Here is a 60,948-nt window from a genome sequence, read left to right on the forward strand (position 1 = left end):
AGGCCGGGCCGAGTGGCATCCTCCAGCCCTGGCGTGTGTGCGGATGACAAAGGTGGCCCGGAGGCCACCAGGACAGGTTCCCAGCTGCTGAGGGCCAGCTCTGGGGCTCAGAGGTGGGTCTAGTGCCAACGGGAGAAAGCCGCCCAGCGGCGTCTCCCTTCCTCAGCCCCTCACACGCACCCCAGGCTCCCTGCCCCCCGCCCAGCCCCCTCTCCATGGAACTTTAGAAAAGGCTTAGGGTTGTTTGTGTAAGTTTTAAACAGGATGCTTCCTGTTCATCCAGTTTTAAGGCTCCAGGGAAACCAGTGAGGCTCCATCCCATTATGTTCTCCACCCAGCGCTTATCCCAGGACCCAAGGCCTCCCCCACCCCCACCCCCAAGGCCTGGCCTGAATTGCGGACAAGGAGCTAAGTATTAGCTTGTAGGAAATTTGAATCATTATTGAGTCAGCTCTGTACCAGAGCTTTACCCATTTGCAAACACGGTTCTGGGGTCGGTCCAAGGTGGCCACCCTGAGAGGATGCCCAGCCCCTTTGCTCCTTGTCATTCATCCCATTCGCTGTACCCTAGGAAGACAGAAGAAGCTGGAATATACCTTGATAGAACCTTCCTGGCCTCAGCTGAAATCCAACTGACCAGGCCCAAGCCCATAGGCCAGGCCAATTCCTACAATGCCAGGGGCCCGGTTTGCAAACATTTCTGCCCTCTTCCTCCTGTCTCAGACCATAATGGCTCTGTTATTCCCAGTGGCCCTGGCTGGGTGACCCTGGAGCCTGGATCCTGACCCTGACAAGATTTCAGCTCTCCCGGATCTGGGGAGAATTTGCTGTGAAATTTTCTTCCCAGCTCTGTCCCCAGCCTCTTTCTCAGACATAGACAAAAGCAAGCTGCCTCTTCTCCAGAAAAGAAGATGGTAGGCAGAGGCCAGGGAGTGAGGGATGGATCTTTGTCACGTGTTCATTCTGTACTTCCTGACAGCTTACTCGACAGCGAGGTGATGGGGCATAATCCGAGATGAGGGGGGCCCGGGCACAGGCCCAAGGAGCTGGAACCTTGGAGACAGAGGAGAGAGATGGACTGAATGCCTCCAGCAGGGGTCACTTGCTTGGTCCCCTGAGCCAGAGGAGCTCAGAAGAGGGAGACTGCGAACCTCGGGGGGAGGGGGGAGCCTTCCTGCACAACCATCCTGTTGCTTCTCTATTGGGCACTTTGGTACCCCCAGCAGGGGTCCCCTGTAGCCCTACATTTGATATCTGTCAAACATTCTCAGTTCAACTAAGCCACACAATGGAGTCTCCCCAAGGGGCCCCAGGAAAGGCGCCTTTGGAACAACAAACACTCCAGCGACCTTGGAACTTGTCCCTCGCCCGCATCGTGCACTCCTGATCTTCAGCGCAGAGTACGTGGTCCCCAGAGCAGAGGGCACTGGGCCAGGAGACTCCTCCCTGGCACTTGCTATTGGGATTCCAATAGTCGGCTGCTGCCTCAGCCGATTCTAGCACTCCCTCCATCCCCGACCCCAACCCTTCTATTTAGCCCTTGTGTCATGTTTGTGTCCATGTCTGTCTGCGTCAGGAGACCAGGGCGTCATCCATTGGCCTCCATGTTCTTCCCGCCCTCCCCGCCAAACTGGTCCATATACCAGGTCGTCCATGAAGCCTGCTAAAGCAACAGGAAAGTTTGGAGACATGTCTACTAGACTCTGCTGGTCACCCCTCTCTCGGAGGCAGATACTACAGTCAGGTGCACTCAAAGTCCCTGGGCTTTGGGGTAGGGGATCCCCCGCATCCAGGAGAGTCCCACAGCTAGGAGCAATGAGCGGATGTTGCCTTGGTGGGGGGAGCACAGCTCCTCTGTCTTCTGCAGCCAAAGGGCTCCACCCAGAGGAGGAGGTGAGGATCCCTGTTTCTGCAGACCTTTCTCCACCCGGGCAGCGTCCTCCAGCCCTGGCGTGTGTGCTGTCCTGAGGAAACTCAGAAACCCCCAGCGCCTCTCCTGAACAGCTCTGAAGAATTACCTCCTTTCCCGAAATAGCCAGTGCCCAGCCCTTGCCTCTAGCCCCAGGAGTGCGTCCTGTCTGCAAATGAGAGGAAAAGTGGGGCAGCTCAGAATTCCGCCTCCCACCTAGGGGAGCTTTCAGAACCCAATGAGGCCATCTGGGAATGGGCTCAAGCTACGCAAAAGTACAAGTCTCGGCTTAACCCCAAGGGGGTTTTTGGTTGTTATCTGCAGGGCAAGAGGCACCATAAGAAAATTCTCCCCTCCTGTTTTCACTTCCTCTTCTCTCTCTTTACCCTGGGAAGGGGAAAATCCTACAAAGATTTGCAGGTGACGTGTAAAAAATACCAAAACAAAATTCTAGTTGCATTTTAACAGTATCTTTTGGTGGCAGCCACGTGACTGGGTTCTGACGTTCCAAATTCAAAGCCTGAAAGAATCATGAGATCAGAACAAATGTGTGGGTGGTGAGACCCCCCTGGCCCGACATACTAACACCATATTGCCCTGTCAAAGCCCTTCCAGCCTGGACCTGGATAACTGTTACCAGTTATCTGTTACCAGATAACTGTTACCATCTTCAGGCAGTCCCGTGGAAGGCATTGTCTCTGTGTTATGCTAGAGTCCATGGGCGCTATGACCTGCTGGTCCCCAGTGGGGGCCAGGTGGTATTTCAACAACGCAGAGAACCCAGGAATGGCCAGTCCTCCCCAGCCTGCTCCACCAAGGAACAGGTGCTTCGGGCCAAGGAACAGAAGCTAAATGGGAGTCACCATCCCCTAGCCACCAGTGACATCAGCCCCAGTAAAGTCACAAAGCTCTGAGAACTGTTCTTACATTTGCTGGGATCAACAGCACCCCTATCTGTGCTGTACATTTACTATGGTTCTGGGCCCTGTGGTGAACAAAGACAGGAAGAACCATGAAGGACTAGCCAGAGGGAAGGTTATGTTCAGTGTGTTCTGTAGTGAAGTGCAGAGTGATGGGGTGTGGCTGGTAGGTGGCTCCAGTTTGCCTTTGTGGGACTGTAGGCTTTGACACGAGCTGCCCCACTGCTCCCCTGAGCCCCACCCCAGCCGGGTGAATGTCCCCGGAAAGTTGTGGTCTCAACCTGTGTCACCATGGTAACCTCAGAGCCCGGCTCACGTTGGGTAGGATATTACACAAGAGAGGTTGGGGAAATATTCCTTGAATGAATGAATGAATGAATGCCAACTGTTATCGGGCTAGCATATGGCCAGACTTTAGGACAGGCACCCTGCCTCACACCGCTTTTGTTCCCATACGGCTTCACGGTGAAGCAGCCCCTTCATTGGAAGGACTCCCTCATTCAACACTTCAGAAGCGCTCACTGAATAAATATTTACTGAGATCCTACGATGCCCCAGACTTGGTCCTTGGTGCTGGGGGATTCATCAATGAGCAAAACACAAGAACTTCTGCTTGCCTCAGGAGTTTATTTTCAGTAGGGAATGAGACAAACTGTTTTCCGGGGGAACCTGGGTGGCTCAGTCGGTTAAGCACCCGACTCGATTTCAGCTTAGGTTGTGATCTCAGGGTGGTGATATTGATCCCTGCGTCAGGCTCTGCACTCAGTGGGGATCCGGCTTGAGATTCTCTGTCCCTCTCCCTCTGCCCGCCCATGTGCATGCCTTCTCTCTCTCTCTTTCTCTTTCTCTCTCTCCCTCTCTCTCTCTCAAATAAAAAGCTAAATCCCAAAAAACCTCTGTCTTCCGTGTCACATACACACTCATCATTTCCCTTCATGCCTTCTCCTGGCTCATCCGAGGCCTTGGGCTTTAGCCCTTCAAGGTAGTAGTGATGCCTGCATCCTTGTAGGAGAATCTGCATTCTTCAGACTGGAGAACAGTCTGGTGACTCTGGAAGGGCGACGACAAGAGTAACACAGTGCCATGTCAGTCCTCCAGGACAGAGGCAAGGGAGGCGACACCTTTGCTTCCTGGACCTCAACTCTCGGTCTGCCTCCACAGTGTCTTCTGCCTTAGGGTAAAACTGGCCCTCCTATTTTAATTAAAGTGAATTAAATAGAACCAGCTATTATAATCGAGTGACGCAGAGCTGTCCCGATGGCCGCCCTCGCCCTGGGCGCCTTGCCGGTATTGGGCCATTGGCACGCATCATCTTCCCAGCTTTGCTCCCCAGGCTGCCTGGCTTCTGGCAGGGGGTCTGTGAGCCCTTGCACATGTTATCTTGCCGGCATTTGGAGAGGGGTGGCCAGACCCCCACAGGACCGCTGGGATGTGGGTGCTGTTCTTCAGCAGCATTTCCCACTTTCCTGGGTGGCACGACTGTTTCACCAGGCACTGGAGGGGGTGCTCCAAGACACCCCAAAATTCACTTGCACAGAATGAGGGGGCATCGTTCGTTTTAGAGATCTGGCCTGTGTGGTTTTCCTGCAGATCTAGGCACACAGAGCAGTCTCAAAAAAAAAAAAAAAAAAAAAAAACCATTCATTTTGGGGGGAAAAAAAAGGATGCAAAATGAAGAAGAACTATTTAAAGTAATCACGTGGTGAAGTTGCTGCAAAGTGGTAAATCCTTTTTTTATAGCAAGTCATCTTAATTGGGTTCTCGTGATGTGGATTTGTTAAAGGTTTGAAGTGAACTGCATCCTTCCGGAGTCCCTTTTCCTATGTGCTCCCTGAAGCCCAGGGGCAAATAGCACCTAAGAAGGCCATCATTTACACAACCCGTATCATACTCACAGCCTCCAGAGAGGCGTAAACCTAATCCCCTCACCTAAGGAAAGTCAGAATTTCCACCATTAAAGGGAATCCAAAGGACATGTCCCAAACAAAAACAATTTCTGCTCCCCAGTTCACAGTTAGCAAGTCAATCCTCTTCATTCTTTTCCCATTTCTGCTAGTAAAACTGACTGAGCCCAGCAGGCCTGCTTTTTCCTTCTAATGCCAACTGATGGGATTTCCTTCTAATGCCCTCAAAATGCAAGCCGTCACCATGAACCTAAGCTCTCAAGAAAGAACTGCCAAAGATGGTCTCTCCCTCCGCAGCTGAGGAAGGAGAGAAGCATCCCCACCAGAAAACCAGTTCAAGGAATCAGATCTGATAAGGGGGTAGGATGAAGGTTTCTTCAAGAATATAAATCCTGTTCTCCAGGGCAGTGTGTGGACACCCGTGAATATCCATCGCTGTTCTTGGCTGGACTTGGTTAGACTAAATCTGTCCCTGCAAGCATTCACTCCACAAAATGGTCTGGTAAGGGGTTGCCTGGGTGGCTCTGTTGATTAAGCATCTAACTCTTGGTTTCAGGTCAGGTCACCATCTCGTGGGTGGTGGGCTCCAGTGTCGTGCGCGGTGGAGACTCCTGAAGGCTTTTCTCTGCCCCTCCCCACATGCATGCGCACACACGCTCTCTCTTTCTAAAAGAAATAAATAAATCTTTGTTTTCTTTTTAAATAGGGTCTGGTAAGATTCTTAAGGCTATAGATGTGGTTGCCATGTTCTGTAAAAGACAAATCAAAACAAAAAACAAACCCAAAGACACCTATAATTCTGACCCATTTCTCCATTAAGAATGGGCTGTTATCTAGAAACTGACACCTCTGTATTTTGACGCTATTCTGTGGGTTTCTCTATCAAATCACATACAAAGCTGTTCCCATTTCCTCTTCTCCCGCTTGCATGACAAAACAAATGAAACCTAAGACTCTGTGGGCTTTATAACCTAATTTGAAAGGCTAAGTTACTGAAATTAACGAGGGTAAGCATTTTCTATTAAATGGCCCTTTGGGTTGTTCAACACCCACCATGGACGGGCCATCCTGGAGATATGCTCCCTGCCTCCTCTCTCCCCAGGAAGCCCTCCTAGCCCAATCTGAACTTCCCTTTAGGATTCTTCCCTTTAGGATTCTTCAGTCTTCTTTATGGTTAAGTCTCAGTCACTTTGCTTTGTGTTACCAGAGTTCTTACCAGGGATGAACTGTTAGGAGACAAAGAGGGGAAAGAGGGGTGGGAAAAACAATTGTCACCAATCACAAAAAGTCTGCCCATTAAAAAAAAAAAAAAAAAAGCAACATCTCAATTAAAACTAGCAAGTGTTTTAAGTTCCATCTCACCCCGTAGAGTCAAATATTGAATTTCAGTTGCCCTGTGGGGTGTCACTGAGATCCCAATTAGTCAGACATAAATGTACAGCTGGCTCGGTTCTCGGGACCCGTTAGGACTTCTCAGAAGAAATGGCACTGTCACATCCACAGTCTAGCCCTAAAAAAAAAAAATTACACATACATGTGAGTGTAATCTACCTAATTCTGGGAACTCTACTGGCTGATTGCTGAAGTGTAACCAACACTGTGTTCGTGAAGCTTGTATCATTCCTTCCCAAAGATGATCTTCTCTACCCCAGTCTTGGCTAATCAAAATCCCACCACCCATTGACTGAATACAGCGAATCCGTCCTTAGAATGAACCCATATGCAGCTATTTATTTTTTTTCAAGATTTTATTTATTTGACACAGAGAGGGAGAGAAGGAGAGAGCACAAGCAGGGGAAGCAGCAGAGGGAGAGGGAAAAGCAGGCTCCTCGCTGAGCAGGGAGCCTGACTCAGGGCTCCATCCCAGGACCCCAGGATCGTGACCTGAGCCAAAGGCAGATGCTTAACCGACTGAGCCACCCAGGCGCCGCCATACACAGTCATTGAAAATGATGTTGTGGAAGGAGAGTTAGTTACAAGGAGGAAAGTTCACAATGTGTTTGTCAAGTGAAAATAGTGGCATAAAACATCAGGTGCCATATATGCATTTTGAAAGCTACATTCTTTCCTTTTTGAAAAAAGATTGGACAGATATGGTCATCCTTAGTGGTTTATTTCCTTCCCGGACTTCTCAACGCTTCACAACATTTTACTTCTGTAACTGAACAAATATAAGGAGAAAATATCCTACTCGTTAGAGGCTGATGTTTCCCCTGCCCCCAAATTAATATGGGTTAAGTCCCAAACCGTAGTACCTCAGAATGTATTTGGGGACAGGACCTTTACAGAGGTTAGATAGGGTCGCATGGGTCACGCAGGCCCAAATCCAAAGATATGACTGGCATCCTGACACCATGAGACAGTCAGAACACGGGCAACACAGACAGAGGGACGACCGTGTGAGGACACTGGGAGAAGGCAGCCATCTGCGAGCCAAAGAGGGAGGTCAAGGAGGCAACCAACGCTACCAACACCTTGGTCTCAGACTTCCAGACTTCAGCTCTTTGAGAAAACAAATTGTGTTGTGTTATGTTGTGTTGTGTTGTGTTGTGTTGTGTTGTGTCATGTCGTGTTGTGAACCACCTGGTCTGTGGTGGTGCGTAATGGCAGCCCAAGCAACCTAACACAGGACCCGTCTCTCAGAGACCTGCTCAAAGGCCTGCCCTGCTGTGAATTCTCCTCTCACTCCCAAACTTGCCCTCCTTCCGTCATCGTCCTCCTGGTGCCTCCACTTTCCTGTCATCCGGCCTCACACAGAATAAGTCTGGTTCACACCTCTCCCCTGCTGGGTTGGAAGCTCCTGAGGGCGAGGCCCAGGCCTCACTCCCCTCCTTGCCCAGCACTGGAGAACCCGCTCTGATGGCCTGGAGGGAAGCACCACTTCCCGAGGACACCAGCAGGGGTCAGACAGCCCAGAGGCTCCTGGGGTGGCGGTGGTGCGGTGTGCCTGTTTGTGTCTGTGTGGCCGCGTGTGTCTGCGCTGGGGGAGGGTGTGGCCGTTCCACAAGGGCGCCGCTCCGTCCCAGCTGTGTAATCTCACTGGCAGTCACACTTCACACCCAAACCTAAAAGGTTCGCAGAGCATTTTCACATGTATCCTCTGGGTTCGTTGTCATGGCGATCCCCTAAGATTGCGTATTATTTCCTTCGGTTCTCAGGTGAGGTAACCATCCTCCAAGAGGTGGGGAAACAAAATATTCTGTTGTGAAAACTTACAACAATAATTGCCAGAATGTCTTGAGTGCCTGGCAACGCACCAAACACTCTGCAGGGCTGGTCCCAACAGATCCTTGAGACGAGCCTATAAGAGAGGGGTTATGACTCGACCTACTTTACGGATAAGGAAACTGAGGCTCAGAGGAGTTGCTGAGATCACACAGCTAGAAAATGCTGGAGGTGGGGCTTAAACATGGGGTTCGTATCCATCGCCCACTCTTGCAACCCACATGCCACGGTGCCCCCTTCCACACATAAATGAGTAGAGAGAGAGAGTGCTGAATGAGGGGAACAGATAGAAATTGTTCAAATATCAGAGATTGCATACGTCGGGAAAGTCTTCTTGAAAATGCTGAGATCTGAGCCAAGCCTTTTGGACATAGTTGAGTGGAGAGGATGGGGAAGAACCAGGTGGCCTCACGTAATGCTGTTTACGACCAAGAGTTTCACAAGTCAGCTTGAATCACTGGATTCAAACCCCCGCCTCCATCCCTCTCGGGCCCCTGGTCTGTACCATCCCCTGGGCTGGAAGGCGCAGGGGAGAGGAGAATGGAGACGAGCTCGCTCCCTTGGTGAAGGCAGACTGTGCCTAACAAGAGGAACCCAAGAGGACAAGCATCAACTCCAATGGCTTGTTTTTTTGTGGGTTTTTTTGCTTGTTTGTTTGTTTCCTTTCGAATACCTGGTTTATTTCTGACACAGGTGACTCTCAGGATGGTGGCACTGCCATGAATTTTCTGTTGAGATTTTAGCCAAATTCCAGCCCGTCTTGTGGCCTCAGCTTCTGCACCTGGAAACGAAGTCACTGACTGTGTGTTACAAAATGACTTCCGTACGCGGACAGCCATCATTTACATGCAATTTCCATTCTTTGTCTCTTTCTGTCTCTCTCTCTCTCTCTTTTTTTTTTTTCTTTTGTTAGAAATGTACATCTCCTGTTAAGGAGAGAGATCAAAACAAAGAAACAGGTTTAAACATCAGGAGCACATAGATAAAAGTCATGGAGCCGATGGATACTCCGGGAGAGATGTTTGCTAAATGAAAGATTAATTAGTCCACTCTCCCGGACCCATCTCACGGTTCCACACAATCAAAAGCTCTCACCCCGGCAATTAAAATTAAGAAAAGCAGCTATTTATGGAAGGAGGGGATAGAAATAGTACCAATCACTGGTGTTCATTTCCCTGGACCAGCTGTTGCGTTCGGAGGAGGTGGTGTAAGTGCATTAATCTCCCAGGCCCCCGGGAAAGGCAGAGGAAGAGAGCTGGGTCTGTGGCAATCATGGGACCCCAAGAGTAGCCCCCATCTGAATCCAGAGGTCTTGTTTGAGGGCCTCTCCTAACTTGTGCCCTTCTTACTGAACCCACTCCCACCAGAATAGGACCTCAGCCGTGGCAGCATACTTCTCACTGGCTTATTCCTTTTAAGACTCAAGACACAAGACAGAGTCTTAAGGAGTCAGCTCGAGAATATTTTCTTACACCAATTGAAGAAATGGGAACATTTCCCTGGCTGGGACCCAAATGACCAATGCAGTCACTTTAGATTCTAAAGCACATTAAGCCCCTGGAATAGGTGTAGGTAAGGCATATATTTGATTTCTTTCTTCCTGCCTGCCTTCCTTCCTTCATAATGGGAGAGAAACTATCTGCAGAGGAAAATTCTTCCATGTGGACTGAACCCTCTACATTTTTCATCCCAGCTTCCAAGGTTAGATACTCCAAACCAGATCTTGAGAATAAGATGACCCTCCTTCTTGGAAGATAAAGAAGAGAGGGGTCCCTCATTCCTCTACAGTCCTGGGGCTGCCTAGGTCATGCCAGCCAGGTCTCTCCTGATCTCTCTCAATGTTAGCATTCTACAACGTACCCAGCTTATCGAGAGGCTGGGGCTCTGTAAGGAAACCTCACCTTCCTGAGCTGCTGCAGAACCAAACAGATGTGGTGAAAGAGACAGATTTCCCGGTACCGGTGCCCACAGGGTTCCGGGGACCTTGCAAGCTCAGTCTGTGCTGATTCTCCTGCCAACCAGGACAAGCTATCAGTGCTGCCAGTCATTAGAAGCATGAAGAAAAGGTGCCCTATTCCCCTTCATTCACTCATCTGACAAACATGTGTCTGTCAGCCCAGCACCATATTCTGTACCAGGGATACAAAAATGAAAAGGCAAAGTCCTTGCCTCCAGGATCTCAAGATCTAGGAAGGGAATGAGAACATCTTCATTCTTTCTTTCTTACCCCCTTACTCCCATTCCAAACCCACATCCCTGATATAAGGAAGTAAGACAAGCTGGGTTGAGTCAAGTTGGAAAACTATTGGGTTAGAGTGTTGACTACCATTTTGGCTAAGAACCCAGTAGAATCTGAGATGTTTAGAGTTTGTAGCAATCTTGGTGGCCTCAGACGAGCTTCTGTGTGGCACTATTTGGGAGATGAGGTAGACAAGCCTAGACAAGGCTAGACAAGCCTACAAAAGGAAGACAAAACAGTCTCAAAGCTGGACACACCGCCTGTTCCCCTGGGGAAAAGAAAATGATACAAGTAGAAAAAGATGCAGGCAGCAGAGACTTTCGCAAAGACAGGCAGCCAAGTGGAGAAGAGTGTGAATCCACAAGCCAAACTCCATGTGAGAGCCCTGAGGTCTGGCCTCAGCAGCTGGGGGTGGAAAGCTGTTACCCCTTCCCTTTTTCTGGTTGGTGAGTGGAGAGGTTGCTTGACGAGACTAAACTCAGGCAAACCTCATCCCACCTTTCTCCTGGCCAACAACTTGGTGTCAAGAGGCTGGGTCTGGTTGGATCTGGTCAGGTCTGGCCAGGTCTGGTCAGGTCTGATCAGGTCTGGTTGAGTCTGGCTGGGTCTGGTAGATCTAGTCAGGTCTGGCCAGGTCTGGTCAAGTCTGGTTGAGTCTGGCTGGGTCTGGTGGATCTGGTCAGGTCTGGTCAGGTCTGGTTGAGTCTGGTTGGGTCTGGTGGATCTGGTCAGGTCTGACCAGATCTGGTCAGGTCTGGTCAGGTCTGGCCAGATCTGGTCAGGCCTGCTTGGGTCTATTGGAGTCTGGTTGGGTCTAGTTGGATCTGGTTGGGTCTGGTTGGGTCTGGCCAGGCATATAGCTCAGATACTACCCTGCCCTACATGGACTAGTAGTCAACACAGATACCTGAGTTCAAGTCCCAGACTGCTCCTTGCTTGGAAAAGTCGGATTCTCTTTTAGCTGCGGCTTCCTCATGTGTAAACAGGGGCATCATCAGTACTTATCATGAAGTTGTTGTGAGTCATAAATGAGACCACTTGTATAAAGCACTTGAACAGTGCCCAGCAGAAGTGCGGGCACAACACCTGTTATTATCAGCTGCGTGGAAGCTTTCCACCCGTCCCCCCAGTAAAATAGTCCCAGCCCCACCTGGAACTCACATCAAAGTCTGGCTTTATCTTTCATTTTCTGCCCTTGAAGGGAAATTTGACTCAAATCTGTCAGAATTCAAATGACAAGTGAGAATTTAAGTGATTCTTGTAAGGAGGGAAAAGAAAGAACTTAGAAGCGACGGTGTCTATTGGTGGAAATACGCTACCCATGCCAGCTCCAAAAATAAAACCCAGACTGAGTTGCAGCTAGTCAGAGAGAAGTGGACATTAAAGATAGACTTGCTACTACTCCAAGTGTGGCCCATGGGCATCCCTTGTGAGCTTGTTAGAAATGCAGACTCTCATACCGTATGCCAGGCCTATAGAATTAGGATCTGAATTTTAACCAGATGGCTCCTACACTCTCCTCTACATTCTCCTGTGCTATACTTGAGATGTGCTGAATAGACCAGTGGTTCTCAACCTTGGCTACACGCTGGAATCCTCCAAGGAGCTCTAGAAATTCCTGAGGGCAGGCTATATGCCAGAACAGAATCTCATTTCTTTTTTAAAAGATTTTACTTATTTATTCAAGAGAGAGAGAGAGTGTGTGAGAAGGGAGAGGTCAGAAGGAGAAGCAGACTCCCCGCCGAGTAGGGAACCCAGCACAGGACTCGATCCTGGGACTCCAGGATCATGACCCGAGCCAAAGGCAGTTGCTTAACCAAGTGAGCCACCCAGGCAGCCCAGAACCTCATTTCTTCTTATAGCTCATCAGGGTATTCCAATATGCAGCCCAGCTTGAGAACCACTGGTCTATGCCAACACTACAATTTATAGGTCAATGAACTAAGGTCCAAGAGGTAAACTGACCCACCCGAGGTCACACAGGAAGTGAGTGACATTGCCTGGAACTGAAACCCAAGTTCTCCGACTCCAAGGCTCTCTTCACTAGATACTTCAGGAAATGGGGCGGGGAGGGGAGCACCAACTAAGGTTTCCGTTTCTGGCTTGACATCTCTGTGTTTAGCACCTCGGGTCCCGAAGGAGGGCTTCCTAGACATGGGTGGCCTTTGGCCCTGAATTCCATGATGAACTATGTCCATACAGGCCTCTCCCTCTCAGGCAGTAGGTCCGTAGAGCCCAGGGCCAGGTGAGATTCTGCTTCCTAACAGGTGGCCAGTCTCTGGGCTAAAACACTCTTCCCCAGCCAGCCTGGCCTTGCCATTCCCACACGCCCCTGTCTTCCCAGAGCCTCAAACACTCAGGGACTGTCCCACTTCCAAGGTCGCAAGATTCTCAGAACTTAGGTAGAGTTTCTGAGCCCCCACAGCCTTAGCTCCCGGCCTCTCGCAGAACCACGGGGACAGGCCCATTCTCAAGTCAGCAACCGCGACAGTCTCGAAACCATCAGGCGACAGGCTCCCCTGTGACTTGTTTTTGCTTTTTTGGCAGGGTTTTTTGGGGGGGGCGTGTGTCTCTCAAACCTCTGATTGTCTCTGCTTTCTGACTTTTTCTGATGTGTTTTTGAAGTGGCTTTTTGTTATTCTGCCTCGGCTCACTCACCTTTCTCAGCAGCCGTGGAAAACACAGCCCTGTTCTACTCTCCGCTGAGCACTTGGATTCCAGGTAAACAGCTTGGCTGCTGGCCTGACCAGGCTGAACAGATCAGAAGGGCCTGGGCCTGTCGAGCCCTTGAAAATAAACATGTGGCATAAAAATTTCCAGTGCTCGAGGTGGAGGATGGGGTAGACACAAGAAAGCAGAAGGAACTTTCTAGGCACACGATGATTGATGGCCCAGGCAGATCTGTTCTGCAACTGTGGAGCAGGCAAGAATAGGAATCTTCTCCAATGAGCATCAGGTCTTTCTAGAAGGAGGCCCTTCTGGTCTCCTGTCCTGAAAATTAAGGGGTAGCCCTCCAGCCACACTGTCCAGTACGGTAGCCACTAACCACATGTGGCTACTGAGCACTTAAAATGTAGTGTAACTCAGGCACTAATTTTTAACTTTTATTTAGTTTTACTTAATTTTAATTAAATGTAAATAGCTACAAATGGGTAGTGGCGACTGGGTTGAACTGTGCAACTCAGCCGCCGTGGTTGTCAGAGTTGGCTGCGCGTGAAAATCACCTGGGCAGAGGTAACACGCTCTGGTACCCGGATCCACCCGGTGGAGATTCTGATTTGTTGGCATGGGGTGTGGACCGAGCTGGAGAGTTTTGAAGGCTCCCCGGGTACCTCGAACATGCAACCAAGTCTGCTAACCTCTGGGCCCAGAGAACTTCCAACAGTGCTTCCAATTTACATTTTGATTTCATTTCTGGGGTTTTCAGAATTTGAGGACCAAGGAGTTTATTTGGAGGATCAACTCAAGACACATGAAGGTGTTTTGCTGAAGGTAATCCACATTCATTGTAGGAAACGAAGGAAATTCAGAGAAGCAAAAAGAAGATAATTAAAATCCCCTAAAGTCCCGCCACCCCCAAAAAGGGCTAAGACGGTTGGATGTAAACGCTCCCAGACACTTTCCCATGGACCAATCCTTATGTTTTCTTCAAAACTGGGACCATACCATGCTTCCCATTTTGTGATGCGTTTTTGTCACTTTGCTTGCTTGATTGATACACACACGTGTACCATCGGTCGCCGTGGCTACATAGTATTCTCTCATAGGTATAAACCACAATTATTTATCCAAATCCATATTAGCACTGGTCTCATTTTCGCTATTGCTTAAAAAAATCACTAGGAACTTAAACAATATCTTTATGAAAAGGCCTTCACGACCCCCTTAGGAAGATGGTGGGTGGGGGGGGCGGGGAGGGAAGGGAAGAGAAAATAGAAGAAAATTTTATGGTCAAAAGGCATATACATTTAAAGTAATTCAAATCACTGTCCAGAAAAATCAAACCTGTTTACATTCCTACCAAGAGAGCATGAGAGTCCTTATTTTTATGTGCATGCTGGCATTGGGGATTGAGTTTTCAAATTTAACCAAGTTTTTAAAAAATTAAAAACCACCGACAGGCAACTCACAGTGAAGTCCAGCATTCCTTTGGGGAGGACCGTGTGCCAGGCAGCGCCTAAGATATTGGTCATCGGGATGAATGCAACACATTCCTGCCCTCCAAGCACTCAGGGTGGGGAGGAGTTCAAGGGGTTGGCTTTCAGTGGAGGACAAACAACAAGCGTGCTAAATAGAAGTACCAGAGTTACACTGCGGAGCAGGGAAGAACAGATCCTAGTTCTTCATGGGGATGCTGGGAAATCTGGCATGGCGGGGGGGCGGCATTTGAGCTGGCTCCAGAGGATGAATTTTTTTTAAAAATGTTTTATTTATTTACTTGAAAGAAATCACAAGTAGGCAGAGAGGTAAGCAGAGAAAGAGGGAGAAGCAGGCTCCCCGCTGAGCAGAGAGCCTGATGAGGGGCTCAGTCCTAGCACCCTGGGATCATGACCTGAGCCGAAGGCAGAGGCTTAACCCACTGAGCCACCCAGGCGCCCCTGGAAGGATGAATATTGACACCAGCAAGAGGAGGGAGGTGGTGATATTTGGCAAACACTGATAGGTGCTGGAGGCTCAGGAACTAGAGAGGCGTCACTTCCACCCTTCGGTGGCTCTTACAACCCCTACAATCAGGAAACTCCCCCTTGGATCTATCCCATTGCCTCTTATGGTCACTTAAAATCCCTCCCCTCCAGTTAATTGCAGTGGGAACAGGAGATAGCCTGGTTGTCCACTGTCACCTTCAGAGAGTTCTAGATCAATGCAGTATCAGGCATGATATGGTGTATATTTATTTGGGTTACTCCTTTAAAAAAAACAACATTGGCATCGAATGTCATTATGTCCATTTTTTTAAAAGAGCTGCAGAAGTCAAGGTCATAGGTCAGAAGTCTCGGTGACCCGGATACCCCAGGTCTCAGGTCCTGAGCCATTCTCGGATGGTCAGTGCCAGGCCTGTATAAAGAAGGAGGCAGCCAGCACAAACCCTGGCCCTTCCTCCCAGGACCATGGGGCAATCCACTTCATCTCTCCAAGCCTATAAAACATGGATTATTGAAAAGAGTGAACATTAGATCTGAGGAGTGGGAAAGCATTTTGTTAAAAATAACAATAAGATGAAGAACCGGTGATTCTTGGCCATATGTGCGCCATAGTCAAGTAAGCTGGCCTCTCATTTTCTCTTTTCATGAGTCTCTGTGATCTTACAAGCACACACTTCTTTTTAAAAGATTGATTGATTGATTGATTGATTGATTGATTGATATGTGTGCATGGGCAGGGAGAGGGGAGGAGGGAGAGGGATAGAGAGAAGCAGATCCCCTCTCCCTGCTGAGTGTGGAGCCCAATGCCAGGCTTGATCTCATCACCCTGAGATCGTGGCCCGAGCCCAAACCCTAAGAGTCAGAACACTCAACCGAATGAGCCCCCTAGGTACCCCTACACCCGCCCACTTTAAGTTTCAGACATACTGGCATTTCAGGAATAAGGCAGGTCCCCCAAAAACAGTCTTTCTTCAGAAGCTCACTGAAAAAGGAATTAGGAAACTTGCTCAATCGTGACCTGAAGCCAGAGATATGAAGGGCATGATAGCCGCAGGACCTTTGAGTGTGAGATCCCCTTTTCCACTCCTTGACCTACACGTTCCCCCTTTCCCCGATTCTGTCCTATAACGTCAGACACAGAAATTTCCCACCTGCCTCGCCTTCACCTCCCCCTTCTTTGTATAGCCCTGTGACACATGTCCCTGGAGAGTCCCACATATCATCACAGAACAAAAACAAAAACAACACGAAAAAATACCAACTCTGTGCCCATACCACCCCCATCCCTCCACTATGAGTTGCCCACAGGATGAGAGTTCTTTAACTTGAGTTTCAAATACTAGAAATAAAATGGCTTTTTTTTTTCACTTCTGCTATTTACACAGAAGTGCTTGTCAGAGACCTCAAGACTAAACCCACCATAATTCAAGGTTATTTTTAGATTTCTCAGCTGTAGAGACCTACAGAATGCCAAAAGGGGCTCAGTGATTCAGCCAACAAGAGGAAGGAGAGAGGAGACGGAGCGCTGTAGAGAACCTGCTCTGGGCACCGTGACTCCCTGGCTCTGCTTCAGGTCATCCTCCAGAGACTCAGGGGAAACTCTGTGAGCGATCAGACCTTCACAGGTGCTGAAACTGAGGTTCTAGGTAGTCACAGAATCAAACAATCAGGGGCGCCTGGGTGGCTCAGTGGGTTAAAGCCTCTGCCTTCAGCTCAGGTCATGATCCCAGGGTCCTGGGATCGAGCCCCTCGTCGGGCTCTCTGCTCCTCAGAGAGCCTGGTTCCTCCCTCTCTCTGCCTGCCTCTCTGCCTACTTGTGATCTCTGTCTGTCAAATACATAAATAAAGTCTTAAAAAAAAAAAAAAAAGAATCAAACCATCAGCTCATTGGGGGGCCTGGATTTGAAATCCAGAACGACTCAAAGCCAAAAGTTTTGTGCAGAACCCTCCCCACCTCCCTTTCTTTCCCTGGCTCCACAGCCTGAATGTTCGCACTCTCCTCGCCCTAGGGTAGGGTCAACCCAGAGAAGGTTCTGGAAACATAAGGGGTCCCCCCTCTACCCTCCCACTGGTGAGGGTAGTCGGGCCATGGTCAGATTCAAGCACATGGTTAATGTCTAAAAATGTTTGCACATTCTCTTCCTCTCTCACCTCCCCGGGAGAGGGGTACAGGGCTACCATCAGGGAGCCTGGACTGCAGGAAGCTTTGGTAACTATCTCTGAGGAATCTCAACACATTCATTTAGGCCTGTCTTAAACACATGCAGGGCCCGGGCAAGCATACCCATTAACAGAGGACTACATACAACATGCCCAGATATTTATGCTATAAATCAAGCTAAAAACTGTTAAATAAAATAGATTCTATCCTATTTTGAGAATCTATGTCTTCATAACGAAAAGTATATTTTATAGTGACCTAAAAGGCCATGTTCAAATTTAGAATCCCTGGGCTCCATGGAGAGCTTCCTTCCAGCCCCCAGCCCAGGCCTGCGGTTCGCTCCCTTCCTCTTCTGCCTGCACATCTAAGCTACGTCTACACCACCACCCTTACACAATGCCAGCCTTTGGCCGCCTCTTAAACCCAGGGTTTTCTGGATCCTGTGACCTGGAACATGATGCAGAAGTGGGGACTCAGACGCACCATGTGTCCACCGTTCGCCTGCCAAAGAGTGCAGTCAGAAGGTCAGACACGGGCCTCCCTCCACCCAGATCTGTGGGAAGCTGTGAGTTTGTTCAAGGTGTTGTTTGCCTGTCAAACTAAGCAGGCATTCGTGCAGTGAGCTAGAACCACAAGAGTTAACCTCATCCATTGTCTTGCATTAAACCCTAAACCTGACATTTGAAAGGAGATGATACTTTGGACCATTTCAGTCTTTTTGCGGTAAACTTTGTCTCTCTACCCCTGGGCCGGGAGCCGAGGAGGGGGAGACTCAGCCTTCCTATGTTGATATTTACACATAAAATCTCTTCAGCTCTATTTTTTGTTCTTTGCTTAAAAGGTCTTTGCTTCAAAAACTACAGGGGGCGATGAGACAGTTGTATACTCTATCTTGCTTGCGGTAGTGGTTGCACAACTGTCTGCATTTATAAAAACCCTTAGACGTGTACACTAAACGAGGTGAACTTTTAACATACGTAACTTATACCCCCAAAATTATGTAATAAAATTCTTCCTTAAAACCACATTTTAAGGAAGGAGCAGGATTTGAAAGCGCAAATTTGTTTGGGCATCTAAAATAACTTCCTTTTCTGTGACATTTAGGGGTGAGTCAGTATAGTGAACATCTGTCTTATTTGTAGATGCCTATCATCTTATGAATGGCCTTTCTGGAGGAAATTCCCTTACAATCCTGCCTCCCTGAGAAATCAAGAACTCCAACTCCCAAGCTCCCTTGAGGCTAGGACGAGAGCACGTGACCGACCCTCCACCAATCAGAAACGCCCGTGAAGCCGGGCTTCGGAAAGGACACCCCCAGTCTGTAAGGGGATTCCTCTTCTGCTGGTTTGTTGGCTTCAAAGGCGTTCGAATTCGGGGCTTTCGGTGGTTATGAATTTGGGTTCCTGGTTACGAGCTAGTGTTGCTTAGGGGAAAGAGGATGGATGGGGGAGTTCCATTCCTTGCTCTCTGCTACTGGCTGTCAGTCCCCTTGGGGAAAGTCCTTAACTTCTCCGAGTTTCTCTTTCCTCATCTGTAGAATGGGCATCAGAGTACTTATCTCACAGGATTCTTGGGAGGTTAAATGCGGTGACGCTGGGTCTGGCATGTAGAAGAGTCTGAGTATCATCAGCTCCCTTCCTTCCTCAAACAGTTGATAAGATCCTTAAAATTGCTGACCTGCCTTATTTATCAGTCTGGAAGAGTTCCCAGAGTGGGGACCCCATGAGTTTCATTCAGAAGCCAAAGCTGACACTAACCGTTGGGGGGGGGCGGGTGGCCATGCAGTTAGGTGGAGATAGGCCCATTACGCTTCCCTCCTCTGCCCATCTCCTTCCTAGCTGTACCGGAGAGTGGTCACTATTTCATGAGCTATAGGCGAATCCTATAGCTTCGGTTTGATTTCCACTGGTCTGAGCACAGAGAATATGCCAGGTGCTGGGTTAAGCATCTAAGAAATAAACAAGGTGCCACTGAGTTGTAACCTGACAGAGAGAGAAAAATGCATACGTGCCTAGAATAAATATTAGACTGAGAGGTGTTAACACAGGAGTGCGAAGAGCATGCTGTGGGAGTCAGGTATGAATGGTGTGCTCTGGGCTGGCGGCATCAGAAATTCTGCAGGAACTGAGGGCTACTGGAGCTGGTTCTTGAATGATGAGCTGGAGTCTAACAGGAGAAAGAGCCTTCTCTCCTGGGGAGAAGAGCATGTAGAAGAGTCCAGAAGAATGAATGTGTACCGTGCTTTAGGGGAACCCAAAGTTGGCCCAGAATGGCTGGGTACAGGTGGGAGTCAGAGACTGAAGCTGGAGGTGGTGAATGAGCCTTGTTGAGAAGGGCTTTGCATGCCGTGGCGAGGGTACAAGAAGAGGAGGGAGGAGATGGTCTCCTTAAACAACTGTGTGGATGGTTTCAAGACTTCTCCTGTGGGGGCACCTGGGTGGCTCAGTGGGTTAAGCCGCTGCCTTCAGCTCAGGTCATGATCTCAGGGTCCTGGGATAGAATCCCGCATCGGGCTCTCCACTTGGCAGGGAGCTTGCTTCCCTCTCTCTCTCTCTCTGCCTGCCTCTCTGCCTACTTGTGATCTTTCTCTGTCAAATAAATAAAATCTTTTTTTTTTAAGATTTTATTTATCAGAGAGGGGGGGGGGAGAGAGCGAGCACAGGCAGACAGAATGGCAGGCAGAGGCAGAAGGAGAAGCAGGCTCCCGGCAGAGCAAGGAGCCCGATGTGGGACTCGATCCCAGGACGCTGGGATCATGACCTGAGCCGAAGGCAGCCACCCAACCAACTGAGCCACCCAGGCATCCCAAATAAAATCTTTAAAATATATATATTTAAAAAAAAAAAAAAAAGACTTCTCCTGTGTTTTCTTGCTGACCAAAGCTCTACTAGGATTTCCTACATGTTCATAAACTAAGCTTCTCTGAACTTCACCACTCTGGATATGATCAACGGAATCCCCCAATTGTGAGACTAGAGAGGACATCCAAGATTATCTGGTTCAGTCCCCAGAGGAGGAAACAAGAGAGGGCCTCGTGGAAACCTGGCTGGCCAAGCACAGACTGGAATCCCATACTCTTCCATCACAACAGATGATCTTGAGCTAAACAAGCATATAGACACTGGGCTTTCTAATGACAAAATGTACAAACTCTAGGTGCTCAGCCAGCAGCCCCCAAGTGGGAGATCATGGGCAGCCTCTTGGAACACACCACAGAGCCTGGGCTGCCGAGTGGCTCTTGGCCACGGGCCTGAACCTGCTCACATGCCCTAGCTCCTGGATATAGGGGCAGACCCTGGCTGCAGTAAAGCCAGATGGGGTAGAGCAGTGGCTTGTTGGGGGTGGGATCCAGTGCTTTGAGAGGCTGGTGGGGATGAAGATGCTGCAGGCACCAGAGTCCTTGCCAAGCACTACCCGGACCTGCAGAGGAAGCCCTTCTACCCAGCCCCCATCACCTACATGAGCTCTGGCCAGGGGCAGCCATGGCCTGGGAAGGCCCCAGTGTGGTCTACTCCTCAAGGGCCATGTTAGGACTAGACCACACTGACTCTGCTGAGGCTGTCCGTGGCATCATCAGGAGGGACTTCAGCATCCACATCAGCAAGAAGCTCATCTGTGCCAGTGACTCCATGGAGGGGGCCCAGAGGGAGATCCAGCCGTGGTTCCGGGGCAGTGAGCTGGATTAAGCAGGGCCATCAGGCCAGTGTCCACCCAGCCTGAGCACTCAGGCGGACCTCAGCCACGCCAGCAGCCACCCAGGATCAACTCCCTCTGTGGACAAGAACTTCAGCTCACCTCCATGGTCTGCCCCTCTGTCCCAGACCATCTCCCTGTCCACCTTCTCCCCACCCCAGCCCAGGGGGACTGAGCAACCAAACTTTATGTGCCTTTTAGTATCCTAAGCCAGCAAGAAATTGAACCAAATCCTTTCTGGATCAAAGTACCAGACAACATTTGGGGTATCTCCAAAAAGATATAGTGTTGTCCCAGAGTGCAGGTGGGGGGGGTGGCTAAAATTCACTGGGTTGTGCATGGCGATGCATCGCTTATTACAATTTCTGCCATCTCCAAGGCAGAGATAAAGAAGGACTTCGTGCAAAGTTGGAAGAGTTTGAGAGTGGAAATAAAGCTTATCTTCTCACGCACTTTAATTAATTAGTGCTGCCTGGGTGGCTGAGTCCGTTAAACATCTGCCTTCGGCTCAGGTCATGATTCCGGGGTCCTGGGATGGATCCCCGCATCAGGCTCCCTGCTCAGTGGAGAGCCTGCTTCTCCCTCTCCCTCTCTCCCTCCCCACTCCCATTCATTCTCTCTTTCTTTCACACATGCGCACACGTCAACTCTTTCTCAAATAAATAAAATCTTTAAAAATTACCTAATTGATTAAATGTAACTAAATTTAATTAATCAATAAAAATTAAAATAAAATGTACACACCGTACTGTGAAAGATGTAGGATTAGCCCAGTGGTGGGCTCCGTCTGGGGTGGGGGGAGGGTGCAGACGTGCAGGATTTCTCATTCATCACTCACCCTGAGATCAGCATCACCTTTTCCGGCCTCTGCTTTCACCACAGAGGCTATTTCAGTCCAAGTTTCCAGCTGTTCTTGCCTCCTCACCAAGATAAAGGTTACTGCAGAAGTCTCTTAGTAAGGGACCAAAAAAGCCAAAGAGATTCTGGGTAACCGTCAGGTGCACGCAGGGGCCCTAGCATGGAGCTGTTGGGACAGGAGGGCAGTGTGGCCATCACTCCCCCCCCCCACCACCGGCTAAAACTAGAATGGTATAAGGTTTCTCTGAGCCATTCTAGAAGGACAAATGGCTCGCCTGCTTTCCCTTTCACCTTTCCTCAGACCCTCAGCCTCACCTGCCCCCACTCCTTCCCTCACAGAGCTCAGTGACATGAAAAACACAGACCCATAAACTCTTCCTCTCAGCACTGAACCAGGTGGCAAAACAGGAAGCATCTTCTTGTTAAGACAAGCCCATTGTGTTCTCTGTGCACGCGTGTCCTCGCAAGCGGCAGGAAACCGCCACCGGGCCATGGCAACAGGTGTCTGGGTGACCTGAGGCCTCGTGCTAGTCTGTGCCCGTCCCTCCTTCCCTTATCCTCCTCCTGGAGAGCTACCTCCTTCCGCCCGCCGCCTGACAGCTCCTCACCTCACCCTGTTGCTCCTTTCCTTTGTAGTGGCCCAACACCTGACAAAGACCTTCAAAGGCCCTATGCCCTAAAAAAATGACAGCCTCTCTCCAAATAGAATTCTTAACACTGGAGCAACCAACAGGAAATATACACATATCCTGGAATTAAGAGAGCTTCTTCTTTAGAGGTTCAAATTACAAAATTCTAGGTAAGTTCAAAGCAGAACCTTTCTCAAATTTAGGGCATCCTTATCTGGCTGGAACCCGAAATCAATACCAAGCCCACTACCCTGGACTTTCACATGGGAATAGATTGTTCCCAAGTAAAATAAAACAGGGATTGGAGGTGGAGGGAGGAATAAGTGGTACCATCTTGGACTTGATCTATTTGCCCAGAGGGACAGGAAGCTGTAGGACCCTTGGGGTAGAGCCAAGAAATGGGTACTTTGACAAGGGATCCAGCTGCAATTAAGGCAGGACTGAGTTTCTGCTAATCTGGCTCCCTCCAGGGGACTCCGGGTGTGCTTCCTTCTGCTGGATCTCTCCAGATCTCACCTTGCAGAGATCTCTGTTCTTTCCTATGGTAGCAGGGAGGGTGAGTTTACGGTAGGGTATTTTATTGCCTTTTTTTTTTTTTTACATTTTTTTTTTTTTTACATTTTTTTTTTTTTTACATTTTCTTCTAGTCTTACTGAGGTAGAATGGACATACAGCCCTGTATTAAGTTCAAGGTACACAGCATCATGACTTGATTTCTGCATTTATTAGAAATGTGAAATGATTATCACAATTAGTTCACATGTCATCTCGTAGATACAAGAATTTTTTTCTGGTGGTAAGAACTCTTAAGATTCATTCTCTTAGGGACTTTCAAATATACTATCCATCAGTTTCACCTACAGTGACCTTGTCTCCTGCCACACTCCTGCTCAGTCTTCTCTGCCCCTGCGCTCTTCCAACCTTATTTTGTGGTCTGATGTCTCAGCTCATGCCCAAGCTTGACAAAGATAAGTGTGCTTTTATCAATGTTTTTGAGAGATTTCAGCCAGGAGAGAGGGCAATCCAGACTTTTTAATACTATTTCAGACACGCCTTTGGTTTTTTTAATTTCTTCTGGATTCTGTCTTCAGTCAACATCATCCATTCTGCATGTCTTATTTAATATACATGATAAGACCAGTTCGTCAAACAGAGGCCTTTAGAAGCTTATCTTGAAAAATCAGTATTTATCCAGTTTGTTGACAGAATTTACATATGAACCCTGTTTGTCTTGAGAAGACCGGATGGGTCACATCAGTAAATAGTACATCGCTCTTTACAAATTCTAGCAGCCTAGGTTCTTAGTTGAGAAACACAACCTTAGCCAATTGATTCAGAAAAAGGAGTTCATTAAAAGGATACGAGGTCGGTCCAAGAGCTGGTAAGAAACAGTAAGACCATGTTCAGGGCTTTCCAGACAGAAACAGTTCAGCTACATTATTCTTTACCCTCTAGGCCAGCAAGTCATCAGTGGGTGGTTGAACTGAATAACTAGGAAGGTTTCTTCCAGATCTTCTTCCCTGCTTCTTCTCAGAAACCTCCGTTCATGGGTAGGACTTCCCCCAAAAGCAGAGCGCACATTCTCAGAGAAGGGGACAAGGTGCAGGAAGCCTTGTCTGAGGGCATCTTTTCCAAGCAAGAAGGGGACAGCCATGGCCTGAGTCCTTTGGGTCATGCCTAGTGTCAGCCTGGTATGATGGGAAAAGCCCCTTAGCTTGGAGTCAAAGGTCAAGTCACTTCTTCTCTTCGAACTCTCAGTTTCCTCAATGAGAAAACTGAAACCCAGCTAATAGAGCAACCATGAAGGTTACATGGATATGATCTAAGAATGGGCTTAGGAATATGGAAGCCCTATACAAATGTGGAGGCTTACTATTTTCCATTAGTTGGCATGCTCTGTGGTCATTAGTTGGCCATGGCTTATTGGGCCTTCAAGTCCTAGCACTTGACCCAATATCTGGCAGAGCAGGAGCTCAGTATACAGATGTTGGGTGAGTGGATGGAAAGACAAATGGACAAGCAGACGAGCGGGGAACAGTCAATTCTGGGAAATGCTTCGGACACCATATGTTGACACATCACAACGGCAAAGAGAGATTCGCTCTGAAGACATAGCAAAAGCAAAAAATGTCTCATGTGCCAAACACAACCTCCCACTGCTTGGGTAACAGGCCAGAAATTGGACCCACAGGCTACATCTGCCCGGCAAGTAGGCCAAGTTCAACAATGGGGCTCTCCCAGCATCCTGAACTCCTGAACAGAGTAATTCTGAGAAAGTAAGCGACTTGTTTAAGGTCGCTGGGCAGCACTTCTGGCCCCGCACTTTCTCCTGACAGCTTGGTGCTATCCTCCACTCTTACCCGAGTTGCTCCTACGGCTCAGAGATGACACTTTTTCTCATGGCCTCCCCTACCTGCTCCTGCTTCTGCATCTTGGGCTTGCACCACCCCCACCCCCCCACATTGTACTATATTCCGTCTTCCATTACTTGTTTAAATATTATGAAATGTTTACTACATGAAGGTATAAACAACAATACTGTGATCTTGCTGCATACCTCTCTATTTGCATCCTTTTCCCTTCCCATGTTGAGTTGACTGTATACCTTCTCGTGCATGTTTTTATACTTTTAGTGCTTATACTTTTTTTTTTTTTAAGATTTTATTTATTTATTTGAGAGAGAGACAGTGAGACAGAACATGAGCGAGGAGAAGGTCAGAGGGAGAAGCAGACTCCCCATGGAGCTGGGCCCCCGATGTGGGACTCGATCCTGGGACTCCAGGATCATGACCTGAGCCGAAGGCAGTCGTCCAACCAACTGAGCCACCCAGGTGCCCAGTGCTTATACTTTTAAACTGACTCTTTATTTTTCCATCTTCCCCACTGTAATGGAATAAATGTTTGTGTCCCTCCAAAATCTGTATGTTGAAATCCTAACCCCCCAGGGTGGAAACATTTGGAGTTGGAGCCTCTAAAGGCCGTCATTAAGGTTAAATAAGGTCAAAAGAGAGAGGCTCTGATCCAATAGGATTAATATCCTTATAAGAAGAGATATCAGAGGCCTCTCTCTCTCTCTCCTCCTCTCTCCTCACCCCTTTGCACGAACTGAGAAAAGGCCAGGTGAGGGCATAGCAAGAAGTTAGCCATCTACAACCCAGGAAGAGAGCCTGACCCTGGGTGTGTTGGACCCTGATCTGCAACTTCCAGCCTCCAGAAGTGTGATAAATACATTTCTGTTGTTTAAGCCACCCAATCTATGGTATGTTGTCAGCCTGAGCTGACTAACACACCTACTATGCCCCAAGTGAGCTAGGAAAGCCCAGAGACCATGGGTGTCATCCTTGTATTTGTAGAGTCCAGAGCCCTGCCTGACACATGAGTGCCTATCAGATATATTTGTAAAATAAATCAATGAAGTCACTGCAGAACCAAAACAGATGTCCTGGGGCCTATTCCCTGGGAGCAAAGTGTTCTCTGCTCTGCCATAATACGGATCCTATTCAAACTGCTGCTGAGACCAGCAGCGTCTACAGTCAACTCTTACCAAAGTCAATTTAAAAGGAAGAAAGGGGATCCCAAGAAAGAGGTGGAGGGAGGGCTGCCATCTCAGGAAAGTCACTTTATTAATTAATTAAATGTTTGTTAGGCACCTGCTTATCAGGTATTTGGTGTCGAACAGCCTCCATTTGTGTAAGGTGATCAGTCTTTAAAAGATCAAAGACCTAATGGTCCAAAGATGCTCTGGATATAAGCAAACCCAGTGCAACTGCTTCTCTTATGGCCATGTCCTTTGTACAGACACTTTGGAGTACACATGGCAGTCGCAATGGAGAACATAGACTCGAAGGGCTCACTTCACTCATAAGACTAAGTACATCCTTGGCACAGCTTCAACACAATAGAGCCCACTCTCATGAGCCCCTGAGCATCAGTAAGGGGAGTCCCTGTGTTGACTTTTAAGATTCTCCAAAAGGAAAAATGGTGGGGAGGCACCTGGGTGGCTCAGTCAGTTAAGCGTCTGACTCTTGATTTCGGCTCAGGTCATGATCTCAGGGTCGTGAGATCGAGCCCGGAATCAGGCTCCGTGCTCAGCAGAGAGTCTGCTGGAGACTCTCTCTCTCCCTCTGCTCCTCCCCCTCTCTCCACCTCTCCCTTGCTCTCAAATAAATAAATAAATCTTTTTAAAAAATTATTCTCCAGAAGGAAAGAGGCAGCAGTCTCAAGAGGCTGGCTTCAAGTCTCTTGCTAGACATATAACACACACTCCATAACAAGTGGGATGGGGCAGAACCTTCTACGAGAGAGGACATCACCCAGAGGACCCATTCTTGAACTATTACTGAACTATACCAAACTACATTAAAAAATTTCTCTCTTTTTCTTTTTTCTTTTTCTTTCTTTCTTTCTTTCTTTTTTTTTTCTATCATCACTGCATTGCTAGAGACAACACAAAGCACAATTTTGTGTTCACGGAGCATAAAGTCCACTCCAGAATAGAAAATAGTTCACATGCCAATTTGGGTGTCCCCAGAGTAAAGTGCTATGGAAGTTCAGAGAAGAAAGGGCAGTAGAAGTGGTCCATCCTGGGCCTCCATGGATGGGATGGGACTTAGAAAGTCATCCTGGGTTCCTCCTGTACCGTACCTCCCATAAAGAATTCGTTCACAGTGGAGTCACTGACTGCATGCCACCATGAAGAAGGAAAGCTCACAATCAGTGTTGAAAAATACTAGGGAATCCCCATGGTCTTGCTCAGAGACCAGCTAGGAAACTGAAACTGAAGGTTCCCAGGCAAAAAAGCATACAATGTCCATGTAACCAGAGTTGAAGGTTCAGGCAGGAAAGTGGGAGGAAGAAAAGGATCTGAAGGGAGCACCACCACTTAGCATCAGGCAGAAGCTGCTAAGGAGACCAGAATCAGTAGCCCCTTATCCCTCTACCCCAACAACATGCTGCTTCTGCCACAAAATTCTCCCATTCTTCCCAGTATATTTGTGGACCTTCTATGGGGGCCTACACCAACTAGAGAACCAAAGAAAATTCCTGAGGATAACAAGAACTATTCTGAAAAGAGAGTCTGGACTGTATGTGGTCCAATTCCATGATTCTCAGAAGGGCGGCCAAGAACCAGAGAGAGGAAGTGACTTGCCCAAAGTCATAGAGTGAGTTATAGCCGAGGCAAGGCTGGAGCACAGGTCTTCTACCTCTAAGTTTATTTTTTCTTAGAGGCATCTGGTACATGGAAAAGGGCTGCAGGAGGAAGCTTCTAGAAGAATTCCAAACTGAAGTTGTCCTGCCCTTCCTTACCAACACCTTGCCCAGATATAAACCCTGAGAGTCCGTGCCACCTAGTTCAAGAGATTTCCTATATCCCTAAAAGCAAATGGGCTCCAAATGACAGTGATGAAAGTAGTCAAAATCTTTGGGCTGAAAGGAAGGTCCAGTGAGGGCTTCTCATGCTTCCATTTGGGGAATTTGGGTTAACACAAATGGTTGACCCATAAGCAGGATGTCACAAGAAAGCCCTACACTTCAATCACAAAAAAGCCCTACACTATGCCAAAACTTAGGTGTCTGCTAGGCAGCCCAGCCTCCCCCTTTACACTTGAGAAAACCAAGGCCCAGAGAAGGGAAGCAACTTGCCCAAGATCATACAAGGAGCTAAGCTCACTGCACTACACCCCAACAGAATGTCCATCATCTGGGGAGAAGAAACCATATTCTATCTCCTTGTCCATCTGCCTTCCTGCCCTGTGCAATCTGGGATTTCGTTCCCTTATTTTAGGTAAAGCATCATGTCATGTTTGGTCTTGGTCCTAACTGTAGAGAACGAGGGTATAATTTAACCTTAATTTCTTCTGCACCTTAAATTCTTTGGGAATTGGAATCACCTTGTATCAGTCAGGGCTGAAGAAAACAAGAGTCACTCTAGGTATTTGAAACAAAATCAATTCAATTAGGGAACCAGTTATCCAGGTGATGGAAGAGCTGAGAAATCAAATAGCACATGGTGAGGCCACCCAGAGATTAATAACAGCAGGAAGTTGCCAGTATCTCCAGAGCTGGAGGGACATATGGAGAAAGCAGTATTACCAGGGCCCAGAAACTAGGGCAAGAGCTAGAGCCCAGGTGCTGGCCCCACAGAGGCTGGGGCTGGCTGATGGACTCTAGAATCACAGACAGGGAGCCACTGCTGAGGATGCCTCCAAGAGCAGAGAAGGAAACATCCTAGGGATGGAAAAAGCTAGACTGTGCAAACAACAAAGAGGAGTTTGAAAGGCTATACTAATATCAGACAAAATAGACTTTAAGACAAAAATTGATTATAGGGACAAATAACATTTTATAATGATAAAAGGGTCAGTTCATCAAGAAGAAATAAACATATATGCTCCTAAAAAAGAAAGCCCAGGGGCGCCTGGGTGGCTCAGTGGGTTAAGCCGCTGCCTTCAGCTCAGGTCATGATCTCAGGGTCCTGGGATCGAGTCCCGCATTGGGCTCTCTGCTTGGCAGGGAGCCTGCTTCCCTCTCTCTCTCTCTCTCTCTCTCTCTCTCTGCCAGCCTCTCTACCTACCTGTGATCTCTCTCTGTCAAATAAATAAAATATAATCTTTAAAAAAAAAAAAAAAGCCCAAAGACACATGTAGCAAACACTGACAGAACTGAAGGGAGAAATACACAATTCAACAATCCTGGTTGGAGACTTCAGTATCCTAATTTCAATAGTGGACATAACAACACGGCAGTCAATCAATAAGGAAACAGAAAATTTGAACAACATTATAAATGAAGTGGACCTGACAGATACTATAGACTACTTCCCCCAACAAGAAGAGAATACATATTCTTCCGAGGTGCACATAGAACATTCTCCAAGACAGACCTCATGTTAGGATATGAAATGAATCTCAGGAAATGTAAAAGAATTGAAATCATATAAAGTATAGTCTCTGACCACAGTCAATAACAGAAGGAAATTTTAAGAACCCACAGATACATGGAAATTAAAGAGCATACTCTTAAATAATCAATGGGCCTAAGATCTCACAAGGAAAATTAGAAAATACTTTGAGATTAATGAAAATGAAAACACAGGGGAACCTGGGTGGCTCAATGGGTTGAGCCTCTGCCTTCGGCTTGGGTCATGATCTCAAGTCCTGGGATCCAGCACCGCATCGGGCTCTCTGCTCTTTGGGGAGCCTCCTTTCCCCTCTCTGCCTGCCTCTCTGCCTACTTGTGGTCTCTCTCTCTCTCTCTCTGTCAAATAAATAAATAAAAAATCTTAAAAAAAGAAAATGAGAACACAACATATCAACACCTACGGGTTGTAGCTAAGTGCATACTTGGAAATTTATAGCTATAAATGCCTATATTGGGGAAAAAAAAGAAGAAAGATCTCATATAAAGAACCTAAACTTTCATCTTAAGAAATCAGAAAAAAAAAAGACTAAACTAAACCTGAATCAAGCAGAAGGAAAGAAATAATAAAGACAAGAATGGAACCAAATGAAATAGAGAATAGGAAAAAGTAAGGAAAACCAATAAAACCAAAAATTAGTATGTTGAAAAGATTTTCAAAATTGACAGATCTTTAATTACACTTATACTGATACCCCAACTACACAAAGATGTCACAAGAAAATAAAACTACAGGGGCACCTGAGTGGCTCAGTCAGTTAAGCACTGCCTTTGGCTCAGGTCATCTTCCCAGGGTCCTAGGATCAAGCTTTCCTGCTCAGCAGGGAGTCTGCTTCTCCCTCCGTCCCTCCCCACACTCATGCACTCTCTCTCTCTCTCTCTCTCTTTTTCTCAAACAAAATCTTTTTAAAAAGTTAAAAAAAAAAAGAAAACTACAATTATTGCTTATAAATATAGAGGCAAAATCCTCAACAAAATATTAACACCCCAATCCAGCAACATATAAAGAAAGATTATACACCATGACCCAGTGATTTACCCCAGGAATTCAAGGTTGGCTCAAGATACAAAAACTAATCTATGTATTTTCTATATTTATTAGAACAAAGGACAAAAAAACTAAAGTGGACACAGAAAAAGCATTTAACAAACTCCAACATTTGGGGAATAGAAGGGAAGATGATACCAGGAATGAACTCAAAAAAATAGATCAGAGCTAAATGTCAAAACTAGAAGTATTAAACTCTCAGAAGAAAACTTAAGAATTAATTAAAGCTTCTTGAACTTGAATTAGGCAATGGATTTTTAGATAGAATGCCAAAAGCGCAAGTGACAAAAGAAAATAAATGAATTGGGCTCTAAGTTTTTAAAGCTGTTTGCTTTAAAGTGAGAGAACACCATCAAGAAGGTGAAAAGATAGTCCACAGAATGGAGGAAAATATTTACAAGTACTGTATCTGATAAAGGACTTGTGTCTAGAATAAATAAGGAACTCTTAAAAACTCACAATAAAAAAAAAAACAATTTTAAAGTGGGCAAATTATTTATTTATTTATTTTTAAAGATTTTATTTATTTTTATCATTTGAGAGAGAGAGAGTGGGAGAGAGAGCATGAGTGGGGTGAAGGGCAGAGGGAGAAGCAGACTCTCTGCTGAGCAGGTGGCCCAACGCGGGACTTGATCTTGGGACTCCAGGATCATGACCTGAGCAGAAGGCAGATGCTTAACCGACTGAGCCACCCAGGCATCCTGGGAAAATGACTTAAATAGATGTTTCTTCAAAGAATATATAGCAATGGTCAATAAGCACATGAAAATGTGCTCAACGTCATTATGGTAATGCAAATCAAAACCACAATGAGATACCATCTCATAACCACCAGAAGACTAGAATCAAAAAGACAATAACAGGTTTTTTCAAGGATCCTTCATATATTGAACCATGTTATATATTGTGTATGAGAATATAAAATCATGAGGCCACTTTGGGAAATAGCTTGACAGTTCTTCAAAATGTTAAACATTCAAAATGTTAAACTGAGATGGCTCAGTCAGTTAAGCATCTAACTCTTAATTTTGTCTCAGGTCATGATCTCAGGGGTCATGAGATAAAGCCCTATGCCAGGCTCTGTGCTCAGTGTGAAGTCTGCTTGAGATTTTCTCTCTCCCTCTACCATTGCCCCTCCCCTCCACCCTTAGGTGTGCTCTCTCTCATAAATAAATAAATAAATAGATAAATAAATAATAAAACCATTAAACATGGAATTACCATATGATCCGACAATTCCACTCCTAGGTATGTACCCAAGAGAAATAAAAACATTTGTCCACACAAAAATTTGTACATGACTGTTCATAGCAGCATGATTCATAAGAGCCACAAAGTAGAAACCATCCAAATCCTGAACGGATAACAGATAAACCAACTGCGGTATATCCATACAATGGAATATTACTGGGCCATGAAAAGCAATGAGAATATGAGATGTGGATTAACCTATAACAAGGATGAACTTTTAAAACATGATGCTAAGTGAAAGAAGCCAGACATAAAGGCCATACATATATATAAATCTACTGATGCGAAGTGTCTACAAAAGGCAAATCGATAGAGATAGAAAGATTGGTGGTGGCAACCAGGGCCTGGGGACAGGGTTGGAGGGGAGATGGAGAGTCATTGCTAACAAATGGGAAGAGGTAATTTAAAAATCTTCTAAAATTGATGGTGGTAATGTTTGCACAACTCTGTGAATATACAAAACCATTGACTGGTACACTTTAAAAAGGTGAATTAGAAATATGTAAATGTGAGTTCTATCTCAATGAAGCTGTCCGAAACATTCTGACATCCCCCTTCTCCTCTACCTTCCATCATCTGTCAGTTCCTCCCACTGGCCAAATCTATCTGAGAAGCTGGAGGACAAAGTGGTTTGGGAAATGTAGTTTTCTGTGACACTGAATCCCTCGTTCACCTCTGATGCCCTAGCCCTGGGTATTCAGGCTCAAACATGTGTCCAATCAATAACTGGCCCAAATTCTCCTGCCTTGGGTTGGGATCCTTAACTGCTGGGCTACACAGGGGGCTTTTTCAATATAAATAACCTGATGATTCATGATCCTATGACCAGCGAGTGGGCTGTCACTGTCACCTTGTCATACCCCTTGGTTCTAGAAGGCACCGTGGGGGCCGTGGTTGAGGTCGGATTGGAGGAAGGAGCTGGGGTAGGAGGGGCAGAGAAGAGGGTGGCTCCTCTCAGAACTTAAAAGCACTTCCTCCCCAGACAGTGGGAGCTCAAGACCCGGCACAGCCTTCCTGTGTGGTTTCAGCTGCCCAGAGAGTGTCATGGACCTGGGTGAGTGAGCCTCCCCATGTGGGAAAGAGCAGCACGGGGTCACTCTGACATCCAGCCTGACCCTGTGGAATGGAGGGGGAGGAGGGGGATGGAAAGCACAGGGGAGCCTCGCAACTAATCAGGGTCTGTCCTGGTGCGAATCAGCCACCCTGTTCTCCCAGGCACAACAGATACACCTTTCAGAGCTGGGGAAAGGGGTGACCACTGGCACCAGGAAAGACAGGGGGGAGGTGGGGGTGGTGAGGTGATGTCTTTCTAGAACAGTAAGGACTGGAAAAGGCTGCAGGGCTGGAGTTGGTGGTGATCTGGATGATCCCTGTCTTCATCTCAGCTTGGGGTGATGGGTGAGGCTCCCTGGGACCTGTTTCATCAGGGGAAAAGTCCTCAGAGGGCTCCAGGCCCTCCACTCCTCGTCCTTTGTCTGCTTTTTACCTTTCTCGCCTGCTAAGCAGGGATCAGAAGCTCCGTGCTCTTAGGAGCAAAGGGAAGGTTAGAGTATGCAGTACGGGGTAGGACGAACGCAAGCAGGCTCCACATCCCTCCGGCTCGGCTCCCGTCGCGTGCAGGTTAAAGGCTGGGTGGGCAACAGGAAACGGGACAACAGTGGGGCATTCAGCCTGGAGAAGTCATAGCCCACTTCACGTTTTCTGCCCTGGCCGATGACTCATCCCTTTAAAAAGCCTGTCCTCTGATCGAAACTTGGTCTTAATGAGAGGGATTACAAAAGAAGCTCTGAGAGGGTTGTGAGGGGTACGGGGTACGTCCAGCTCCAGACACCCCATGTGTAAATCTCGGCTATGAAGTCAGACCTGGCTGAGGCTACAGAGGCCAAGTTCCTGGATGGTTCATTCTCACCAGCAAGCGAAGCACCACGGCAGCCTCAAAGCCGCAAGAGGTTGCCTTTAAAAAGTGAAGGTTCACTGGTGCGCCCTGTGCTGTCCTCACACTCCTCCCACCACACCACAGCCTCTTGCCTTTACTCTGCCTACCCCCGCCCCTGGCCTACCCAGAACCCCAGGTGGACCCAGCAATCCGCTGGAAATGGGTTAAAGTAGCCGCCTGACCTACCACTGGAATGCCTGACAGGTGGGACCAGATCCTTGCATCTCGATCTCAGAGGCTTTGGGGGGATGAGCAGAAAGTTTTTGGAATGAATGAATGAATGAATGAATGACATCAACAACTCTGAGTTGATTTCAGTTTTTAAAAATCTCTTCCGACATTCTCTCCTCCCAGCAGCCTGTTCCCCAATCCCACTCCCCAGACCCCCACCCCCCACCACTTACCACAGTCACAGAACGCAGGCCATCGCCCACTGAGGACTGGTTCCTGACTCTCTGTGGGACCTCCGTGAGGGAGACCTCTATGACCTCTGTGCGTCCCCGTGGGGTGCTGGGAAATGTTGGGAAACCTGCTTCCCTGGAGCGGGAGGGACGCTGATTGGTAGTTCTTGCCAATTTCCTTAGTGTAAATTCTCCCGCCACAGTTGATTTCAAGTGTCAGACCAATTCAAGGCCTGAAATGACTGAACAGAGAGTCAGGGAGGGCCATGCACCCTGGCTCCACGGGCCTCTGAGAACCAACTCTGGGCCACCACTGAGGGTCTTCCCCCAGACCTGGGTTTGGGGTGCTAGCCTCACAGGCTTTGATGCGGGGAGGGGGGGCAACCTCTGGTTTGGGAGAAAGGGATGTTCTCGCCCGCTTCACTCAACCCGAGAGAGAGAGCCCCAACGGCCAAGCCTGAAATACTGGTAGGAAGGGAAGCCACTGAGGGAAGCTTTGCTCAGAACAGACTCGGGGCCGTTGGTGGGGCGGATGAGCCATGAACGATCTGTTTTTCTCTCCGTCTGCCCAGGAGGGAGCAAGAGGTGGGTGAAGAGGCAGAGTTTCTGTTACACAAAATGAAAACACCAAAGCTGAAGCTGGGCTGAGCTGGTCTCTTTCATGATTTGAATGAGCAGCCCCAGGCACCCTCCCACCTTTGAGAGAGGAGTCTTAAGACCTCAGAATTCTCCAAAAACAGAGAAAAGAAAAAATGAGCCTGTGAGAGACTTATGTGTCATAGCTTGGTCTGAAATGGCAGCAGAGGGAAGGTAAAAGAATGCTGAGCCAAAGCCTCCTGGCCTGGGAGCATGGCTGGGAAGGCGGGGAGCACTGCAGCCTCTGGGAGCTGTTGGGAAAAACCTCTCCTCTTTGGTACCTTCTTCCAGTCACTTCTCATTGATGGGTAAATTCGGTCATGACCAGTCTTGTGGGAAGAGAGTCACACAGAGGCATAAGCCACTGAGACGGGGCGGGGGAGACATAGTGCTGATGGGGTCTCCGTGAGGCACGTGTGAAGCTCCAAAGAAAAGCGGTGACCATGGAACATGGGTCGGAAGAGCACTCAAGTTAGGTTTTGAAAGGCGTGTCCGAGCTTTCAAACCAGACAAGGAGGAACAAGGGAGGCGGGTGGTGGCAGGGAGAGCAGCCTCGATTTCCATCAGGAGCCAACAAAGCAAATGAGGGAAGGGACGTAAGATGGAGTACGTGGAGGGGAGCAGAGTGAAGCAGAGGAGGCAAGCCCCACCGAAAGTCATCCAAGTGCAAATCCAATGTAGCCGAGCAGAACATCCCGGGGGGCTCAGCCTGTGGACTCCCTGTCAGTCAGCTCCGACCAAAGCTAACAGAAACAAGGTAGGAGCACGTGGAAGGAGGTGTGAAGAACGTGGCCACGCCAAGGAGGAAGGTAAGAAGGGAGGCAAGAGGCACAGGAAGAACCAGTCTTCAAGATTTTGTGTGGCCTCGCTGAGGGGTTGTCCTGAAAGCAATAGGGAGCCAGCGAAGATTTTTCTTTTTCAAGTCAGGTGAGTTAAGGGATGTGGGCTGCCTTGCAGAAGGAACTCTGAAAGTCTGATGTCAGGACAGAGGTGGGGTCAGCTCTGAGATGTTAGGGGACAGGAGCAACAGAGCTAGATGACCCACAGGATGTGGGAAAGTGAGGACTCTCGTCACGCTCCATGGAGGTCTCTAGACATAGAGAACTCAAGAGAAATGTAAGGTGACACAGGTAGTGAGAGTTCCAATCAAATCTCAGAGCCATCTCTTAGCAGCTGTGTGACACCAGGCGAGTGGCTTAACCTCTCTGGGCCACTGTTTTTTGGAATAGCATGAGAATCACAAGGCATCGTTCATAGGATCTTATGAGGGAGAGATACAGAAAGACTAAGAAGCAACATAAAGATGGCTTAGGAGTGTGGTTTCTGGAAACTGGAGGATTCAAAGCCCAGCTCCATTATTAGCCAACCGTGTGACTCTGGGAAATTTGCTAATCTCCCTGTGCTTCAGTTTCCTCAGTCTTAGATGGGAATTATAGTAGTACCTACCTACCATGATGACAGCGATCGTACATGGAACGATTTGGTGCATAGTGAGAGCTCAGTGAATTTGAATTCTATCACTGGGTAAAGAAGGTGATATCATAGGGACTGCAAGGTTCCCCTAGCTGTCCTACCTCCCTGTCTGTTGTCGGAAAGGGGAGCCCCCAGGCTTCTCACCTTCTCTCCAAATTTCCTTACCCCTTCCCGGCGTCTTCCCTCCTCTCTTCTGCCTCCCCTAAAAAAGTTGTGTTGGCAGGTGAGGAATTCCAGAGAGGAAAAAGTTGGGATGGCTTTGGGGGGCAGCTAAATGGATAGCCATGATTCTCTAGAGGGTCTGGAAAATGTGGGAATGAAAATTAGGGATTTGGAAGAGCAACAAACCAGCAATCCCTCCAGCCAGACAGGAAAGCAGTTTTCCTTGCTGGGGGCTCAGGTTGGAGTTCTAGGGAATTTTCTTCTCATTATGATTATTACTAGAAACCCAAGAACTCAGAAAATACCCAACATATAAGTCATCCACGTCTCAACCCCTAAGATTCCCAACTTCAGTGGCCTCACCCAAGCTGCTGCCCAAGGCTTGTTGCTTTATGACTCTGTAACAGACAGAAATGATCTGACTCATGGCCACTGACCAGGCTCCTGCCACACACCAGAGTTCCCCTAAATTCCCATTTGGTTACCTTTCTTGAAAACAGCCTGTTTTGTTTCTACGGATCCTTGTTGATCCACCATTTCCAATACACCTGGAATGAGAAATCATGTACCCACGCACACATAACCTAGTCTCACCCCCTTTCCCCTCCCCACCACCAGGGGCAAAGGAATGGGACAGGGCCCCCGGGGAAGGGGTTGATGGAGTGAAATAGAAACAGTTCTTACTCTTTGTATCTACCCGTTGTGACTTATCAAAACTTTGAGGTTTCTCAGTTCTCACTGACAGTCAAAGTGGGCTTTCTCTAGAGTAACGAAAGATTTGTGCCTGTTTAAAGAAACCTCAAGCACTTCACACCAAAATGAGTCAGTGGAGAATGGGCGGTGCATCGGACCCTGACAAAAGTGTGTTGAAGATAGAGATGTGGGCTTGAGGGAGGCCTCCCATGGTAATTCGGCGAGGAAGGGGGATGGGAGGGGGAGCTAGGACGTGGCACAGTCCTCTATTCCTACCTAGGACTGCAGATACTCAGGGGCAAGCTGGGGACAATGGGACAGTGTGTGCCTGTCCTCAGAAAGAGAAGACATAGCCAGGAAGGCAGGTGCAGGAAGACAGTGAGGGGCTTGACTGCCATACTAAGCTTCAGGGCTTTCCTCTGTAGGGCTGGAGGGAGAGGTCCTCAGGATTTAGGAGGCCTGGTGGGGGGTTGGCCTCAGAGCGCTGCCTTAGAAAGACGGGTCTAGCAGTAGTGTGCAATATAACTTGCTTGAGGTGGGAAAACTATGTATTTATTTCTGTGGCTTGAGGCTCTTCCTCCTTGGCTCAGGAACCACCCCCCACAAGGCCAGAATCCCCTGCCTTCGGCACTCCACCTGGAGCGTGCAGTAAATTGAGTGTCGTGCAGAGAGATTTCCAGCAGGTGGCGCTGTAGCCAAGGACAGAGAATCCCTGGCAATCCGCTCCCTCCTGAGAAGCAGAACCCCTTGCTTTCAGGAAGAGGGTCCCCAGCTTCCAGAAGGTGCCTGAAGCGGAGTCCCAAGCATTTCCCTGTCCCTGATGAGACAGGAGGTGTGACCGGCCTGCAAGTCCTGCCTTGGCATTCATCTGTGGCGTCCTAGTTACTGATTGTGCGGTGGGCCAGGCCCTGGCTGGGAGGCTGAGGGTCAGGTTCCTGGGAAGGGGCTACAAAGGTCAGAAAGCACAACTCCTGTCCTCTGGGTGTTCCCAGAGGTTAGGTGAGATAAGACTGCCCTGTCCTCCCTGCTCAGCCCTCAGAGGAAATAAGTTCCCACTCCGGCCCTCACCTCAGCCACAAAGCAGAACTGAGTGGCCAAGACCCCATCGTCTGTTGGCAGCTCACCTGGGGTCTCAACCCGCTGCTCAGACTCCAGAGAGCCTCCTGACTTCCAGAATGTACCCAGGTTCTGACCCTGCTCTGCGCAGGCCGGGCAGGGTCTTCCCTTTTCCCACATCTCGTGAGGCCCAGATTAGAAACAAGTTAAAGAGCAAACATACCCACACACATTTCAGTCAAGCAAAAAAAGTAGTTACCTCAGAGAATAGTCTCTGTTGTACCATACCGTCCTAGGACTGCGCGCTCTCCCCTGGAAGAAGGAGAAGCTGGGGCATTCATTCACTCACTCACTCACTCACTCGTTTATTCACTCATCAACCCACAGTTCCTGGATGCCTTCTTCATTCCGGGCCTGCACTGGGTGAAATGGAAGAGGTCCCTGCTCCACCGACAGGCTGAGGGAGTAGGCCAAGGAAACCACAAGTTGGCCTTAATGAATGTCAGTTGAATGAGGGGTTGTGAGGAGCAGATGGGTCCCCGAAGCTCTTTCCTGTCCTTGAGATGCCAGGAAATAACCTCACTCCTCCACCTAGCCCTGTGGCATCAGCCTGTCTCCTCAGCTGGCCTCCCCCAGAGGACATTCGGGCTGCAGATGGTGTTGCCCACTCACCCGGATGCAGGAAAGATGCTCCCCAATGGTTACTGGCAAGGAGCAGTGCAGGACAGACACACACACACACACACACACACACACACACACACACACACACAGTTACCATCACCCCCTCCCTCAAGGCCTTGCTTCCCACACAACCAGGGGTGGGAGGAGCCACTCAAACCCAGGAGTCAGGGTCAGGTGAAACTCAGCCTTGAGGGGCAGTGTGGGCCAGGGCAAGCTTTCCAACTCCAGAAGATGCTCTGAAGAGCCAGGAAGGGGGTGGGGAGCAGGGGCTGCCATGCATTCTGATCCCACTAAGAGGAGGTGAGGGCCGGCAAGGCTGGGCAGCCAGCCAGGTGCTTCAAGGCACAATCTGGTTCTGATGTTCCAGGCAAACGAGGTGCCTGGGGCTTGTAAGAAAAGTTCCCAACAGGGCCCCCACCCCTCCCTGAGGCTTTCTTTCCTAACAAAGAGCTGCCCCTGCCAAGCAGTAACTTTCTCACCTTGTCTCCTGCAGGGAAACCAATGAAAAGCCTGCTGGTGGTGGCTCTCCTTGTCATTTTCCAGGTGAGATCTGCGCCCAACCAAAGCTCTATTCCCTCCCACTTACCCCTTCCCCAAGCCCACCCCTTCCCACCCCCAGAATCCTGGTGGTGGAGGAGGGGGGCACTAGCTGTAAAGAAAGAGACCCAGACACAAACCCACCCACTGTTCCTTAAGCCGGTGGCTGCCCCTCTCCATCTGCTGAGTGACCTTACAAGCTACACGTGGTCTCCGAATGTCCTGGATGCCGCTTAAAATGAAAACACAGGGGAAATAAAATACCACCTTCTCCCCCACCGCACTTGCACCGTCCCCATTCAGAATACAGAAATGCGGGCTCCGTCTGAGTCTGTCGAGGGGAATGGCACAAAACAACGGCTGTGAGTTTCCTGGAGTCTGTGCATGTGTGTGCACAGCCGTGCGTGCAAAACTTCATACATGAGCCGAGAGAACATGTGGTCTGGAGGCCTCATTACGATCCTATTACCCCAAAGCTGTCTCCCGCCCCCGGTGTCCAGCCAAAGCCTCTCCTGGAGGCCCCAGACCCTTCTATGAAATAAAGAGGCCCATCTGAGCCCCACTTAGTGGGGAGGGAAGAAAGCATGGGGCCCGGGACACTGGGGGTAGGGGAGTGTATACTTTATAGGTCCCCAAACTCTGCAGGAACCAAGTCCCCCAATTTACACTGTTCTGCTTCTCAGTCCCAGAAATGCAGACAGGAAAGCTGGCCCCACCGAGCCCTGGAGTTAGAAGAAACTGTAACTCATAATCTACTCTCTTCCATTGGTTGGGGGTGGGAGCTCTCTGGAGGGGGAGGGGGAGGCCAAATCCAAAGCTGGAGAGGCAGGCCTTCAGAATTTGGCTTTTCCCCAAGTCTGGAGGCCAGAGGGGCAGCTTTCCAGGAGCTCCAGCCAGAGGCAGGCCCCAAGCTGGGCACTGTTCCCAAAACCCCATCCCAGAGGCCCCCCGGAGCTTGGGCCACAGCCCACAGCCTGGCCCCCTTCCCCATCACCACTCCCTCCCCTCTTTCTTCCTGCTTCAGTACTTGGGAGGGGCTATATTGCTAGAAGGGGAGAATGGAGGATTGGGGAGGGGATGAAGGACAGCTAGGGTTCATTCTTCTCTTTACTTAGGGGAATGGGGGTGGCTCAGACGGGGCAGGATGTGGTGGGGCTGTGGGCTGCAGAGGCATCGTGCCTAGTGGCCCAGAGTCCGGAAGTAGTAAAGGGTGGAAAAAGAGGGCAGGTCATGCTGGTGGGGAGCACTCTTCACAAAGGCTGGGTATACCCCCCTTATGTCCGGGGACCCCACACTTGTAACCCTGGGACTTACCATGGGTTAAGGCTGAGAGCAGCCAGCCTCTTCAGGACCCCCAAGCTGCAGTCGTGCCCAGATGAGGGGAAAGGCGGGTGCCGCTAACTTTTCTCAAGATAGCAGTGCCCAAAGGAAAGTCTCTTGGATATTCTTTTGTCCTCGTTTTGTGACAGTGATAAATTCAGGATTTGGAAGTGAGAAAGACAAGAGACAGGATGTGGGAAAGAGACCGGGTTCCACTCCGGCTATGTGACCTTGAACGAAGTTCTCCAAAAGCCTCCCTTTCCTCATCTCTAAAGTCCCTCCAGCTCCCCAGGTGCATGAAAACCCATCACTGTGAGCTGCCCAGAGCCCAGGTCCTAGAGGAGGGGACATGAGCTTCCCCAGGCAGCCCCGAAGCCCAGCTGCCAGCCAACAGAGGCTCAGCTGTCCCTGTGCACAGGGGTGCAGGGGCGCATGCCCTCCTTCATTGATAAAATCACAGCAGGTTGCCTGATACTTCAGCTTGCCTTACAAACGGGCTTAAAAAAAAAAAAAAGGCCCTGAGCCACTGAGCCCGGCTGATTGGGATCTGCCAGAAGAGACTGGGAGGAAGAGAGAGACAGAGAGGTAGGGGAAGAGAGTGGGAGCCCAGAAGGAGAGTAGGAGACAACGGAGCCCCATGCTCTTCCTGGGGATGCAGAGAGGACTCCATCACAGCTGAGGAGGCAGTGGCCCAGCAGGGCACCCTCCACCCCATCATAGCTGTACAGTTCAGTGCCCTTGGGCACATGTTGCCGGAGCCCCAGCTGCGTGCGGGGCACCGTACCTCAGGGCCCTGGGATCCATAGAATTTTGAAAGTCACTCATCACCCAAGGTCACAGCAGCTTGCCCCAAACCAGGGTTTTGAGGCTTCTTAACAGAGTATCTGCCTTCTGGCTCCAAGCCCTCCTCAACCTGAACCCCGACATGGATTTCCCCCTCAAAAGCTGAAGTACTTTGCAGGCTCCCTGGAAAACTCTTTCTAGCAGATTCTAAAAGGAGGCTCAAGATGAAAGACACACATCCCTCCTCTTCTGGAGTTTCTAGGCGCCAGAACCGAGGTTAAGCACCTCACCCCAGCCACAGAGGGAGATTATAGTCGTTTCCATCTCACCGATGAGGAAACTGAGGCTCAGAGATAAAGTGTGTTTATGTGGCCCGAGGCTCATGGGACCTCAAAGCCCAGATGATTTCCAGTCCACCCTCAGGGCACATAATGCCGAGCCTCTCTGAGTTGGTGAGAACAGACCCTTGCTACTTACTAGAAGTGCAGAATCTCAGGTCCCAGCTTATCTAATCAGGACATGCATTTTGACAAGATCGCCAGGTAATTCATGTGCATGTTAAATTTTGGGAAGCACCAGTTTTAAGCCTGGGAACCACCTGGGAAGTTTAGGAAAACAGATCCCAGGGCTCCGCCCCCATAGATTCCAGGTTCATAGGTCCTAGATGGGGCCCAAGAATTCGCAGGCTTTGTGGGTGATGCCCCTAATGGGGACCACTTGCTCTGGGCAATCCCGGGGCCTCAAGGTGAGCTGAGTTGAGCTGGATCCCACTTGGCTAAGCTGGATGACGTTGCCCTGTTCCCTCCCCCGCAGGTGTGCCTGTGCCAAGATGAGGTCACAGATGATTACATCGGAGACAATACCACGGTGGACTACACTCTCTACGAGTCTGTATGCTTCAAGAAAGACGTGCGGAACTTTAAAGCCTGGTTCCTGCCGCTCATGTACACCATCATTTGCTTCATGGGCCTGCTGGGCAATGGGCTGGTCGTACTGACCTACATCTATTTCAAGAGGCTCAAGACCATGACCGACACCTATCTGCTCAACCTGGCCATGGCCGACATCCTCTTCCTCCTGACCCTTCCCTTCTGGGCCTACAGCGCAGCCAAGTCCTGGATCTTTGGTGTGAACTTTTGCAAGATCATCTTCGGCATCTACAAGATAAGCTTCTTCAGCGGCATGCTGCTGCTTCTTTGCATCAGCATTGACCGCTACGTGGCCATTGTCCAGGCCGTCTCGGCCCACCGCCACCGTGCCCGGGTTCTCCTCATCAGCAAGCTGTCCTGCGTGGGCATCTGGATGCTGGCCATGGTGCTGTCCACCCCAGAGCTGCTGTATAGCGGCCTCCAGAAAAGCAGCAGCGAGCAAGCCCTGCGGTGCTCCCTTGTCACCGAGCACGTGGAAGACCTAATCACCATCCAGGTGGCCCAGATGGTGGTGGGCTTTCTGATCCCTCTGGGGGCCATGAGCTTCTGCTACCTCGTCATCATCCGCACCCTGCTCCAGGCCCGCAACTTCGAGCGCAACAAGGCCATCAAGGTCATCATCGCTGTGGTCGTGGTCTTCATCGCCTTCCAGCTGCCCTACAATGGGGTGGTCCTGGCCCAGACGGTGGCCAACTTCAACATCACGGGCAGCGGCAGCTGCGAGCTCAGTAAGCAGCTCAACATTGCCTATGACGTCACCTATAGCCTGGCCTGCGTCCGCTGCTGTGTCAACCCTTTCTTGTATGCCTTCATTGGTGTCAAGTTCAGGAATGACCTCTTCAAGCTCTTCAAGGACTTGGGCTGCCTGAGCCAGGAACGGCTCCGCCAGTGGTCTTCCTGCCGCCACACCCGGCGCTCCTCCATGAGTGTGGAGGCTGAGACCACCACCACCTTCTCCCCGTAGGTGGCGCTCCACTCGGACGAGAGGGACCTCTCCCAGGGCCCCCGGACGGGCAGCAGGAGACTCGGGCTCCAAAAGCTGCAGAGGGAAAGGCAGTCCTGGCCATGAGGCTCTGTCTCATGGGGAGAGGACGTGCAGCAGCCCAGACCCCTGGCCCTAGCTACCTCCACCCAGGTTCCAAAGCGCTGTGACCGATAAGCTGCGCCAAATCCTGCGACACTCCAAAACCAAGGCTGCTGTCCTCCAGACCAAGAATCAAGAGTGGAAGTGGGGAAATAGTCTGCACTTGGAGTGAAGGGAGAGTTGGTGACAGGTGGATCGGAGAAGGACGCACGGCAAGTCCTCTGAATGAAACTCCTTCTGACCCAGGAAGACATCCTCCCTGAGAGTCGAGGGCTGAGGCAAGGTCTTCCAGAAAACAAGGCTTTGTCTCTGGGACCTGAGATGGTGGGGAGACGTCTCGGCTTGGCAGCAAAAGGGGATGCCAGCAGGTCAAAATCTCTGCATTCCTCCCTCCGTCTCTTTCTCACTGTCATCTGAGCCACCAAGGAATGGCAGGCTCCAGACCTCCCTGAAACCACACTTGCCCAGTGCCCACCACCTCTCCTCAGGCTGCTGCCTGCCCAGGCTCTCCTCAGGGAGGGGCGTGGTGTTTCCTGCGGGCCAAGCCAGTGGCCTCTGCCCGGCCAAAACCACGCTCCCGGCCAGGACTCTGGGGCACAGATGACGTGCGGCGAGCCCCTCTCGGGTGGGTCTCAGCTCTGCTCCGAAGGAAGACAGGGCAGGCAGAGAGGTTAGGGACCGGGATCGGGGGTGGGGGTGGGGGTGGAGGAGTGGTGACAGTATTGACTGCTGAAGGCCAGTGAGCTGCTCTTTGTTCTTAGTCATGGGGACAAAAAAAAAAAACGCTCATCCTGGCCTGCTTTCAGTTCATTAAGACGGCGCAGTTTACTCACAGACAAATACAAGTTTTCCTTTGCGGAAACAACAGCTTTAAAAGAAAGGGGGGACATTTTCAGTAAATGGCAAATGGGTATGTCCCTGTTTTGCAAGCCCCCACTTCCCACCCGATCACCTCCTCTTCTCTGCCCTCCCTGGGCTTCGTTTCTGAGAGATGATCAGAGCCGTGGGGTCTGCCAAGCTATGCTCTGAGCCCCTCCTGTGACACCATCCCAGGAGGCTGAAAGAGGGAGGGGGAGGGAATGCACAGGGTGCCCAACTTGCAAATGCCCTTCCAGAACTCGTGGGAGAGGACCCAAGCCTGTGCCATCAGCAGTGACCCACAGACGTGGTATGAGCTGAACTTTGGAGAGAGCCAAGCTGTCCTTAAAACGTCAACAGCTGGGAGCTCTCCGTCACCTTTAGCAACATTTACTCACTGGTCAGCTCGTCCCGTCCCTGCTCGGTCTGTAACTTAGAGCCCATAAGCCTTTGTCAGTCCCTTCAAGCTCCCCACAATGGTTCTTAGAGAAAGGGCCTCTTCCACCCCTGGGCACCCAGACTACAGCATGTTGGGTTAAGGAGGCTGGGCATGGCACCCATGTGATAGGCTGCACCCTTTGCTTGGAAGCCAAGTTCATCCACGACCCACCCTACAGACCACCGTTGTAGCAATAGCCGATGTCCAGTGACCCATCATGGAGGAGCAGGGATCAGGGAACAGTCACTGCCCACAACATAGATCCATGTCCCTGGGACCCCTGACGCCTCCCTGGAACCCTGACTCCTCCAAGCCAGAGAGGAGGTTAGCCCAAAGCTGTGATGCACGAGGAGGCATCTGAAGGGCCCAGCACAGTGACAGCTGGGGGCCTGGCAGGGGGTGAGAGGGAGGGTATACTCAGGTAAAGGTGATAGTATACATTTTCCAGAGAGCCCGCTTGGTAATGCAGCCCATTCTCTCTGGTCTTCAGCACATGACCTTTGTCTCCTCCTCCGTGGGCTGCACTGGGCACGACCTGTTGGCCCGCATGCCCTGGGGAAAAGGAAGCTGGCCCGGGTGCAGCTAGGGGGGAGCGGTGCTTGCCACAGCAGGGCTGAGCAGTAAAACATGCAGCTACAGATGTGTGTGCATGAGTGTGGGGTGTGGGGAGGACCCCAGAGTGCCTGTGGGGTCCCCGAGAAGAGCATGGAGCCCACTGGTATGTACGTCCTAATGAGGGTATGGGCAAGAAACCAATCCTCCGTTCCTGAAGGGAGGAATTCAAGGGCACACTCATGAGCCGGAAGCCAGGCCAACCGCACAAACATGCCATCTCGGCTTCAGATACATTTTTCTAAAATAACTGGACATCTCCGAGTATTTACAAAGACAACAGAACCCCAGCCATGTTAATTCCCCAAACTGCTCTATCTCAGCTCATAGCTGGCCTGGACCCTGCTCCCTTGCCCAGAGCTCTCCTGGGCCTACCCTGAACTTTGGGGGACCCCTAGGAAGAAGGAACAAACCCACTGGGGAGCCCCCCCTGCCCCAGCACCCAAGGCTTCTCTCTCCCTTTCTATCATCTGCTTCATACAGCTGCTCCCATGAACGGGTTTCATGGCCCCCAGGGCCCCCCCTCCTGTCTCTTGTAGCTTTCCCCTTCTCTCCATCCCCGTCTTCCCTGGCTGCACCCCCAGGGCCCACCTCTGCCCTTACAGCCAGAAGCACCACGCCTCAAGAATCATGGATTCACAGGACTGCAAGGGACCGCAGGGATCTGCTGGTCCACCCCAATCAGCCTCTAGATGGGGAAACCAAGGCCCAGAAGGAGGAACTAACTTGCTTAAAGAGACTTTGCAATATAAGAATACCAGATCAGCTGGCTTTGGGGGCCTGAGGGTCTGGCAGGATTATGGGAAGCGGATGGGAGAGAGCGGACCTCTGAAGCCAGGCTGACTGGGAAGCTCATCTCTGTTGCTTCCCAGCTGTGTGACCTTCAGCTGTTGCTCAACTGCTCTGAGGCTCAGATTTCTCAACTGCAAGATGGAGAGGATTTGGCAAACACGTCGCACGGCGCCTGGAATGTGGAACGTGGTGATGAGGAGCAGGGGTTCTGCGGCCAGACTGCCTGGTTTGAATCTCAGCTAAGCTCCTCGGGCTCCTTACTTAGTCTGTGTTTCGGTTTCCTAGTCTGTGTGATGGGGAAAATCATAGCACCTACCTCCTAGGACTGTTGTGAGGAGCAAATAAATTCACAGATGTCAAATGCTTAGAAATCCTTCTGGAAGTGTTGTTGATCATCATTAAGAAATGTTTAATACATGGTAGTTAAAAAAAAAAAAAGTTTCCACAAGTTTCCACCAGGAAACCAAATTCAATTCCTTAGGCCCATTTCCATCCCCCCACAACTTATAAATCAAGCTGGAGGACAGCCTGAAGATGAGTCAGTCTGCCCTTCCCACCAACTGGACGGGTACGCCAACTGAGGCTCAGAGAGCTAAATTACTCACCTGAGGTTTCTTAGGAGCTCTTGGCTGCGCTAGAACTTGAGCCCAGGCTCCCGAGCTCCAGCCAGAGGTCTTCCTGCAGATCTCCTGCGCTCCCCTGCGCTCCCCTACACATCCACCCCAGCCTATTCCATCCATGTCCCAGACCATGCAGCTCTGCTCTGGCAATCACTGTCCCTCCTGTCCTGTGGCCAGGCCCTTAAGGAGCAGCTCCCCCTCGCCCCCACGAATAGTCCCTGTCCTTGCCCCTGAATCCAGGAGAATGAGGTACAAAGAAAAGAAATGTGGCAGCCGCTCCAAGGGAATTCAGGCAACTGATCTTTTTAAAGAAAGGATCCTCTCGAGAGTCAGATTTATTTCTGTACTGAAGGTAAATAGTTGGAGGGAGAAGAAACAAGCCTTTGGGGGCAGGGGTGGGAGTCGAGGTAAATGAGATGGGGAGTGGAGGGGAGCAGAAGGAGGGGGAAGTGGGGCAGGGGTGCATTCTAGGGGCAACCCAGCTAGGGGCCCGACTTGGAGAGTATTGTCAGTGGGTGGAACCAGTCAGGTGGGGAGAAAGGGGCTATATTAGTCTTAGACACAGGGGGGCTCATGGCCCTCTTTGCCAGGAGGGGGTTAGAAATGGCCCAGTTTCCCTGGTCTGAGCCCCTAGAAAAACCCCAGGGGGTAAAAGAGGGGGTTCTTCTCCCTGAGCTCAAAAGAACAAACCGGCAAGCCCTCCTGGCCTCCTCTCTGTGAGAGCAGATGTGTGAGAGGCACTGCAGGGAGTAGAAGTCTCATCTCACACACACACACACATGCACGCGTGCACGCACACACACACGTACGTGTGCACACACCACCCCCCAGCTCTGTCGTTTGTCTTGTCGGGGGCCTAGAAAGAGACACAGACAAGGGTTCTGCTGCAGAAAAGGCTACACAGCCCCTTACTTGGTCAAAGCAGCTCTAGTCTGACACATCTTAACTGATCTCCTCCTAAATCAGAAATGGGGACCCATGAATGCTCCCACGGATTCGTGTGTGTGTGTGTGTGTGCGCGCGCACACGCACGTCTGCGTGGCCCAGTTCAGACTGTTCTTCCTCCCGCCTTCTCTGGAAGGATGGATATTACCTTATTTTTGTCTCTTGTTCCCCAACCCCAGGGAGTTCACTCGCTGGGTTCCTCCATGTGTCGTAGTAACCACCGCACAGGCGGCCTCTGGGTTCTCGTCTCCGTATAAACAAACACAGGCCTGCATGAGCAGGCCTTGCCGGGTTCTGGCCCTCTCCACTCCATCCTGGGGCATTAGGTCTCAAGGTCAGACATCCATCCCCTTAGCTGGAGGGCTGGGGAAGAAACACATCTTGCCCCCAACCCCTCTCATGCCTGGGTCAGAGCCTGCTCAGGGCCGCAGAGTTCATGTTTATTCCAAGTAAAGAGCTGACATTGGTAAGTTCCACGGATACCACAGATGAAATGTCCCAAATCCTTTCCCAGCATTTAAAAGGAGGTCTGGAACTGCATGCACATTTATCTTTTCTGGTTTGTGCAAACAGTACTCGAGTAACGGAAATAGGAACACGGTCGCATGCGAAGGCCAAGTGCTGCATTCTTCCCAGGCCTAGGAGGTGTTTTCTGTGGCCAAGCCAGGGGCCAGGGGTCACCCACAGTGGCACCAGCTCAGTCTCTTGCCCAGAAGCTTGGGCTTCGTCCCCGGTAGCTAACTCCCTGGACATTGCCATGTGGTCTGCACTAACACCTCTTTCTGCCACCTGCCTTCAGGGACACTCAGCTGCCAAGGCATGTGGCGGGCCACCTTGGGCCTTGGGAGTCCAGGGAAAGGGAGCAGGAAGAACAATGGGAAGCTCTAAGCCTTCAGGGGTTCAGGGAGTCACTCCTCTGCCTTTACCTTCATCTTCAGATCAGCACACAGGTCTGGACACACCTGGAAGGCTTCAGTCCCTGTCAAAGGCAGAACTTGGATTTTTGTCCAAGAGCTACACCTGCTCTGCCTTCTTCTCGGTTACCAACCCCCCCGCCCCCCAGCCACGTCTCCCTACCCTCTAACTCAGGGAGACTGTGGACTGCCAGGAGCTGGTGAGACTGGGAGCATCCGAGGCTGGGTGACACCAGGGCGGGAGGCTGTCGAAGAAGAGACTGCAGGAATCACAGAGCCTCAAGGTAGAAAAAACCTTGCCTAGGAGGGGAGACAGGCTCTTATTTACTGAGTGCCTGTGATGTGCCAGGGACGGTGCTGGGTATTGCACCTGCCGCTGAATTCTCAGGACAACAGGTGAAGACGTTGAGGTTTATAGGAAGTTTGTGTGACTTCCCTGAGGTGACACAGCTAGGGAGAATGACTACAACCTTACCACAATTGTATTATGTACTCCACACCATATGGAGGGATACATCTTCACTCATTTCATCCTCACACCAACTCTGCTAGAGTCCCATTTTACAGATGGGAACGGCGGCTCAGAGAGGTTAAGCAACTTCACCGCAACACACAGCTTCTCCGTGGTCAATCTATTAAGTGATTTGGGCCAGTTCTAGCTGGCCTCCAAAGCCCGTGTTCTTGCCACCCGACTGCACAAGCCAACTAAATACTCTTCATTCATTACCAAATATGCACGGAGCCCCGACTTTGTGCCAGGCATGGTGCCAACATTCTCAAAATGGACCAGCCAACATTTTGCAAGGCTGACTGGACACAAAGCTCTGACCTGGGAGGAGGGAGGATCAAATAACAAAGAAAGAGCCCCCACCCACTAGGGGGAAGGGACCCCATGGCCCCGCAGCAACCAGGCTTTGCTGCTCCTTAAGGGCTTGGTCTCCCCTTCTCTCCTCCAGACCCTGCTTCCCACCCAGCCCTCCTTCAGAGGCCAGTTCCTCAGGGCTGAATGTTCTGGGAGGAAAGTGTCTTGGCTCTGCCCCAGACGTACTGGGCAACGCTGGCAAGCGGCTTTCCCTCTCTGGGCCTCCAGCTCCTTAACTGGGAGGTGGGGGAGCTGGGCCAAATGATTTCCACCATTGTTTCCAGCTCCAACGTGCTGTAGTACCTCGTCTGGGTGGGGTCAGCCGGGCAGGGCTCCGCGCTCGCTGATGCCTGGAAGGGGTACGGAGTGGGTGGTGAGGGGCTGAGGAAGCTGCCCCACCCCCAGCTGTGGTTTCTGGTGGGGCCACCCTGGCAGCAGGTGGAGGGAAGTGTTTGTCAGCCTTCCAACAAAGCGCTAAAACAAAGGCCTCCCAGGGCACTATGGGAGCAGGCGGCAAAGGCGCACAAAACGCCAAAAATAAAACACACCTTCCCTTTGATAGACACCGGCAACTGCCGAGGGGCCTGGCCTGGGGGTGGTGAGGAAAAGGCTCAGATTTCATGCCCGAGAGTGCGCCCACACCCAGTGTCACACACTGACACACACCACACAGGCAGCACACACATACACATCTACAAGTTGTACACGCTCGTATACACAGCCAGCATCACGGCCAGAGACCCGTGCGGTCCCGCGGAGCTGGCTCTCAGAAGGGCCCACGCTTGATTTAAGGCCCCGCTATCTCTGTCGTGAACTTTTTTTTTTTTTTTTTTAAGATTTCATTTATCTATTTGACACACAGCGAGAGAGAGCACAAGCAGAGGGAGGGTGAGAGGGAGAAGCAGGCTCCCCGCTGAGCAGGGATTCCCAATGCAGGGGCTCGATCCCAGGACCCTGAGGTCACGGCCTGAGCCCAAGGCAGATGCTTAACGACTGAGCCACCCGGGTGGCCCTGTCTTGAACTTTTTAATAATTTTTGAACAAGAGGCTCAGCATTTTCATTTTGCCCTGGACCTACAAGTTCTGGTCCTAATCTCGCTGGTGTGCATTCATCTGTACGTACACTCACATTATGCTTAAGACACACACAAGCGTTTTCATACAAGAGTGCATACACTGCACACACACACACACACGTGCAAATTCGTGTACACACCCCCACATACAGCAATAGTCCCCTCCTCTCCCGTGCACACTCACTGAAGCACACACATGACCCAAAGGAATGTGACCCCCTCCCCAGCAGCCCTCAGACATCCGCAGCTCACCCACAACCTGGCGGCACGTCTGATGAGCTCAACATTGCGGGGCAGCAGAACAAAGCTCGAGGGAAGGGGCATGGGGGGAAGCAGACTTGTTTCCTCTATTCCCTAGAATCCCCAGAGCTACCGCTGGCTTCTGTCATCAAACTGAGACCAGCCGCTGGGACCAGACGAAAGGTAGAGCTTGCGAAGAGGAGGGAACCATGGGAAGGGAGCAGACCATGGAGTGGAGAGGGGAACAGACAGCTAGAATGAGAACAGTAATGGAGTCTCCAGGTCCCCCAAGAAATTTAAAAGATCTTGGACTCAGAAAAGTAATAGCCGTGTCCTCCCCCAAAAGCATGCCCACCCAACCCTGGAGAGGCAGGCAGAGGAGTCCCACCCCCTCACTGGCTACGTGGCCCCCCAGGGAATCCACTCAACTTGCCAGCCTCAGCTTCCTTTCCCTCCAAACGGGGAAAACAACGTCCACATGGAGGGCTACCAGGTGCACCCGGGGATGGCGGCCTCGCCTCTGGAATTTTCCCCGGCATTCAACACCTTGTCTCCTTGTCAGGCCTTGCAATCTGATCCTTGGTTCAGAAACTCCAGACCCCTCCTTCATGACAGATGTTCAGACGTATTTGTTTCCCATCTTTTCCTCCCCTCCTTTCCCGACCAGATGCAGACGTGACAGGTAGACACTGTCTGTCGCCCGCCATCCCCTCAAGGACCTTCGGTGCCCTGAGGCCCCTTTGGATCCCGCTGCACACACACCCTCAAGCCAAGCAGGACCTCAAGGCCTTGAACCTTTTCTTCCTCTTCTACTTTCTGCCCGCAGTCCTTGCCTCCCCTGTTAAAGATTGTTCCAGGCTCTGCTACTTCCCTAAGGGCCCAATAAGCTGTCAGGTGGTACCAGACACTAAGGAGATCACCGGGAAACAAATCCGCTCCAAGCAGTGTCTCTTTCTCCCTGAGATGTAGGAACTAGCTCCCTTGACACAGAACAGGAGTCCTTTCCTTGGGTTGCAGAGTGAGCGCAACAGCCCTGACCCCATCGCAACCCATCCACACGGAGGGAGGAACAGCCTGGATTTCATCAGAATTCTGACATGGGCGCAGGTCCCTCAGATAGCCACACACACACACCCCTGGTTTACAGAGAAGGAAACTGAGGCATCCACGCATAAAATGATGGGGGAGAGGGGCCTGTGGTCTTTCTGCCATGCAGCCCCCATGAAATGAAATACAGAGCGTCCTTCCCCACCGGCCCCGGCTCTCCCACACACAGCTGGTCCCCATTCCTCAGACAGGTTGGAGGCCAGCCAGGGTAAGGGGGGTGGGGTGTGATCTGGCCACCAGGTGCCTTGACAGGGAGGAGGGGACCAAGAGAGGCATCTGGCACCCGATTCCCATTCTGTTTCACCATTTACTGTCTGTGGAGCCCTGACAACTGCCTGACCCTCCACAGCCTCGGTTTGTCCCTCTGAAGGTGGGCATGATGTTCCAGCAACTTTCCTACAACTGTTGGGAGAATTGCATTCCATGAGAGAGAGGATGCAGGAGCGCGTTGTACCAGTAGAGAGAGGTGAAAATAAAGACTTTTGTTTTGTTGGCTTGCTTAATGAAGGTAGAAGAAAGGCCTCGACTTGGTGGTGACGATGGATATAAAGCCCTCTTGCCTGGACAGCACCTTGGGGGCAGCTAGCAAAGACACCCTTCCCAACACAATGACAGGAATAGTCCCCCTCTCTTGGCTGGGTACATGCCTTGACCATTTAGGGGTAATTTTTTCCCCGAGAGATGTGGGAACTCGCTCCCTTGTCCCATGAGAACAGAAATCACTTGGCTTTGGTTGCAAAGCAAGGGCAGCGACGCTGGTGAACCTGGGGCATTCCTGGGTCGTGTGGTCCTTAGCGGGTCCTTGCTGTGCCCCCTTCATGAGCACAGCTCCTTCCAGAAAGGGAAGCTCCAGTCACTAAACTTAACAGGTACAGACCAATTCCTGATTGGCTGGTCTAGCCCAGGATCTGGCATAGAATAGGTCAAAAATGTGCGTGGAAGAAATGTATGAATGGTGAATTTGGGGTCTTCCCACACCCTTGACTCATAAGTTTAAAAATCTACCCAAAATCCCCTTCTCTGCAGAGATAATGCCCAGCAGGCAGGCCCCTCTGTGGGAAAAGCCATGAGTCAAGGCTAAAGGTAAGGGGGCCCTTTCAGACGTGCCCTCCTGGAAGGGTTCCAGACAGTAAACAGATGACCTTGCCCTCTAATGCCTGCCCCCAGCCCCCACCAGCACGGGGTCCAGGCTCTGACGCAGGAGCCTCTGCAAATAGATGCCGTTTCCATGGGAACTGAAACCCCAGTTTGTTTTTCCCTCCAAGGCACTCTGTAATTTCCAGCACATTTCTGTGCAACGTCAGCATCGTAAGCTCACGGCAAGCTGCTCCTCTGAGTGTGAGTCCAGAGCAGGGCAGCTGAGCTGACCCGGAGAGATCACAAGGAGGCTCCTCTCCCAGGAGGGTCTCTAGGGACAGCGGGCGCCAGCCTCAGCCTGCCTCCCCACGGCACAGTGGTGCCCAGCCGGGGAATAGGGCCAGAGATGAGTCCTCGGACCTCCCCTGGGAGGCCGGATGGGGGGTGGGGGTGGACAGGGGCTCATTTCCAGTAAGAAGTAGGAGGGAGGCACAAGGTCTCAGTCTGGCAGCCTGGGCCCCAGCGATGGGTAACAGATGATTTCTGGCTGCAGGGGGAGGGGAGGCTGTGTTCTCCACGCTGGATCATCACCCTCTATTGTCTGAGCCTCTTGAGTGGAGGACAGGGGAGCTGGAGGGCAGTGGTGATCTTAAAGGCCAGGATGAGAAGTATATTGTGGGGGTGGGGGTGGCTTGCCTGAAGATGGTCTGCTCTCTGTCCTCAGGGCCATTCGGGCTGAGGGCTTGGGTGACAGGTCCTTCCCCAAGTTGAGCCCTGAGATGACGGGAATGTGGGAAAGATCCAGAGCTGAAAGACCCAGATAACCCCGCCTGGGTTTATGGCCCAGGCAGGCTTAGCTGGCTCTGCTTCCTAGCACCCCCACCACCACCCAAAAGGGCAACAGGTGCATGGCCCAGGGGCCCCAGAAGGGGAGTGTGAGGACAGGGCAGGAGTTTGGATGCCTTTGAACTAGGTCCTTGACCTCACTCTCTCTCTTTCTGAGCGCCCTCAGCAGCATAACAATAACGCCCACTCCTGCCCCTTCCAAGGGCGTTGTGGGCGAGGTGAGGAAGCTGATGTGAAAGTGCTCCGTGCTCTCTTTGCTCCCGTTGTTATTACCTGTGGGGGGAGCTCCACACCACCCTGCTTCAACCCCAGAGCTCTCCACCCTGCCCACCCCTCCTGTGGAGCCCTGGCCACAAAACAGGGTGACTGCCTGCCCACCCGCCACCGGCCCAGTTCCCCGATTACTCAGCACAGTCACCCACATAGGCTTCAACCCTAGGCAGGCGGCCGAGGCCCCAAGGAAAGGGGGAAGGATGCTGAAAAGGAATCAGGATGTGGCAGGCGTGTCCTCTCCCCAGACGGGCAGCCATGCCGCTGCTTTCTGGAGACCCCATAGCCTGGAGCGCCCCTGACCCCAGCCTCCCCCTCCTGCCCTCACACGTCAGCACTTGGAGGCCACGGCCGCTCATGCCCCCTCCGCACGGCACCATGTGGTTAACGACAACAGTCAAACCACTGACCTGATTTTCTGCAAAAAGAAAAAGATAATCAGACACTTCCACGTGGGTGGTGATGTACACACGCACGCGCACACACTCACACACACACACAGTGGAAACTTTCTCTGTCTCCTTGACAGGAACCCAGACCCGAGAGAGAAAGGGAGAGTCCGAAGTCTGTGTACCCGGAGCTTCCTGGAGTACAAAGCTCAGTGTGTACCTGCTGCGAGAGGCCTAAGTTCCCTGAGCCCTCCCACATGAGCACGGCGTGTCTGGCTGGATTCACTGGCGGGACACATTGCCTCCAACGTGATCTGAGATTCGGGGAGGTATGGGCTCTTCTGCCAGGACACGAAGCTCAGGCAGGGTGGGGGAGGGGTATGTGCCATGGCCCCCATGGATCCCCAGCTCTGGCACCATGTTGGGACCCAACAAAGGGATTAACAAGATCCCCCAACCCCAAAAGGGGGTATAGAGCCCCAGTCAGTCGTCACGGACCTAGGGCCCAGAGATCCCAGCCTCCCCTTCTGCCCAGCCCCCTACCCCAGAGAGGTTCTGAGTGGAAATACTTGTCAAAGAAGATAATGTTTCCATCCCTGCACTCTCTCGAAACCCAGCATCCCAAGGACCCAAACAAAAAATATCTTGGGGCCAGATTCTGCCACTTAGAAGTGCTGAAGTCTCCTCACAGTAAGTTCTCAGGGCTGGGTCACTTACTATTCTGAATCAACCATTCGAGGGCAGCTGCCTTCCCCTGCCTGCCTGGAATGGCACCCAGGGGAGCCGCTGAGTGGGTGAGCTCAGCACTTTGGCCACCCACTACCATGTGGTCTTAGAGACAGACAGTGTCAGAGGAGAAAGGACACCAGAGGTCACCGGTCAGCACCATAAGGACATCCTTCGGGCCTGGAGAGGCCCCAGCACCCTACTCGCTGTTATCTACCCTTACCACTTCAACGTGATCCTGAACCAGCAACACCAGCACCACCTGGGAGCAGATAGGGAATGCAGATGCTCAGGCCCAGACCTTTGGAATCAAAATCTGCATTTTGACAATATCCCCCCTGGACGTCCCAGCCCAGGCCCAGGCCTCCTAGGAGTTGCTTTCTGCCCAAGAGAGGCTGCAGCCAGCCTACCTCAGTCACCACTGCCTTCTTTCCCTGGAGAAAAGAGTCCGCCAAGGAAGAGTAGGTGTAACCTCAGAGGGTCCTAGCTGCCTGCGTTGAAGGTGGACAGGAGAAACTCCACGGCCCATCCTGCCTCTCAGCTCAGCTCTCTCTCCACCTTCCAGACTCAGCCCTTCTGGAAGCATGGAGCGGTGGTGGGCCGTGGGCCACATGCCAGGTCTCATAAGGTCTGAGCAAACCCCTGAAGTTCTAGCTCACTCACTCTCTAGCTGTCGACGGTCACAAAGGTGATCCAGCGCTCCAGCTGTGCCTACCCCTGACCTTTGGCATGTGTCCCCCAGTTAGCCCTATTCCGGACCCCCTTGGTTGGCTCCTGAAGCCCAGACAAGAGCCAAAACTCAGGCCTCCCGCTTCCTGCAGGCAATCAGCCCTCCAGCTGAGCTCCAGGCGGCTTCCGGGAGGGGAGTTCGGTGGGTAAGAAGGCCGTTTGGCTGAACCGGAAGGTCCTTAACTGCTATGGAGGCCCCGAGGATGTGAATATCATCGATTCCTTTATTGCCAACTAACATCTTCATGGGAATTAGCTGCTGGCAGAGGTAGGATGAGACATCTAGCCTGTGACGTGTTAGGAGACCTGGTCTCAGGATGGGGAAAGCACAGGGCCAGCTCATTCCCTGCCTCGTGCCCTCCTCCAGCCAGCCACATCCTGCTAGGGCAAAGGATGGCAGTCTCCACCCAGAGGTCCGTGCCCCTCTCTCCTGACATGGGATTTCAAGGGGTTGTGTGAGGAGGGGAGCTGCCCCTCTCTCCCCACATGTCTCCTGCCTCACTGCTTTGCCTTCAAGGCAGCCATCAGATTGCCCAGAATGCAAGGAAGGGAGGGAAACTGATATTGAAGGGTTCCTGATATCTGTTGGTCACCACGCTGACCTCGGAAGCACGAGCTCATGGGGTTCTCACAACACCGCGAGCAGGTGCTGTTATATTCTCATTTTACAGTCAAGGAAGCTGAGGCAGGAGGCAGTTAATAATGTGCACAAGGTCACCCAGCTGATTGGTGGCAAAGCCAGGATGAGAACCAAGCTCCGTCTGACTCCACAAACTCCCTGCCAGGTCCAGCCAGGCGGGGTCCTGAGTACGTGCGCGCTCACCCTGAGACCAGCCAAAGCGGGCAGCAGGTCCAAAAGGGCCCTCCTCATGGATTTTGGACTAAAACTGGCAAAATGAACCTCCACCCGGAAGCCCCCTCCCCACTTTAACACTATTCCTGGAGAGAGTTTACAAAAGGAGAGAGAGATGGCGGCTGGTGCCCCAGACCCAGCGGCTGTGCCAGCATGGGCTCGGGGCCCAGAGATCCCAGCGCCCCCACCCCGGAGCCTCATGCCCAAGTGATCACAAGCCCCCAGTGCTGCAGGCCAGATGTCACCATGGCCAGAACGGCGCAGGTCGGGGGGTCCCGGCCGTCCTACCAGGCAGGAGGGCCTATGACAGAGCCAGCTAGGGCTGGGAAGGGTGCAGGGCCTCCAGCTGCGACCCTCTTTCCCCCAACCAGAGCAAGCATAGGGTGAAAAGGATGAGGACAGTTTCACCAGGCTGGCCTGCTGGCAGCACTGAAGAATTGCCGATCCCAATATTTGGGAAACTAATATTTATTGAAGTAAGCCAGGATGGTTCTCTTCTTTTACCCATGAGCAATAGGTGCTGTTATGTCCATGTCACTTTGAGGAAACTGAGGCCCAGAGCGATTTACCAGCATGCCAAAAGTCCCACAGCTTGGGGGTGGGGGGTGCAGAAGGCAAGAGGCAAGCCCAGGCGTCTTCAGCTCCCTCCACTCTGGGCTGATACTTCCTCCTGGACCGCAGGCCTTACTTTTTTTTTTAAAGATTTTATTTATTTATTTGAGAGAGAGAGAGCAAGCACGCAAGAAGGAGCACACACAAGCAAGGGGAGGCGCAGAGGGAAAGAGACAAGCAGGCTCTCCGCTGAGCAGGGAGCCCGATGCTCAATCCCGGGACCCTGAGATCATGACCTGAGCCCCAGACAGACACTTAACCGCACTAACCGACCGTGCCACCCATGCGCCCCAGGGAGCCCAGTACTTTAAAAGTGAGCTGGACTTGATTCTTGAGACCAGAAGCAGCATCTCCAGCTCCCCAGTCCTCCGGCCACTTCTGTGTGGTCAGCACCACTCCAGGCCTGACTTCTACACTGCGCTGCAGGCTGGTGGAGTGTCCCACCACGGGTCAAGGGCAGCTGGAAATGTGCCCCCCACATAAAGAGAAGGCGCCAGTTACCTCATCATCCTTCTTCTGCTCAGAAATGCTGCGAGGGTCCCATTGCATGGGTGAAACCCGGCCTTCACATACGAGCCTTCCTCAGTCTAACCCCACCCTCCTCCGTGTCCTCCTGACTCCCCATCATCCCCTTCGTTTCGGCTAGACTGGACTGGCCTGTGTTCCGCCACGGAGGCCTGAATTTCCCTTCTTCTCCTCCTTTGCTGGGCTCTCTTTCCCCCTGACATCCCTGCCCAAGCACCTTCACCGGTCAGAGTCCTGTATGTCCTTCGTGACCTATCACAAACGCCACTTCCTCCAACGCACACATTAACGTGAATTCCCCTTCCTGCAGTTCCCGGGGGGGGGGGGTCTCCTTCACCAGGTTTATAGTTCTTTAAAGAATATCGCATTCCCCCAGTCTGCTGTGCGCTCCTAGGGCAAAGTCCCATCTGCTTTCTCAAAAGTGTGTCTTCTGGGTGCCCCTGTGCGGTGCTGGGCACACGACAGGTGCCTACAAGGCCTGGGTGGACCAGAATGATCACGGCATCTCTCTGGAGGCAGATCTTCCCCCCAGAGGGCCAGGGTGGCTCAAAACGCGACTGGAATTTCTTGGGGGTGCAGGGTGTTCCTGAGCAAGGCTCTGCCCCTCTCTGAGGCTCGTTAGAGGTGCTAGCTCTGTCGCCAGGAATCATGAGAAATCTGGGAACAGTGAGTAGAGCCAAGGAATGTCCCACCCACGGCATCTGGAGCCACTTCCTTCCTGGAAGGAGAACAAAGCAGAAAGAGGAGATAACCCCCTCGCCCCCGCATAGAGAGTGTGGAGGGCTGGGCCCCAAGTGGGCAGATCTCCAAGAAAGAATACTGCCAGGTGACAACTAGGGGACCTGAGGGGCCCCTGGGGGAAGGGTGGGGATTGGGTCAGCCCAGGACCCCTTTTCCTCTGTTTTTTTCCAACCTGTCCTCCGGGAACCCCAGACATTCCTCCCCCACCTCCTTTGTCTTTCTCCTTTTTCACCTCCTCCCCTATCTCTCCCTCTCGTCTCCATGACCACCTACTCCCCTGGACTCCACTGCAGAACAACCATGCATGATTCTGCGTTTCCACCCGCTTCTCTTGACATTCCAGGCCTTCCTAGTGGGCTGCCAACACACCTCTCCACCCCTTCCCGCCTCCAGCTCTCCCCTCCCCGAGCTGCCCTCCCTCCTGACTCTGTTCATGTGATTCCCACAGGCCACAGTGAGCTTTCTCCGTCTCCCCCTGTGGCTGTCCTGCCTCTCCTTCAAGACCCCTCAGTATTCACTGCCACACGGACACACACACACACACAGACAGACACACACACACACGTCACAAGTCAGAAGTCAAAATACACCACTCCCTTTGCTAGGCTCCCACTGTGCTTTCATTCCCCCACATGTTCACCACACTCTGCCCTGGGGGCGAAAAGCAATAATAACTGTAATAGAAATCCTTATTTGCCAGAGTCTGCCTCCCCTTCGGTTGTACATGGAGCCAACACTGGGGAGTGGCTGCCCGCCCAGGATGACTTGCCCAACTCCCATGGCATTAAGATGAGGCCATGTCACAAACCAACAGAATGTGAGCAGAAGTGCACTCCAGGGCCAAGGCAGTAAGAAGATGATGGGCCCTTGTCCGCACCCACTGCCTGCATGCCCGTGACCAAAGCAAGCTCGGAGGCTACACGTTGAAGATGGCAGAGTTGTCAGCACCTGGTCTCCAACGAGCCCCCTGCCAACCTGGGATTTCCTGAGACCATCACAGGAGCAAAAACCAAGCTTCTATCGTCTCTGAGCCATGACACATCCTTGGGGCTATTTGTTACACCGGTTAGCCTAACCTGACCGATACAAGCAGCTACCAACGTATGGAGGGCCCACTATATGCCAGCAACCTTCTTGAATGTTCTCACAGTCATTATCTCAGTTAATCTCCACAGCACTTCTCTGAGGGAGCTGCTGGGAAGTCCCCATCTTATAGATGAGGAGACTAAAACTTACAAAGATTAAGTAACTTGGGCCAAGTTACCCAGTTAATAAGCTTCATTCTGACTGGAACCAGACAGCAGAGTTACCTACAGGGAGTTTCATACATGTCTGATACCATTTCCCCCTCCTCCAGGTTATTGGAAGGTTCAGGGTGGCTCTCTAGTCTCCCTTTCTCCCCAACCCCCACCCCTGCCACGGAGACAAGTTCTGAGCCACACTAAATATACTTAAATATAACTGCTTTTTAGTTCCTATTTTCCAAAAGCCCACTCGGTCCTGCACAGAGTGGGGAGCACCGCACATACGTCGACTCTGATCGCCCCCAGAAACCCCACCAGGTGGCTATGTACTTTGCTAATCTGGAAGGAGGCTCCAGGAAGCGAAATGACCCGGCCAGGAGGAGCTCCAGAAGGAGCTCTGTCCCTTGCCTCACCTCCGCTCTGCCCCCAGGAGAAACACTCAGCCTTCATCCCACCTCTCCTTTGTCAGGGCACTTCAGACCGGCCCCCCGGGGGGGGGGGGGTTTCCAGCAAGGCAGGGTGGAAAATGGAGAGCATGTACCCGCACGTGGGTGTGCACACACACAGGCCTACGCAGCTAAATCAATCTCTATCACTCAGTCTGATTTCCATTTCTTCAAGAAAGAGGGTGGAGTATGACGGAAGAGTAGAAGGAAAGAACATTCCTCAGGCTGAGGAATAAAAGATCAGAAAACAACAAGGTCGACAGAAACTAGAGATGTCATGGCCAGCTCACTGGCTTATCCCAGGAGGAAACGGGCCCAAAGAAAAGGCTAGCTCAGTGAGTTGGGGTTAAAATCCTCACTTCTGGGGCACCTGGGTGGCTCAGTGGGCTAAAGCCTCTGCCTTCGGCTCAGGTCATGATCCCGGAGTCCCAGGATCGAGTCCCGCATCGGGCTCTCTGCTCTGTAGGGAGACTGGTTCCCCCTCTCTCTCTCTCTGCCTGCCTCTCTGCCTACTTGTAATCTGTCAAATAAATTTTTTTTTTTAATCTTTAAAAAAAATCCTCACTTCTGAAACCCTACGAGTGCTCTTTGCACAAACCCCTCTGCCCCAAAGCTCGGGGAGGGGCTACAGTATCCACAGTTTCGTGGCTCAGCTCAGCGGTCTCCTCCTCCAGGCAGTCTTCCTTGGCATCTCTACCACTTCCCTGTACTGCAATGGTTTACTCATCTGTCTCACCCACTAGACTGGGAGAAGGCAAACACAGATCCTGTCTTGTCTCTGTTGTGTCCCCAGACCTCAGGAGACCTGGCATACAGTAGGCACTCAGTAAATACTGCGGAGCTGAATGTCCAAATGAGCATATGGATAACCTGAGTGATTATATGTGTTCTTATACATAATAACAGCCTCCTGTCTACACAGTGCTTTCACTT

The 60,948-nt window shown here is 50.9% G+C and overlaps 1 protein-coding gene and 1 pseudogene across 1 annotated transcript; both read left to right on the top strand.

Annotated features, from left to right (window-relative positions):
* The first annotated feature begins 4,086 nt into the window (after positions 1 to 4,086).
* Positions 4,087 to 20,687, top strand: LOC132003212 (nucleoside diphosphate kinase, mitochondrial-like; annotated as a pseudogene).
* Positions 20,688 to 32,378: 11,691 nt separating this feature from the next.
* On the top strand, positions 32,379 to 46,171 carry CCR7 (C-C motif chemokine receptor 7). The gene is made up of 3 exons (XM_059378716.1): positions 32,379 to 32,452; positions 38,933 to 38,982; positions 41,893 to 46,171. The coding sequence occupies exons 1-3, from the start codon at positions 32,443 to 32,445 to the stop codon at positions 42,970 to 42,972; spliced, it is 1,140 nt and encodes a 379-aa protein (XP_059234699.1). The 5' UTR covers positions 32,379 to 32,442; the 3' UTR covers positions 42,973 to 46,171.
* Positions 46,172 to 60,948: the final 14,777 nt, after the last annotated feature.

This window comes from Mustela nigripes, chromosome 16 (assembly GCF_022355385.1).
Source record: "Mustela nigripes isolate SB6536 chromosome 16, MUSNIG.SB6536, whole genome shotgun sequence".
Taxonomy (NCBI): domain Eukaryota; kingdom Metazoa; phylum Chordata; class Mammalia; order Carnivora; family Mustelidae; genus Mustela; species Mustela nigripes.

Excerpts from the sequence above, each read along its gene's own strand:
- CCR7 (XM_059378716.1), top strand. Across the intron at positions 38,983-41,892 it reads CTCTCCTTGTCATTTTCCAG|GTGTGCCTGTGCCAAGATGA; the intron begins GTGAGATCTGCG and ends CCTCCCCCGCAG.